Source organism: Gossypium arboreum, chromosome 7, assembly GCF_025698485.1.
Source record: "Gossypium arboreum isolate Shixiya-1 chromosome 7, ASM2569848v2, whole genome shotgun sequence".
In the NCBI taxonomy this organism is placed as follows: Eukaryota; Viridiplantae; Streptophyta; class Magnoliopsida; order Malvales; family Malvaceae; genus Gossypium; species Gossypium arboreum.
In genome coordinates this window covers 78,786,621-78,840,534 of record NC_069076.1, presented here as the reverse complement: position 1 = coordinate 78,840,534, position 53,914 = coordinate 78,786,621, and the positions used below count along the sequence as shown (strand labels likewise).

The window sequence follows — 53,914 nt, the reverse complement described above, 5'->3', positions numbered from 1 at the left end:
ATTGTAGATGGTTAATTGTGATTTATTATTGCAATTTCAGTGCTAAAACTATTGGTTTGTTTTGTCAATTTTTGATACGATAGTGGTCCCGATGATGTTGATTTCTGTTACCAATCAAAAAGATGTTAAAATTGTAGACATGTGTTACTGTTTTGTATAGTATTCAAAGAAGTGGTCCCGATGTAGGTAGTGAGTTTTGTTTTATCATTTTTAATGTTTTTTGCTTAGAAAAATGTTTGTTTATTCAAAGTAAATTGTTTTTGCTCAGAAAAGATGTTAAAATTGTAGACTTTTGTTATTGCTTTGTTTATTTTTTTAATTTTTTTTGCTTACAATGTGTTACTATTTTTTGTAGATGTCATCAGATGATGAATATTATATTATTTTACATGTGGGTGGGCACTCTGTAAAGGACCTATATGTTAGATATGTAGGTGGGGAAGTGATTAGGTTTAAAGAGGACCTAGACACAATATCTTATTTTGAATTATGTAAAATAGTCAAAATTGGGTTAGGGTTTAACACTGTCATGTTAATCTATTTTCATGAGCCTGGTACAGTAAGGTTACAAAATAATCTAAGGGTAATTTATGATGACACTTCCACCATATCTATGTTGGACTTTTAGGTCAAGTTTAAGGAGATTGAGTTATATGTTGAACATGAGATTGATAACCCTATAATTGTAGATAAAATTTTTTTGTTGACTACTGGGAGGGTGATGTTGAAGGGTTAGAAGTTCATGGAAAGGGTGATGATGAAGGGGTAGAATCTAATGGTGAAGGTGATATAGAAAAGGTAGAATCTGGTGGGGAGGGTGATGTAGGAGAGGTACAAGCTGATGGAGAGGGTGTGTCTACTACTGGTATTGAGGTAGATGAGGATATTGGTATAGAAAGTGGTGGACAGATTAGTTTAGGGTCTACTGTTAGAGAGGATAATGATAGTAAAGTTGCTGCTAGTGAATATGCTAGTGATTTTGCAACATCAGATGGAGTGGATAATATTGCTGATGAATATGTTGGTGATTTTGCAACATCAGATGGAGTAGATAATGTTACTGATAAATATGCTGGTGATTTTACAACATCTAATGGACTGGATAATGTTACTGCTGCATGTAGTTGAGAAGAGGAGGATGGAAATTAGACTGAGGTATGAGACTCAGATGAACATGGAAGCTTGGTTGAGTCTGATGAAGAAGAAGAACATGAAGATTGTGAGAGAAGGAGGAGCAAATTTCCTTTATACAATGATAAGTTAAAATTTAGCCTAGGAATGTTGTTTAAGGATGACAAACAGTTTAAAAGTGCAATTCGAAAGTACTCCAAAGAATGTAGAAGACAACTAAAGTTTATTAAAAATGAACCGAAAAGGGTTGTTGTAAGGTGCATTGCTTCCCCAACCTGTCCATGGAGAATTAGGGCTAGCTACAGTCCTATTCTGAAATGCTTGCAAATAAAGACATTTTAGGATGAGCACCATTGTTCGATTAGTTTTAAGAACAAAATGGTGACTGCTGATATGATTACCTAACATTTTGAAGCAGCTATCAATGATCATCCTAAGATGAAGTTGAGGGAAATTCAAAGAAGATACGCTTCTGAGATGCATGTAAATGTGACCATTGACTGTTGTTATAGAGTGAAGAAAATATTGAATGAGAAAATGGCTAGGAATCATAAGGAGGAATTTGGCTTGTTATGGGACTATACTCATGAGTTAAGGTCAAAGATGCCAGGAAGCACAATAAAAATGGCTGTTCAAAGGGTGCCAGCAGACTCCCTTCCAAATTTTAAGAGGTATTATGCATGCTTTGATGCACTAAAAAGAGGTAGGAAAGCGGGGAGTAGGCCACTCATTAGACTAGATGGTTGCTTCCGAAAAGACCCATTTAAGAGTGAATTTCTCACAATTGTTGGAAGTGACGCAAATAACCAAATGTTCCCTATTGCTTGGGCTGTGGTTGAAGTGGAGTGCACTGATTCATGGGGCTGGTTTCTCAGTCTTCTATCAACTAATTTGGGCTTAGAAGATGGGTATGGGTACACAATTATCAGTGACTAAAAAAAGGTTAGTAAATATGCAATTTTAAGCTTGGTATTTTTTTAATCTGTTATTTGTATTTAACTAAAATTTTCTAGCAATCTATCATGTTCATTAATTTGAATTAGAGCCTTGAGATTACAATTTCTGACATACTACCAAGGGCGGAGCATAGGAATTGTGCGAGGCATGTGTTTACAAATTGGTCAGGGAGGAAGTTAGGGAAATCTTATGAGTGTGATTTCTGACAGATTGTGAAGTGCACGATTGAGAGGGAGTGGGAGGATCTATGTTCAGCACTGGAGAAGAAAGATAAGGATGCTTACGATAATTTGATGAAAAAGTCTCCAAAGATGTGGATTAGGGCATTTTGGGGGACTACTTGTAAATCAGATATAGTTGACAATAATTTTTGTGAAGCATTCAATTCAAGCATTGTCGAAGCTAGGTTCAAAAGCATTATCAGAATGCTTGAGGATATTAGTGTAATATCCCGAATTAGGGCCTAATCGGAATAGTGGTTTCGTGACCAAAAATTTGAGATAGAAATAATTATTTTATGATTATTTTGAGGTCTATGATATGATTGCATGATTGTGTGAAAATTTCGTGAAGAAATTCTATGCATAAAGTACTTAATTTGAAGTTAGGGACTAAATTGAATAAGTTACAAAACTTGCATTCTAGAAGTTTCTAGTATGAAATTGCTTTGAAATATTAATTAGGAAGTCTTAAATAGAAATTTGACCAATTTCAAAGTTTATGGACAAATATTGGACATGAATGGAATTTTTGGAAAGTTTAGTAGTAAGGGCATTTTGGTCATTTAGGGGTAAAATGAATTAAAATACAAAATTAAAAGCCAATTTTGCTCATCTTCTTCACCATGGACGTGTATACCAAGGGAGACTCCATGGCTAGGGTTTCCAAGCTTCCAAGCTCGATTGTAAGTCAATTCTAGCCTCATTTTTAATGATTTTTACGTTTTTAGAGTCCCGGTAACTTGATTTAGCTTATGCTAGCAATAATTCAACCTAGGGTTCATATTTGGAAAAATACCCATAGGTGAAATTTGTGTATTTTGGTGTTTTATTATAGAATATGAGGTTTTAAATTATGTTAGACAACTTGTGCTACTCGGTTTTAAGTGAAAACGAGCAAAAGGGCTTAATCGGTAAAAATACCTAATAGTCATTAGTACATGTTAGAGTGAGAATTTGATGTTTCCATAGAAGGGAAAAATTATCAGAATGCCATAAAACATAAGAAAATAGGATGAAGTTTAATTTCCGAACCTTTGGGCAAAAGTGCAAATATGCAAAAAGTTTAGGGGTCAAAATGAAAATTTTTAAAAATATGATTTTTGGACCCGTATGAATAGTGTGACTAATTATTAGGCTAAATGTGATATTATAGATGAAGGAAATCGAGATTTGGGCTTAAATCGGGAAAATACAAGGTTATGGACTAAAATGGTAAATTGTTGTTTCTAGATCGAGGTAAGTTCGTATGATAATAATAATGCAATGTTATGTTTGAATAATATTTCTTACTATTATTGCATATATTTTATAATTTAATATATTGGAAAAGTTGATGGAATGGTGTTTATGATGTGGAAATATGACATGAAAGAATGTTACATGAAATGCAAGAAAATAAAGATACATGACAAGTGATATATGAAATATGTGATATATGTTATGTAAATTCTTAAAAGCTGATTTGATATTTGAGTTGTGTCTTATTATACTATGAATGGACAATTGGTACTATGGATAGTGAGATCGACACTTCGAGTAAATTCGTACATAAATAATCTATCGATTCTTTTTATGTTATTATATTTTGATATCATATGAAATGTGGCTGCCTATCAAATGGTTATTTGATGTAAATTATGAATTTAAATTGATTACGGACAATTTAGTAAAATGTTGAAAAGTGAGGAATTTCCCGATTGAACCTTCGGAATAAAAATGATACGAATGATCTATTGTGAGGTCGCATGTGTAGTACTAAGTGCAGGCTACTACGTGTACCAGACTGTTGGTCGCATGTGTAGTGCTAAGTGCAGGCTACTATGTGTACCAGATAGCTTCGGCTACAAGTGTGGAAATGGGAAAATGTGCAGGCAATTGTGTATCTGTTATTATTCCGATGAGTTCAACGGGAAATCGATTAAATGAAAATACATGGGAAAGTGATTATGTGATGAACAAGTGCAAGTATATGTTTATTTGAATTTATGAGCAATATGCTCAATATTTGAGCGAACCTCGGTAAAATGGAATGGATTAAGTGAAATTGTGTAAAAGTGAACTTTAGTAGTAAAATAGTATTAGACAGCAGCAGTGTATGACTTTGAAAATTCACCAAAAATTATGTAAGTTGAATTAAATTTAAAAAAAATTATGAAAATAAAGCTTAATGAGTTTATTTTCACATGAAAGAAACAAGGGAAGCAAACGAATTCTATATTTTGTGATATTTTAATTCTTGTGAAATAGGGTTTGAATGAATTTGAGATCCCCTTTTCTGACTTTAGAAATTCGCCATAAATTGTAAAAAAATTATTGAGAGTCATACCTTACATTCATGGATTCCTTATTGAATATAATTTTAAGGAAAACAAACGGCATGGTCGTTGGAATTCTGTACAGGGAGAAATTTGGTTTGTAGTGCACAGGGGTCAGAGTAGTCATACCCTAAAACAGGGGAGACTTTAACTAATAAACTGTACTAAATGGCTAGACCAAAAATTCTAGAAAAAAATTAGTCAGTAGACATATAAGTATAGTTTCATAGAAAATTTACGGAATTGGATTTTGAGTTTTGTAACTCGACATATGATTTTTTTTAACACCGGGACTCCAGAAAATAGCCTGTCCTAAATATGTGTAATTGTAAAATTATAGTGTTTTATCTTGAAAAGCATGGTAGAATTTGCTTATTATTTTCATATAAACTTACTAAGCGTAAAGCTTACCCATCCTCTCCATTTCTTTAGTATTGACAGGTCGGCTCGGGGTTGGAGATCGTCGGAGGCAAAATCACACTATCAAACTATCATTTTTGGGAAAATTAATTCAAATATTAGAAATATCAAGTGAGTGGCATGTATAGGAAGTTGGTTTGTGATATGTATTTTTATTATGATTTTGACCATACGTGTCGATCGCATTGAGTTATCGTATAAAATCATGAGATGTGGTCCTTATCCATTATGGTTTATAAGTTTAATTAATCGTGCCATGTCCTATGTTTTGATGTGATGATATAGTTAGCTTTGTTTGTTATGCATGTGTTCGAAGAGTTTTGAATTAAATGAAATTTTATGGCCCGGTTTTCGTCTATGTGTATTGTTAAGTCTGGTAATGCCTCGTACTCTGTTCCGGCCTTGGATACGGGTAAGGGGTGTTACAATTAGGACCAAGATGATGACTAAGATAGTACAAAAAAGGAAGTTATATAATGGATGGAAGCAAAATTATGGTCCATTGGTGAAAGCTAAGTTTGATGCCAACAAGAAGGACTGTGTAGAGTGGCAACTGATATGGAATGGTGAAAATGGATGTGAGTTGAGGAAATGAAGTTATCAATATACAGTGGACCTAAGTCAAAGGATATGTAGTTATAGAAGTTGGTAAATTAGTGGGATTTCATGTTCCCATGCATGTGCTGCCATGTATCTCTTAGGACTTCAACCAGATGGATATTTGCATGAATATTATCACATTGATACCTATAAGATAGCTTTCTCATTTCCAATGCAGCCCATAAATGGGCCACATGATTGGGAAAAAATTGGTATTCAGCCAGTGCTACCTCCGATTGAAAGGAAGATGCCTGGGAGGCCCAAAAAGAATAGGAGGATAACCAAAGATGAACCCAAAAAATTGAAGCACTTGAGTAGGAAAGGTTTACTCATGAAATGTACTCAATGTGGCCAACATGGCCATAACAAGCGGTCTTGCACAAATTCGAAACAGGTACAATGTTGTTCTTTAGTTATAAATATTAAGTAAATTTTTTATTTTAAACTTTTTATTTTATTTTGTCCAACCAATGATTATGATTAATTTTTTGCAGCAAGATGCACAACCAACTAAACAAAAGTGGAAATCTTCCATTAAAAGGTCAACTACCTTAGATAAATCTAAAGGAAATCTTCCATTTTTTGCAGTAAGTTTCTTCTTTTTACTATTGATATGAGTTATTTCTATATTGTTAATATTAATATAAAATACTCTTGTAGTTTGGTAGAACCACAAGGAGCATGAAGATAGCTTCATGCCAAGATGGTAGTGGACAAACTTCTTCAACACCCAAGTCGCGAAATAACAATCGAAAGGCTCCTCTCAACCACCTGGGAACACAAGAATCAGTTGCAGGAAACATGAGTAAATCATCGTTATTTTGTTTTGAATGACTTCTGCTGTTTGTCTTGTGATTCATTATGATAACTTGCTTTTGAACTTGTGCCATAATTCATTTATCTATTTGTATCTGTATCTATTTTTTATTTCACAGGACCATCTCATGACAGCTCGTGATCCAAAAAGTACTGTGTAAGTTATTTTGCTTACAACATTCTGGTTTTGGAACAAAAGATGGTAGTTACATTTTGAGCCTACAGCATTTTGGTTTTGGAATACACCATTGTTGAATATTATTTTGTTGTCTTGAAAACCAATATGTTGGTTTTCTTTTTGGTTTATGTATAGCTCACTCATATTTTGGTTTTTGGTTGGTATAGCTTTGATGGTGTATAGGGTGAATGGTGTATAGACTAATCATATGCTTTTGTAAAGTACATTTATCCAAATCATATGCTTAAATGATCAAATTTTTCCTTTTAGTCTTATATTTATTATCACTGCATTATTTATTAAGCTTAATTAAATTAGGCATAAACAACAAATATTGGTAATTATTTCCAAGCATAATGTTAAATTACATAAAAAACAACCAATAATTTTCAATCAACATTTGCAACTGCTAGCTGCATATGCCTCTTACCAGTACTGCCAAAAAGAAACTTATGGTGATGCATATAATACATAACATAGAGCAAGAAAATAATATCTTATACATTGACTTCTCTTTCTTGATAACTTTAATTTTTTTTCTTCATGGTCAACATTTTCTTCTTTAATGCTACTTCTCTTTCAACAGCACAAATTGATCTAACTCATTCAACCTCAATGTCAACAGCACTACTACCACAATTATGGTTACCATCAAATGCAACCAAATCCATAGCATTCTTTCTAAGTGCTAAATTATCCTTCAAAAGATTTCGTTCACTATCACACAATTGACGCAGTAACTCAGTCGCACGGTCACACATTTTCCCATTGTACCACTTGAAGAAATCACAACCATTTTCCTACAAATAAATCCCAATTCAGCAAAATTGAAATAATCTAAAAAAAAAAACAAATACTGAGATTTATGAAATCATCAAAATTGAGCTCAAGCTCAATTTGCAAATAAAAATTATTCACTTACCCGAAAATCTAAACAACCATAAAACCTCCTCCCCAGATTTAAATCGCTCCATAAAGTGTCTCTTGGAGTTAACTTATTGTAGTGACATTTTACTACTGGTCCATCATAGGCATACTCCTTCCGCGATGAAGTAACAACATTTGCATATGACGATTTTTTCTTCGAACCATTTGAACCATGCGTTACCCAACCTCTAGGCTGACTATTTGAACTATGTGAATCCATGATTTTAGACGACAAGGAAGAAAAATAAAAATTTCTGGAAAGATTAAAGATTTCACGATTTGGTTCTAAAGGATTTCACGATTTCGTTCCTAATAGTTTTGGCACTAAAATTGCAATAATAAATCACAATTAACCATCTACAATTTTTACAACAGTTTTATCAACAACATCGGGACCACTACCTCATAAAAAATCGAGAAAACAAACCCTACATTGTCGCGCTAAAATTACAATAGTAAATCACAAATAACCAACAAATCTTATTTTCCCAACAAACCAAATAAGAAGGCACCTACCTTTCGATTTTGGGTTGCGGAAATTCTCACGATTATTGAAGCTTTTTCGTTCCTAATAGTTTTAGGGATTCAAAGATTTGATTTGTAAAAATTTTAGGGATTTCAAGAAGATTTCAGAATGCTAACGATTTAGGTATTTCAAGATTTAGGGATTTGAAGATTTCTAGGGATTCAATAAAGATTTCGGAGGTTAGGGATTTAGAGAATTTCACAATTTAAGGATTTTAGAAATTGGGAAGACAGTTTCAAATTTACGGGTTTGGGGATTTAGGGGTTTTTTTTTTGTTTTATGATTATTAAATTTGTTTAATTTTTTGCCACATCATCAGTCAATAGGAACGCCACGTAGACCAACTTTTTTGACTGGCTGTTGACTAACGGACAGTTGACGGTTACAGTTTCAATTGGGTTGATGTCTAAAAAATCCATTACGTTAGGGGCCGATTTTAGAAGAAAAAAAAGTTAGGGGCATATATCCAAAAGCCCCCAAAGGTTGAGGGCCTTTTTTTGCAATTCTGCCATATAAAAAAGTATCTATAATTTTTACAATATATACTAAATTCAGTGACCGTTGGAGCTAAAATATCTATACCATATAGAAAATATTGATACCATATAAAAGGTATTAATACCGGACCGATACTTAGTTGGTTTTGTGAAAAACATAGGTATTGCTTTTCAAGTGGTATCATTATTTTGAAAATATCGATACTTGACCAAAAAGGTATAGATACTTTTTGGCCTGGAGCAATTCTGACTTATTTAAAAGCTAGTTTGACTAGTTGAAAAAGTCCTTAATTAAAATCATTTTAACTTGATTTTGAGATTAAAAAAATCTAAGTATGAAAAAGTTTATCTCTTAAACTTCATTTATGAAATCATTTAGTCAATTTCGTTTAATTTTAACTTTTATTCAAAAAACTCTTCAATTTGTTATATCAAAATATATTTTCAAATAAAGTTTAATTTAACAGATCATTAACAAATTTTTATGAATTGAGAGTTTTCCCTCGTTTAATGTTCATGAGTGATCAATTTTTTGAAAAAGTTAATCTGAGAAATTAGATAAAATTGATGGATTAGATCTGTAATAATATGATATTTAGGATGTTTAAAAACATGCTTGGGATTAGGAATAAAAATTGAGCAAGGAAATCTCTTATTTCGATAAAACTAACTAGATTTTGGTATTGAGAAAGAAGAGCTTAGATCTGTGTTTTTAGTGTGATTTGAATGCATTTGTAGCTTTTCATAATGTGTTTACATTGTGTTTAATATGTATGAAAAGTGTTGGAATCATCGGGAGCCTTTACGAGCAAGACGAAAGGGAAAAAAAGTTTGTTTGAGCTTTCAATGAGTGAATGGAATCGACTAGCTAAGTGATCTAGTGTGCTGCATTTATGCACAAATCAAAGAGTTAAAAGGGAGCTTAGGTTAGCCTAATCACCTATCCTAATTTCCAATTGTAAGTGATCCCGTTCGAGCTTATGGTATTTTTTTAATAAATGCTTAATGTTGTGATTGATGTATGGGATGTGTTATCATGATATATGCTATGTGTATATGGCAATGAATGATGAGAGACTTGCTAGATTTATGCACACTTATGTGATTTTAAGTGAATGTGGCTCTTTGAGCAATTGAGATAGTACTTGTGAGTGCATTAAGAGTGATTATGAAAGTGATGTGTATAAGTGTTTTTGGTAAGTGAAAGTGTGCATAAAACAGTAAGTAATGTGTGTATGAGTGGATCTGTTGGCATTGTGATCTCTTGGAATCATTGAATATCTTTGGCATGCCATAAGATTATGAGTACTCACCATTATTTTCTTATGGTTGGGTGTTTAGGCCCCAGGATTGGTTTGGGGAGATAAGGGAAAGTTGAACTTAACTCCATTCAATGGGACTGATTGGTGTGTTTGGAGAGTGTTAGCCTTATGCTACACTTATATGAGACTAATATAGACTCTTTGAGTCATTTGGAGTGTTTGGATATCTGTTTATCCAACGCATATGTTTTATACATGTTTCATTGTCACAATATGCCAATATGTTAACATGAAATGCTATGAGATATGCTTGATGCAATGGCATGAATAAATGTTATATAATGCTTTCTATTAACCTTGATATTGTGGATTCTTTGTAGCAATCTTTGAGCACTCACTGAACTTGATTAAGCTCACACTCTTAAATGATTATTTTTGTAGAGAAATAGTTGATAGAGGTGGGGAAAGTGAGCAAGCAAGTGATCCATCCAAGGCATCCTATTTGAGTATGTGTCGTGTTTTCAATTATAAAAAGCAATGCAATGTGGGACTATCCTAGAGGGATTTAACCTTTGATATGTTCCTAGGTTGTAAATGGACATTATGGACTGTTTAAAAGGTTTTTAGAAATTTGGATTTTCTTTTGGAAAGATGCTAGTGATGGTTGATTTGAGCATGCATGGTAATTGTTGAATTTTGTGATAATTTGCATGCAAGTCTTTTGGTTAACATGTGATACGTAGGTGGAATGGCATGCTGGACAGTGAGGTAAGTTTAAAATGACCAAACGGTATGAAATGGACCTATAATGCACTTACAAATGCATGAGATGTAAAATTGGTATGTTGAGTACTTTGAATGGTGAATTTTAAAATGCATGCTAGCATAGCTAATTGGTTAGTGTGTTAAATTTGGATAATGAATGTCTTAGTGGAATTGAGCATGTATTATAAGATATATGAATGCTATATGACTTGTTTAAATTGAGAAATTGGCCTAAATGTATGAAATGGTATGTCTAGAATTGAGTCAAACTGACAATTGCAGGTTTTGTGTTGTTTCTGTAGAAATTGCAATTGAAGTCGCGACAACGTTTGTATGACGTCACGATGAGGGATCAACGTCAGGACGCCTTTTTAAATGTCTTCATAACAAGAGGAAATGTTAGATCACGTCGTGATGAGGGATTCACGTGGTCACAACATGACAAATTGTTGGTTTTTGGGAAGTTTTACTAGCCTTACATTCTAGTCCTAATTTTTATGCAATACAATTGAAGTCCTTAAATGCTACAAAATACCTTGAGATTTTTCATGATTAAGTGGTATATATTTAATTTCATAAATTTACTTTTAATTTTGCGAAAATATTTTTTTGGGTATTTTTCCAAATTTTACGATTTAATCCCTAAATTTTTGTTTTAAAAATTAAATGAGTTTTAATTATCGGATTTGGTTCATTCTTTCAACTATTGTCTTATATGTTACTCTAAAAGCTAAATGTATGATTAATTTGTTGAATTATGAATGATTCACATGTTGCATGTTAAATGATGATTCTATCCTTGATTGTTATTTTGATGATTTTTGCTAGATAAGCGTGAGAATAGGATTTGTATGTTATACTTAACTGTTAATTGATAATTATGCTATGCCCAGTTATGCTATGATGTAAATGGTGGTTTGAGGTGCGGTCACGTAAGTGACTAATATAATGTTCTGGATTTGGGTCGAATCGTCCCGGTCGGGTTTGAGAAACCACAAAGTTCAACTTAGATAATATTTTTAAATTATTATTTTAAAAAATATTTATTTATTAGGATTTCTTTTAAATATTTCATTACGTGGCATTTTGATTAAAGTTTTGTTGAAAAATCTATTATTTTGAAAATTTAGTTTAAACTCATGATTATAATTTATATTTATAAAAATTAAATAATTTCAAGATTTTATGAATAATAATTAGTGAGTAATTAAAATTTAAGAACATTATGTGTGCAACTCTCTTCATATTAGGAGCATTATAAAAATAAGTTATAAATATTAAATATATTTAGATTAAAAGAGATTAATTTAATTGAATATATATAAATTCATGTAAATGTATATATTATATATAACTCAAACTTACTTAATCTGTCCCAACAACTTGTTTTATATTATATATGAGATATATTAAATTATACATATATCATTAAAATATTTATTAAATTATTAATTTAGGATAAAAATTAGATATATTTATTAATTAAGGAATATTAAAGAAGTGTAAAAATTAAGGATAAAAATAATACTTATGGTATATATATATATATATATATATATATATATCATTAAAAATATATTAAATTACTAGTTAATAATAAAAATTAGGATAGACTATTGATTACTAATTAAGGATAAAAAGTATATGTTAATAATTAAGGAAATATTTTGGAACTTAAAAAGAATTAACCTAAAACTCAAAGCTTCCTAAAATACTCGTGTTTCTTATTTTGTATTAGGGATAAAATTAGGATAAATTATTGATTATTAATTAAGGATAAAAATATAAGGTAATAATTAGGAAGTATTTTAGAACTCAAATAACTAACCTAGAACTCAAAGTTTTAAAATGCTCATGTTCCTTATTTTAGATATATAATTATAAATTTTGTCATTAATATTTACATTTTATTTTATTAATTTGGCCTCCTTTTTTTAAGCTAAATTTAACACTCAACCTTTTAAACAAGAGGCAAATTTAATTAACAGTTCAAAAGATTAGTTAAATTACTTTTTGAATGGAAATTTTAATTAAAATATTAAGTTTTTAAATATGACAGTTTACATGACTATCTACATGTACTTTATGCTTTCTTTTAAATTTTTATTTTAAATATTTTTATAATTTTTAAATTTTTTTGTGCAATGATAAATTGAACCTGATTATTCATAGGGTAGATGAATTTTTGAATTATTTGTTGATATAACATATAAGATAAATAGTGTTATGTATATTAGCACGAAGTGTATGTGGATTACCACGCGGATTGCCACACTAATATTATTAAAAAGTTAAAGTTTTAGTCGACATGTCCATTACAAAAATGATTTGATTCTTTTAAAAGATTAATGGCTAAACTAAGCTAAAAAAAATAATGACCAAGTTGACAAAAGATGTAAATTTTGAGGATAGATTTATTATTAGGTCTACTTTATATTAATAATATATATAATTTGTTAAGGATAAAAGTTATGATAAATTATTTATTATTAATTAAGGATAAAATTATAGAGTCATAATTAAAAATATTTTGAATAACTTAAAATTCAAAGTTTCCTCAAATGCTTAAGATCCATACTTTATAATAATATATATGATTTAAAGGACTAGTTAATTTAATTCAATATTATATATACTCATCTAAATATAGGCTCCTCAAATGATCCGCCGTCGTCGACAACCATTTAAGAGGTTAGCGAGCGGTTTGTCTCTTCGCCCCTGTCAGTATCCAAGCTATTTCCTCTGGTTTCTACTTCCTTTCATTTCCATCATCAAAAACTAGCTAGCTGCATCAAACATGCACAACCCTAGAGTAAGCTTTAGGGCATTTCTCCTTCTTTTTCCCATTTCAGCATTCGTCTTAGTCTTACTTTCGTCCGCAGTAATTCTAAAAAAGAGCCCCAAAACCACACAAATCGGGCGTTTTCACGTCCACAATCATCTCCAAAAAGCTTCCTCAGCTTGCGATGGCACTTTGTATACCGAACTTTGCGTCTCCACCATTTCCGTTCTTCCAGATCTGGCCTCCAAATCCCTCCCGGAACTTATTTCTGCAACCTTGAACCGAACAATGCACGAGGTCAGACTCTCCTCTGCCAACATTACCAACATCGAGAAGAAGCTCAAAAGTTACAACACATTGGAAGAGGCGGCCATAAATGATTGCCTTGAGCTTTTTGATAATACAATGGCGGAGCTGAAAGTGGTCCGCTCCGGTCTCGGCCCGAAGGGAACATCAGTCTCCGAAAACTACCACGACCTGCAGACATTTTTAAGCGCGGCGATGACGAACCAGCAGACGTGTCTCGATGGGTTCGCTCGTAGCAGCGGAAATGTTAGGAGCATTATAAAAAAGGGCCTGCACAACATCTCTCATCATGTGAGCAACTCCCTTGTGATGCTCAACAAAGTCCCTGGAGTCAACAAATCGAAACCCGAGGTTTTCCCTGGATATGGACGCGTGAAAAATGGGTTCCCAACATGGCTATCTTGGAGAGATCGAAAACTTCTACAGGCTTCATTAAATGAAACCAAGTTCGATCTGATAGTTGCCAAGGACGGCACTGGAAACTTCACCAACATCACCGACGCTGTTTCCGCTGCTCCAAACAACAGTGACACAAGGTTAATTTTATACTGCACCTATATTAGCGTTTGATATGGTTTGAAATTGGGAAAATGAATTAATTAATGAAGTGGCTAATGAACTGGTTTGTTGAATTAGCTAGGTTTGTGATATATATAAAAGCCGGCGCTTACTTCGAAAATGTAGATGTGGATAGGAAGAAGACAATGCTGATGTTGGTGGGAGATGGGATCGGGAAGACAGTGGTGAAGGCTAGCAGAAATGTAGTTGATGGCTTTACAACTTTCCGCTCTGCGACAGTCGGTGAGTTTCATATAATTTTCATTTTTCATTTTTTTCCTTCACTATAATGCTTCCCTCACGAGTGGGAGAATCCTTTCGGATTTGGATCTACTGACTTATTGGACACTCGATTCCTGTCCAATCAGAAGTGACTGTCATTCTGACGTGTCACTCTTTTTTTTTTTCACGTCACATTTTTAAATAGAATTTTAAAAACGTAAATTATACGCTATCAATTATTTACGATAAAAATATACCATAACTTTTTAGAGAATCCAGATAAATTTTTTTAGTTGAATACGATTTTGTTAAAAGTCGGTTTAAATTATGTAAAAAATAAAAGGGTTTAAATTAAAATCTTAATTTTTGGAGGGTCGACAATATAATTTTTCAATAATTAGTGGGGTTAAAAACTTAAATTAAGTAATTAATTATTCTAAAAGCCTAAATTTACAGTTATCTCATTTTACCAAGGTCATTACCTGCCCTTAACTTCTACAGTAATTTTTTGTCATTTTTAAAAAATTTGAGTTAATATTATAAATATTTTAATTAATTAAAATTTACAAAGTATATTAGAAGTTATTCACACAGAGTAATGATAAATTTAACACTTTATATTTACATCTTTTATCAAATTAAGCCCTTATTTAAGGTTTTTAAAATTGAACCGGAGGTCGAATCAGTTAAACCACCAATTTTTCAATCTAACCGATCCGTTTGGTTCAATTAAATAAATCTTTAAAAATTCATAAAAAATAAAAAAAATGTATATATTAAAAGCCTAGTTCAATCGATTTTTGCCTATTCAACTTATCTATACTGGTTCTCGAGTAAAACAGATCAATGCCTTTCTCCGAATTAGTACCCCAATGGGTTCTCGATCCAACTAATCCAATTAGTTTATCCGATCCGGTTCAAACAACCTTGCACTTATTTTTTAGTTAAATTTAGTTCTCAACCTTTTAAAAGGCGTAGAATTTGACTATCAACCTTTAAAAAAAAATTAAATTATTATTTTTAATTGTAATACAAACTTAAGCATTAAAATTTTAAATATGGTAACCCGCATTGCAAATCATGTGTACTTCATGCTATTTTTGAATTTTAATAAATTTTAAATTATTTATTGACGTAACATATAAGACAAATAATACTATATCAACATAAAATACACATGAACTACTACATGAGTTGTCATGTTAATATTGTTAAAAATAATGCTTTAATCAACATTTCCATTTAAAACAAAATGATCTCATTTTAATTAAAATATTAATGATCAAACTTAACATGAAAAATAAAAGTCAAATTAACAAAAAAATCTAACAATTAAATTTGATATTATTTCAAATTTTTAAATATATTGTCTCTGTTAGATTTTGACTTTCTAGTGGCCAAATTTTTAACTTTGATTTTTATTATTTTAAATATATTGTCTATAAAAAATTTAAAATTTTTTTGAATGTAGTAATTTTGAATATATTTCTTATAAAATTTAATAAATTAGCATATTTAAAATAATAAAAGTTAAAGTTAAAAAATCAATTGTGACGGCTTTAAATGAAATAATCTTTTTATTTTTTTACCAATAATAAGAAATAAAATTTTAAAAATTTGCACAGAGGATGGTTTTTGGCTATGATTTAGTCTCTTAATGATACCTATTTTTACCTTAGTTCCCATTTTATTCTTGTACTATTATTTTGGTCTCAGTTTATTAAAAAAGAATATGCAATATAAATAATAATTTTATTAGATGTGGGTAATTTTAAGATAAAATGAAGTAAAATTATAGTTCAAACAGTAAAATAAAAAGAAAATTAAGTAATAAATGGAGAAATATATATAATTGAAAGGGTAAATCAGTGAATTAAGCCGATCTTTTTCTTAATTTTTTTTATAAATATGTCGGTGGCGTAGGATTAGAACACGCATCTCCTGATGCCCGTGCGTTCCAGACAAAACCAAGTGCGTTAACTATTGATGTTGTCGGGGAGATGTACCTTTTGTCTTCTACATCATCGTCAATTATTTATAACTTTAACGAAACAGTTTCTCACGTGCTAAGTGGGCCTGTTCATTGCCTTTTTTTAATTTGCTTTAATCATTGAGCAGCCTCCCTATTAAAAGTCAACTTTCTTTTTCCGTGATTTTTTATTGTTGTTGTTTGAATCTGCCTCAGCGGTGGTGGGAAACGGATTCATAGCCAAAGGGATAACCATTGAGAACTCAGCAGGTCCAAGCAAACACCAAGCGGTGGCTTTAAGGAGTGGCTCTGACCTTTCTGCCTTTTACAAGTGCAGCTTCGTTGCCTACCAAGACACACTCTACGTCCATTCCCTTAGGCAATTCTATCGCGAATGTGACATATACGGCACCGTTGACTTCATCTTTGGAAACGCAGCTGCGGTTTTCCAAGCCTGCAATTTATATGCTCGGAAACCTAATCCCAACCAAAAGAACATTTTCACAGCGCAAGGAAGAGAAGACCCTAACCAGAACACTGGGATTTCGATTCTGAACAGTAAGATTGCTGCTGCTGCGGATTTAATACCGCTGAAATCATCGTTCAAGACGTATTTGGGGCGACCCTGGAAAGAGTTTTCCAGGACTGTTATTATGCGTTCCTACATTGATGATTCGGTGGATCCTGCTGGATGGTTAGAATGGAATGGGACATTTGCTTTGAGTACCCTTTATTATGGGGAGTATTTGAACAGGGGGCCCGGGTCAAATACGAGTGCAAGGGTAGCTTGGCCTGGTTATAGGGTCATCAATAGTTCCACTGAGGCAGATCAGTTCACTGCTGGGGCGTTTATACAGGGAAATGATTGGTTAAATTCAACTGATATTCCATTTTCTCTCGGTTTGATACTTTAGAGCTAAACGTCACTTTTCTTCTTTTCAAGTCATTTGTATGTCAATCTACTAGAATTAATTTTTTATTTTCAAATAAATGATTTTGCTTTGTTTATATAACTCCTTGGAAAATCATATGAGACTTGCCCTTCTAGTACTAGTAGTGATTCCCGCATTGCATTCAATCTATTAAATTCGTTGTGATGTCTATATTTTCCAACAATCTTTCACTTGGACAACATATATATACTAATTACTTTATAATTACATGTCATTATATAACCTTATGAGCTCAAAATTTTACTATCATATCCAAAAGGTATTCCGAACAATCTCGTCCATTAATTATATCAACATAGGACCAATACGACTTTCGTTACATATATCGTAACTAAATCCATCACTGATCACGTATATTAACCCAATCAAATGATATAGATCAAGTATGGATGTGTAGCATAGAAATTACATGCAATACAATCTAAACATGTCTATTTCCAATTGGTCCTCCTTAAACCTTAGTTAGATCAAACCTTATCAAAACCAAAGTGTGAATAAACCAAATAAATTTTATTTCTGCATAAAATAAACTTAATATCCGTAAACTGAAATAACTGAAAATGTGTCTATAACATAAAAGCATTTAAAAGTAGAAACTCTCACTAAAACCAAATATCCTTAAATGATATTACACCAATATGAGCAATGTGCTCATAAGCAACCTTGGGTGTAGTCCCTTAGTAAGCGGATCCGCAATCATGGAGTTTATCCTAATATGCTTTATAGATAGTTAACCACTTTGAACTTTTACTTTAACAACCAGGAACTTAAAGTCTATGTGTTTTGACTTTGATGTGCTCTTGTTGCTATTGGAATAAATGACTACCAATTATTGTCACAAATTGCACCCTAATAAAAAAATTTTGCATCAATATTCCATCAAAATCGAAGTCTATATACTTGATGATCTCTAACTTATCAGACCTCCGATATGTGAGCATGTAATATTTTGTTCTCTGAAGATACCTCATAGCCCTCTTGCTTGCTAACCAGTGGTTCATACCAAGGTTGCTTAAATATCTGCCTAACATCCCAACAATGTACGCAATGACCGAACGCATACATACTTGAGCATACATTAGACTCCCACTCTTGAGACGTAGGGAATCTTATGCATTTCCTTAATCGAAAAATCATTCTCGGGGTATTGGTCGAGACTTAACTTATTATTGACAAACAGTATGTCATTAACATATAAAACCAAATATAGAACCTTACTCCCACTGAATTTGTGGTATATACAATTATCGACCAAATTCATCTCTAAACTGAATGAAATAATCATTTGGTAAAATTTGTAATACTATTGACGAGAAGTCTGCTTAAGCCCATAGATGAAGTTCTTTAATTTGCAAATCACTAACTTTGCATCATTAGACACAAAGTTTTCTAGTTGCACTATATAAATGTATGATCAATGTTACCATTGAGAAACCATTAACTTAATATTCTTCTGATGCAGCTTAATGTCAAAATATTCCACTAAAGCCATTATAATCCTTTCTCTAGTGGACCTTTTTTAATGACATTCGTTCTTGAGTTTGTTTTTCTGGAACAATTACCTCATCTTTAATAAGGAGTTGTTCAACATTGTCTTATTGCGATTCCAGATTCACTTCTTGATCAATGATAGGTATGAGAACTAGAATATCGTCACATGAACTAAGTTAGAATTCAATTCCTCCTCAAAAACAATGTCTCTAACTTTATTTCTCCCTCCAAACTCAACATCCTTAAAAAATAGTTCTCGTCTCAAAAATATTCCTTATTGTGGGATCATAAAACTCATAGCTCCTAGATCGCTCAAGATAACCAATAAAATAGTTGTTTACTATTTTGGAGTACAATTTCTTTTCATGTGGCTTATAAAGCCTTGCCTCAAGTGGACGTCCCTAAATGTGAAAATGCTTTAGACTAGGTTTTCGACCTATCCAAAGCTCATAAGGTGTTTTTGCAACTACTTTAATGAGTATTCTATTCATAATGTAAGTTGTTGTCTTTAGAGGCACTGGCCAAATCAGCACTTTCACACTTATCATGTTTCAATTTGTAAAACTTAATTGATAATTTTTTACATTATGGACTAAACTGAATAAAATGTAAAATTGACTGTAAAAATAAAAAATAAGAGGTCCCTAATGTATAGTAGTGAAATTAGAATTCAATTTGAAGCTTTAAAACAAAAGTTATGTTAGTCTTGATTTTAGGGACTAAATTATATAAATTGCAAAATTTGTATAAATTGATAATTGAATGTGAATTTGTTGATTATTGATAGTGCTATATGTTTTATGTTAATGTGTAACTAACGCCAACTGGAAAATATCCGAAGACATTTTGATAAATAGAGCGTTATCAGTTTATGTCTTACCAAAAAAATTTGGCAATGCATTTTACGGGAGTAAAAGGGTAATTTTATATTGACTGGAAAACCTTTTTCGTTGATCATCGTATATTTACATGAAACAAATATAAAAAAAAACTGAAAATATTTTCCGTAAAAACTTTTACCTCAAAGAGGAATGGAGTCTTAAAAAAATTGGAAAAGCAAATTTTTGGAAGCAAGTAATCTTAGGCTTCCTTTGGTTCTTCGTTTAGCATTAGTACGCCTTTTCTATTGATTTTTTTGCAATCTTAGCACAAAGCTCCTTTGGATGATTAAATTCTAGTGCGGTGGTGTAACAGCTCGATTTTGGGCCTAGTCGGAACAGTGATTTCGGGACCACTATTCCGAGGCCAGAGAAAATTATTTTAGTATTATTTTATGTGTTATAATATGATTTTATAAGTGCATGTTAATTTTGGTATATTAATTTTAGCGATTTCTAGTCCAATTTCGAAAAAGGACTAAACTGCGTAAAAAGTAAAAGTTGTGTTTTAATACCTAAAGGTGTTAAATTGCCTTGTATCTTAAATTGGGAGTCTTTAAAGTGAAATTAGGCCATTGAAAGTGTGATGGCCGGCCATGGGAGACAAAATAGTTGAAAAGTAAAAATTAGACAAAATAGTTTTATTATTAACAAATAAAAAAAAAGAAAAAAAGAAAAAGCTATCATTTTTCTCTTCCCCTTCACCGAAATATGCAGAAAAGAAAGGGTTTTGAAGCTGGAAAATTTCAGCAACATATTTCCCTTGCTTGTAAGTGATTTTAATGTCTTTGCTTGATGATTTTAGTATTTTTGGAACCCCTAAAGCATAAGCTTTCATAAGAGGGAATTATTTTGCAAAATGATGAAGAGTCTAGGGTTTTACCATGAGAGTAAATGTGTTGTTTGATGTGTTTTTATGGAAGATTATGAGTCCTAGTTGTCTAATAAACAACTTTTGTGAAAGAAATTGCATGAAAATACCTTAAAAAGGGCTAAATTGCTAAGTTGTAAAATGAGTTGTAAATGTGTAAAATAGTTGAAATTATGAGTTGCTATAGTTATGAAAATGGTTCATCTAGACTCAAGGAGTAAAGAAATGTGATAAAAATTAATTTATGAGCATTGGGGAAAAAGTACAAATATGCAAAAGTTTAGGGGTCAAAATGAAAATTTGTAAAAATATAATTTTTAGACCCATATGAATATTGTAACTGATTGGTAGGCTAAATGTGATGTTATAGATGATGAAAATTGAGACTTGCACCTAGAACGGAAAGAAATCGATTTATGGACGAGTATGTCCTTTTCACCTTTGTGGTATCGAGGTAAGTTTGTATGTAAACAATACCATGCTATACATGTATTTAAATGTTATCATTACATGAATTGTACAGATATTAAGGTGTATGTGATTAATAGAAATATGATAAGACAAAGCCTTAATAGACGAGGAAAAATCCCGTTTGAACCTTAGGAATAGAATAGGATACGAGTGACATGTCACTAGGAATTATGAGTCTAGATGACTAGCTCGAGAGTGAGCATTGAAATGTTATGAGATATGAGGTAGCTTTAGCTACAATTGAGGCACTTATGTGCAAAGGCTTTTCCGAGTATCCAATTAGTATTCCAAGTGTTCAACAGGCAATCCAAGGAAAGAGTTGATGATGGTCCCAATGAGGTAAGTCATTGGTGAGTATGCACTCGAGTTATGTTACGAGTTGTGCAAGTATGTATACTAATCCTATGAGAATGCCTTGATATGTGATGATATATGATTCATAATATGTGTTCTTACCATGATGGATAAAATGGTGTTGTATTAATATTATGAACAATGACCATGAATGAGTAACTTAGCCTTGACAGATTTGAGTTACTACAGTAGTGTAAATTTGAAAATACACTAAAAATAGTGGAAAATGAGTTATAGGCAGAATAAAATATGGGATTAAATCTTAATGAGTCTATTTTCACATGAAATAAATAGAGGAAGAAAAATAATTCTATATTGTGTGATATTTAAATTCTTGTGAAACAGGGTCTGAATGAATTTGAGATCCCCTACTCTAATTTTATAAATTCACCGTAAATTGTAAAAAAAATTATTAAGAGTCAAACCTTACCTAAATATATTCCTTATTGAGTCTATTTTTAAGGGAAACAAACGGCATGGTCATTGGAATTCTGTACATGGAGAAATTCGATTCGTAGTGCACAGGGGTCATAGTAGTCATACCCTGAAATAGGGGAAACTTTAACTAATAAAATGTACTAAATGGATTGACCAAAAATTCTAGAAAAAAATTAGCAAGTAGAAATATGAGTCTAGTTTCAAGAGAAATAGACGAGAACATTATTCGAATCCTGTACTATGAGATAATTGAACTTTAGTGCAAAAGGGTTGAAACTGTCAGACAGTGAATCAGGAGCAAACTTGAGGAATAAACTGTACTAATTGGCTAAGTCAAAAATTCTGGAAATTTTATGAAAGAAATATAAATGAGTCTAGTTTCAGGTAAAATTAACGGAACTTAAGTTTGAGTTTCGTAGCTCCAGATATAAATAATTTAGTGACTGTTGAGCAGGAAGACAGCTTGTAGTGAACTTGAGAATATGTTATAAACATTGATAAAACAAGTTAATGAGTTGCTTATTGTTTTCATATGAACTTACTAAGCGAAAGCTTACCCCCCTTCTTTCCCATGTTTTCTAGAGTTTCCAGGTTAGCTCGGGTTGGAGGCCGTCAGAGATATTATCACCCTATCGAGTTAACGTTATCGGAGTAAGTAAACTTAAGTGATTCGAGTCTATGGCATGTATAGGGTTTTAATGTGAGTATGTAATATTATGATTTAGCCAAAGGCATTGGCTTGTTATTAAGGTAGTATTAGTCATGTAAATTGGCCTATGTCGGCTAATGACGTTATGGGCCCATATGATTATTCTTATGCATGTATGTTATTATCTCTTGTGATGTGGCTTACAACATGTATGCCTAGAGATTGAATTGAGATTCATTGATAAGCTAGTAACTAATGCAGGATTAAGTGATTGGTAAATAGTTAATAATGCTTCATGAATGGTTTGTGATGTAATGATAGTTATGTCTAGTATGTGGTAATGATATGGGCAAATTCTATAATATTTATTGTATAAGAAAATAACTTGAGCATGACATGTTTGTAGATGTTTAAGAGCTCATTTATGCCACGTTGTATGTTATTGGATAAGTATGTATCTATGCATGTGGTGTGAGAGTGACAAAAGGCTTGATAATTAGCCTATTTCGCGCCACACTACTGAGCACATGGGCGTGTGAAGCCTTAACGTAAGAGATTTTTCTAAGTTTTTCATGAGTTTTCGATTGGGTCCCGAACCGCCCCGAATGCATGTATTGGGCCTCGTAAGCTCGCATAAGGGACAGATTGCATGTGAAAAGAAAAGTTTTTAATTATTTGAGATTTCATGGCCCTGTTTAGTATGAAAGTGTTAGTAAAAGTCAGGTAGCACCTCGAACCCTGTCCCGTCGTCGGATGCAGGCCAGGGGTGTTACATTTAGTGGTATCAGAGCATGGTTTAGTCGGTTCTCGGACTAACCTAGCGTAAGAGAGTCTAGCTATACATGCCATAGTATTACTCGTAATAGTGTGATATCTCTCGACCCTAACAAAACTGTTGATTAAGACAGGAATGAGTTCCAACCGAGCAAATCTTGATAGAGATAAGAGTAAAGTTGAGATTATTGAATCATGCTTATGATATGCTGAAAATTGGGAAAGGTATGAAAAGAAATCCATGATTTTTTTTATATGAACAAGTTTCATTATGTGATACTCTTGAGATAAAGAATGTGAAATGGTGGAGTAAAACACAGTTAAGTTGTGAAAAAACGCTTTTATGCATGTTAGTATTCATACGATGTTAAATGTCCAACTTGATTTGGCCAAGTGTTTAGGAAAAGAAAGAAATTTGCTTGAAATGACAGAATGTATGTTTGAATGCTTTTATTGCATGATTAATAATCAGTATATACATGAGGCTGACATTTATGTCTAGATTGATGAAGTCAAGATGCAGTAATGTTATGCTTTATAATCTCAGTTACAGAATCATAAATGTCACAATAGCATGAAAGTTGTAATGAAAGATCAAATTGGGTGGAACGCAGGGAATGAGTACGATCGTTCACTAATGAATTGACGGAAAAGACCATGGTTGGACCATGGCAATACATGAGATTTGTATGCCAGTGTAAGACCATGTATGGGACATGGCATCGGTATTGAGACGAGGGCTAGTGTAAGACATGTTTGGGACATGCATCAGCCACAGTATGAGATCCAGTGTAAGACATGTCTGGGACATGCATCGGCCTCGAGATGTTAGCCAATGTCAGACATGTCTGGGACATGCGTTGGCTACGAGATGTGCTAGTGTAAGACATGTCTGGGACATGCGTCAGCACGGTTACATGTGTCGATGTAAGACACATGCAGGACACGGCATCGGCACAGATGGATGAGGGCTAGTACAAGACCATAGTTGAACTATGGCATCAAGTAAGCGATGTACTCAAAACCATAAGACGTTCTCTAATTTGATAAATATTGGCAAGTGATTAAGACTAAATATGGGAATTTGATAAAACGTTAAGGGTAATTTGAGAAAAAGAAATGAAAGTTTGAGTTATGATAAATTCACTTATGTTTAGCTAATATTCACACGAAATAAAGTTGCATGTATTACTGAGATATGTGAAAATGTGTTCATAACAAGTTGGAAATTTGAAATGTTTGAATCGATGTGTGTAATGCTATGTTGTTGTTGAATATGTATTTGCTTGAGAGTCAAAAGTTTAGAGGCTTTACAATCTTCGCCCCCTTACCAGAATAGAGTTATACGATGAGATTTTCGAGAGATATGTTGCATATGCTTGCAAAAGTGAAACTGAAGAGTACAATAATGGAATAGTATGAGATTAGCGAAGAAAAAATTAGTTAGAGGAATAATGTCGGACTTGCACAGATGTCTGAATATGACGGATTCAATTAAATAAAGTGATGGCTATCTTTCTCTTCTGAGTATTCTATGTTTTCCTCTATTCTGGGGAATACGTATGGTTATCCCTTTCGAATGGAAATTCTATCGTATGAGGATGCTAGTGACTGTGATATTAGATGAAAAGTTCTATTGGTCCAGTTAGTTATGATCGACATTTCCCCATCTCTTCAGATTTCTATTCTGATATACTGGAATGAAGTTGATAGTAAAAATCTATATGAGATTATTCTGATGTTCTATTGATTATGGTTTATATATATTGGAGAATTATATTATCTCTGTTACGAGAAATTCTAGAGTGTACAGACAGTAGTTTCCTTCTGGTTTTCTCTGAGGGATTTTTTGGATCATATTTATTATTTTCTTCTGGATTATATTCTCGGATTTCTGGTATAGTCTTTATATCTTGGAATTTCTTATATTGGCTTTTCTCCATTCTTTTTTCGAGAATTATCAAGCTTGGCTTATCTTTACGAGTAATCTTTGACTTGCAATATTAGAATCTGTTATGATTAAGCTTCTGGCTCAACCATAGAAGTGTGAGGATTTCAGTGTCGAGATTTCTTTAAAATTCCTGGGGTAAAGAATGGTTATTCTGCAAAAGTAAATATGATTTATGTGTATTTAAGTTTATTCTCTGGTTCGAGAATACCGTTACGTGTTCTTTGGTAAGTAGTCGTACAGTCAGAAATGATGGGGTTTTATTCTTGAAAGTATGTTATGGAAACATATTAGTTGGATTTCTCTTGTTTGAGAGATGTTATAAGTATAGTTATCCTAATTAATAAAAAGACCACATCTATGAAGTTTGAATCATTTGATTCATGTTAGTAAAGTTTCTAAACAGTTGATGATCAGAGTATAGAAATGTGGCTATAAGTGGTAAATTAAACAAGTACAGCATGATTCGACTTTTAATTTGGAATTGCAGGGAGGATTTGATTTCTGGTTTATATTACTATTAATTCAGAGTAAGATTTCAGTACTGAGAAACTCTGGGTATACAGAAAGTTGAGTACAAAGTTCACAGCAGTATCTTGTCTATTCATTCAAAGGATGTCGAATTGTCTATAGGGTAAAGCCAAATATCAAATGTATTCAAGATTATTATTGTGAGTGATGACAGTGGGAAGAAAATGAGAAAGGGCTGTTATGAATTTCGTATCGGGATGTCTCTCATTTCCAGGAAAAATGAGAGATGCAAGTTGAATTGTGAAAGATTGATGATGGAAGTCTGCATGATTATTTTAGTATGTACAGATATATTATTCAATGAGATGTGGACTGAGTTGTATGTTTCGAGTTTATAGTTCCAAGAATGTCGGTCTCAGTGTTTCAAATTGAGCTCAGAGGTTTATACCTCAACTATGGAAAAGCTATAGGAAATCTTGAGTATGAGATTGTGCGGAGTTGTTTTGTAAGTTGTGAGAAAAGATATAAGTCACTCGTGAAAGTAGAGAACAACTTTTTCGGTAAGATTTTTGGGGACGAAAATCCTAAAGGGAAGAAATGTAACAACTTGATTTTGGGCCTAGTCGAACAGTGGTTTCGGGACCACTATTCGAGGCCGAGAAAATTATTTTAGTATTATTTTATGTGTTATAATATGATTTTATAAGTGCATGTTAATTTTGGTATATTAATTTTAGCGATTTCTAGTCCAATTTGAAAAAGGACTAAATCGCGTAAAAAGTAAAAGTTGTGTTTTAATACCTAAAGGTGTTAAATTGCCTTGTATCTTAAATTGGGGGTCTTTAAAGTGAAATTAGGTCATTGAAAGTGTGATGGCCGGCCATGGGAGACAAAATAGTTGAAAAGTCAAAATTAGACAAAATAGTTTTATTATTAACAAATAAAAAAAAAGAAAAAAGAAAAAGCTATCATTTTTCTCTCCCCCTTCACCGAAATATGCAGCAAAGAAAGGGATTTGAAGCTGGAAAATTTCAGCAACATATTTCCCTTGCTTGTAAGTGATTTTAATGTCTTTGCTTGATGATTTTTGTATTTTTGGAACCCCTAAAGCATAAGCTTTCATAAGAGGGGATCATTTTGCAAAATGATGAAGAGTCTAGGGTTTTACCATTAGAGTAAATGTGTTGTTTGCTGTGTTTTTATGGAAGATTATGAGTCCTAGTTGTCTAATAAACAACTTTTGTGAAAGAAATTGCATGAAAATACCTTAAAAATGGCTAAATTGCTAAGTTGTAAAATGAGTTGTAAATGTGTAAAATAGTTGAAATTATGAGTTGCTATAGTTATGAAAATGGTTCATCTAGACTCAAGGAGTAAAGAAATATGATAAAAATTAATTTACGAGCATTGGGGCAAAAGTATAAATATGCAAAAGTTTAGGGGTCAAAATAAAAATTTGTAAAAATATGATTTTTAGACCCATATGAATATTGTGATTGATTGGTAGGCTAAATGTGATGTTATAGATGATGAAAATTGAGACTTGGACCTAGAACGGAAAGAAATCGATTTATGGACGAGTATGTCATTTTCACCTTTGTGGTATCGAGGTAAGTTCGTATGTAAACAATACCATGCTATACATGTATTTAAATGTTATCATTACATGAATTGTATAGATATTAAGGTGTATGTGATTAATAGAAATATGATAAGACAAAGCCTTAATAGACGAGGAAAAATTCCGTTTGAACCTTAGGAATAGAATAGGATACGAGTGACATGTCACTAGGATACGAGTGACATGTCACTAGGAATTATGAGTCTAGATGACTAGCTCGAGAGTGAGCATTGAAATGTCATGAGATATGAGGTAGCTTTAGCTACAATTGAGGCACTTATGTGCAAAGGCTTTTCCGAGTATCCAATTAGTATTCCAAGTGTTCAACGGGCAATCCAAGGAAAGAGTTGATGATGGTCCCAATGAGGTAAGTCATTGGTGAGTATGCACTCGAGTTATGTTACGAGTTGTGCAAGTATGTATACTAATCCTATGAGAATGCCTTGATATGTGATGATCTATGATGCATAATATGTGTTCTTACATGATGGATAAAATGGTGTTGTATTAATATTATGAACAATGACCATGAATGAGTAACTTAGCCTTGACAGATTTGAGTTACTGCAGTAGTGTAACTTTGAAAATACACTAAAAATAGTGGAAAATGAGTTAGACACATAATAAAATATGGGATTAAATCTTAATGAGTCTATTTTCACATGAAAGAAATAGAGGAAGAAAAATAATTCTATATTGTGTGATATTTAAGTTCTTGTGAAATAGGGTCTGAATGAATTTGAGATCCCCTGTTCTGATTTTATAAATTCACCGTAAATTGTAAAAAAATTATTAAGAGTCATACCTTACCTGCATAGATTCCTTATTGAGTCTGTTTTTAAGGGAAACAAACGGCATGGTCATTGGAATTCTGTACATGGAGAAATTCGATTCGTAGTGCACAGGGGTCAGAGTAGTCATACCCTGAAACAGGGGAAACTTTAACTAATAAAATGTACTAAATGGCTTGACCAAAAATTCTAGAAAAAAATTAGTAAGTAGAAATATGAGTCTAGTTTCAAAAGAAATAGACGAGAACATTATTCGAATCCTGTACTATGAGATAATTGAACTTTAGTACAGAAGGGTTGAAACTGTCAGACAGTGAATCAGGAGCAAACTTGAGGAATAAACTGTACTAATTGGCTAAGTCAAAAATTCTGGAAATTTTATGAAAGAAATATAAATGAGTCTAGTTTCAGGTAAAATTAGCGGAACTTAATTTTTAGTTTCGTAGCTCCAGATATAAATAATTTAGTGACTGTTGAGCAGGAAGACAGCTTGTAGTGAACTTGAGAATATGTTGTAAACATTGATAAAACAAGTTAATGAGTTGCTTATTGTTTTCATATGAACTTACTAAGCGAAAGCTTACCCCCCTTCTTTCCCATGTTTTCTAGAGTTTCCAGGTTAGCTCGGGTTGGAGGTCGTCAGAGATATTATCACCCTATCGAGTTAACGTTATCGGAGTAAGTAAACTCAAGTGATTCGAGTCTATGGCATGTATAGGGTTTTAATGTGAGTATGTAATATTATGATTTAGCCAAAGGCATTGGCTTGTTATTAAGGTAGTATTAGTCATGTAAATTGGCCTATGTCGGCTAATGACGTTATGGGCCCATATGATTATTCTTATGCATGTATGTTATTATCTCTTGTGATGTGGCTTACAACATGTATGCCTAGAGATTGAATTGAGATTCATTGATGAGCTAGTAACTAATGCAGGATTAAGTGATTGGTAAATAGTTAATAATGCTTCATGAATGGTTTGTGATGTAATGATAGTTATGTCTAGTATGTGGTAATGATATGGGCAAATTTTATAATATTTATTGCATAAGAAAATAACTTGAGCATAACATGTTTGTAGATGTTTAAGAGCTCATTTATGCCACGTTGTATTTTATTGGATAAGTATGTATCTATGCATGTGGTGTGAGAGTGACAAAAGGCTTGATAATTAGCCTATTTACGCCACACGGCCTGAGCACATGGGGTGTGAAGCCTTAACGCAAGAGATTTTCTAAGTTTTCATGAGTTTTCGATTGGGTCCCGAACACTTGAATGCATGTATTGGGCCTAAATAAGCTCGCATAAGGGATGATTGCATGTGAAAAGAAAAGTTTTAATTATTTGAGATTTCATGGCCTGTTTAGTATGAAAGTGTTAGTAAAAGTCGTAGCACCTCGAACCCGCCCCAGCGTCGGATGCAAAGAGGGTGTTACAGGTGGAAGGAAATAGATCGTGCCACACCCTAAAATTTTCACTGCTCCATTTGTGTCAGTTGAAAATTCAAAGCTATTTTTGTTCTTTTTCATTTATTAATAAATTGAATAAAGAAAAGTAAAAAAACACTTTAATGGTTAAAGAAAAATAATAAACATTTTCCCCATTATTTTATAACAAACTAATCTACATTATTATCAAAGGAAATTTTAATTCACCATTCCTTGAATTAACTACTTTTAGATTATTTATTTTATTTTTAATTATTTTAATGTAAAAATATTAAAATTCTCATTTTATATAATAAAATATCAAAAGATATATTTTAATATTTTATTAAATGAATTTATAAATTCACATATTTTTAATAATTTCGTAAAAGTAAAATAATTTTAAAAACTTCTATTATATATTTTTTCTAATATAATGTCATTGATAGTTATTTTCTATTTTCACTTCACCACTAGAACTGCGTTTGAATCCAAATATACACTCCATCGTTATTTCTAACTCACCGCTTCAGTAATTAATCTCATCGCCACCACTATTTTTAATCTCACCAAAGGTAAATTTATCGCTCATCCAAACTAAGCCTAGTTTCTCACCGTTCAACCATATTTGTAGCCTTTTATAAGGTTGGTGGCGAATTTATTAACGTTCAAAAATACTTCAGTTAAATGAAATCTACAAACTTGGTTTATTTATTTAATTAATTAAATTTTCTGGCAGCTGTCTATCAGTGCAGATGATTCTATTCTTATTTCATGGGAAAAACAAAAGAAACACTGTTAGAGACATAATTAGATTGGAGTAAGCAATTGGCAAGCAAAGCTAGCAGCAGTACCACCAAAGCTAACCAAAACCAAATCTGTCTCTTTGCTGCTGAATGTTGTTTTCGAACATCCATCACGACAAGCTCCTCAGTTGCTATCTTCTTTTCGTCAAACTTGGTTTTAGCCAAATAATGATATGTTTCTATCTTGGCTGTTTTGGGTTCCTCCTTGGATTTCATTTGGGATTCTAGATAGCTAACATTCATCTCATTCTCTTTGGATTCAGGTGACAGGACCCTCATTATCTCTGCTGGCCAAATTACCTCCGTGTTAGGTTCTGGGGAAGAGCTCCATGCTCCTTCCGAGCTTTCTTCTTCCATCCCTGCAACATTTTCACCATTCTCATCTTCTGTTGAAAGTGGTGATTGCATCAATGAGTCCTTTTCTTCTTCTGTTGAAAATGATGATTCCTTTGTTGAATACTCTCCATCATCATCATCATCATCATCTTCTTCTTCATCATCATCAATTCGGTTATCTTCCACAGAAAATGACGATCTTAGTGGTGAATATTCTTCTTCATCTTCGTTTTCTTCTGCTGGATGTAATGATTCCATCAATGGATATTCTTCGTTTTCTTCTGCTGGATGTAATGATTCCATCAAAGGATATTCTTCATCATCTTCTTCCCCTGCTGAAATTGATGATTTATCTTCTTCTTTTGATGACAAAGACGATTGAAGTGTTGAACTTTCTTCTGCCATTGGCTGCTCTGCATCTACATGATCCACTGCTTCATCCTCTACCGTTATTTCAATGGTTTCCATCTCCAAAGAGGCATTGCTCTCATTCTCTACCCCATTCATTGGATTATTCTCAGTGTCACCTACTGAAAGTGAAAGCTCTTCAATATCGCCGTAGCCACCGGTCATTGCATTGCTTTCTTGCTCTGCATCATGGATGAGAGTCTCTTCCTGACCACTTACAGACTCCTTTCTTTCGCACTCAATCGTATTCTCTTCCTGAATAAAACATGTAAAGGTGATAAAGAACCTAGAATGTTAATGTTACACTGTTTCATAGCTGTGCTTTGGGCCAGATATTATAAGAAATAAAGAAAAACATATTACGAATTAACATAGAAAAATAAATTCCAAAGGCATCAAAGGCGATTTGGGCTTTTTTTACCAGTGTGATCAAACTTTGGGTGGAGACCAATTTGGAAGTTTCAATTTCAGCAACACCAATCTTTGATGTTCCATGATTTGCACGACTGCGCAAAAAAAAAAAAAAATCGAATTGCAATTCCCATGAACAGATTACCATCAATTCCATTTTATAAGATCGAATATTATGATTTGAAATACTAACCATGAATTATGATGTAGAGTTGAAGAGGAATCCTGAAGGATAAAACGTAGCCCTTCACCTGCATCTTCTTCTTTGGCGCAAGAGTCGGTAGCTTCCACATTCGCCGTCTCCTCCTTATTGGTGCTAATATCTTTCTCTCTACAACTACTTTTCTTGATCGAAAATGCAGCAATGAGGCTTGCAACAGCCAAGGCTCCACCCAAGGCAACCACCCTTTCGATACCCCCACAACTGCTACTCATGCTTATTAACCAAGCTTTCTTTCTACCCTGCCGACAACCCCCATTCTGCTTCTCCTCCATAAGATTTTTTTCTTTTTAAAATTTTGTATCTTGCTATGGCGTTGTGATTAGAAGGCAAAGTGAGATTCTATTCTTGAAGAGAGGAATAGAGATAGAGAGAGAAGGGATTGACCTAGGAAAGAGTGAAGTATCAAAATCGGAGCTTGAAGCGGACATTACCTCCTGATTTGGCAATTCAGCATCTTAATTTTGCATCACACCCGTTCCACTCTTTGAGATTCCCTTGGTTTTACGCTTACCCTCTCACAACAACACGTAAACCGTTGAGGTCAAACTGCCAAATTCATTATCTCTAGGAAAGTAAAATAATAAGGCAGGCAGGACACCAATTGCTCCAACGGTAGTTGGTATGAGAACAAATAACTTCACCTAACATTTTCAACAATTCAATACGATCACCCTTCAAAAAAAACTAACTGTCGGTGCAGCACACAATTTTCATGTGAGACATGCTCGAGAGTATGACTGCTTGGAAAAGTTGGGGAGGTACTCGAATGGATGCATATTAATTTGTTCAATTTGTTCTTTCTTGAAGTTACGAATATTTTATTCATAGAAATTGAATTAGCAAATGTTTATTGAGTAAAGTGAAAAGAAAAATTTCTGACTTGGAACTTTGTGTTAAATTTGGATGTCACGTTTATAACAAGAAAAATTATTAGTTATTATTTATTTATTATTAAAAATTAGCTTAAATTAAAAATAATATAATACGGTTAAAGTTATTTAAATTTGAATTTTCAAATAAAATATGAGTAAAATATGTGTAAATACTCTAGTAACTATATTTTAATTATGATGAGCTACTTAGACAGTAAGCTAAATATTTAAAATTACATAATAATGTTATGGTACCTAAATTATATATAACATAAATTTTTGACATCTCCTACTCAAGAAAGAGTGTTTTCTGCAAAAAAAGAAAAAAAAAAACTTATGTGCTAATTTTGAGATCAAAATTTCACATTTCAAGGATTTCAACATACCAATTAATTTAAGTATATTTTCACATCAATTTATTTTTCTCGATGATCTAATATGACATACCTCCTCGCACACTAATGTTTTATGAGGTCTCATACATCTACGTACACAAGTTTTAGTAGTTGATTTACCTTTATACTTTGGCATTAAAAAATTTGTTGGTCAATTTATATTCCAAGTAAGACTTGCATTGTGAAAGATTCATCTCTTAAAGTGAACTTAAAATTTCATATTTCACAAGTCTAGTAATTCTTTCTTAGTTAACGTGTCAATTTATTAAATTCCACAATCTATTGTCCTTGATATTGTTCCGACAATAAATTTAGATCAAGACAATCTCATTGAACTTCCATTCAAGTATAAGAAAGTATTCCAGAAGAATATTGTAACAGTCCTATTTTTAGTGGTGTTAGAAACGGTTGTTTTGAAACCTCATTTTCGTAAACTGAGTCTGTAAATTTTAATATTTAATATTTAATATTTAATAACTACTAGGTTAATATAGAAATATATTAAAGTTTGACCCATAATTTTGTTGAATAGATAGTTAATTAAGGTACATAGGCTAAATTATAAAAGTTTTATCACTATAGATTTTTAAATTGCAAAGGATCAAAATGGTAATTAAACCATTTTGTTTTATTCAATAGTGGAAATAGATGTTGCCATCCACTAACTTTTCCTAATTAAGATTAAAAACTAATTAATTAAAGATTAATTAAGTTAAAAAGTTAAACAAAGTATATAAAGAAAATGTTGATTGTCATCTTTTATTTCTTTTCTACTCCACCGAATGAAAACAAAAGAAAACCTAGAAGCCATTGTTATATAAAGCTTCAAAGCTTTCGGTCTTTAAATTCTAAAGTAATTCAAGTCATTTTCTTGTAATTTTTATTTTTTTGATGTCATGGGAGCTCGATTTAGCTAGTTCATGTATCAATTTGCAAAACTTTAATGTTTTGAAAGTTTCCATTAATGATTTCTTGAAGAAATTGGTGTTATATTGTTAGATTTTAAGCTTAGATGTGAAAAAAAAACTAGATTGTAATGTTTAAATTGCTAGTTATGCCAAAAAGGACTAAAGTGTATAAATTGAATATTTGATGTGAAATTTCTATAATTATAGAGAGTAGAGAGCCCTAAAAGGATGTAATTGAAATCAGTTTCAAAATCAAAGCTCAAAATTGAAAAGTATAGCAATTTCAGTTTTAGGGACTAAATTGAATAAAATAAAAAACTTTAGGGGCATTCAAAAAATAAAATTGAATTGGTTTATGCATATAATGGGATGTTATAAAATGTTTGGAATTGACATATTGTACTGAAAAATTGTATAGATCGAGAATTGAACCAAACCAAAGATATTGAGGAAAAGGTAAAATTGTTAATTAGTCCTTAAAGAATTGTTTGTTTGCTGTTTTGCCAGGTAAGTTCATGTGGAACTTACTATTTTATTTCATGTTATGATTGAATTGTGTTTACTTTTCTTATTGGTTTATTTAAATGTGAATTTGGTGATTTTTGGTACTGGACTAAATTGTGAAGTAAGAAATATATAGTATTTATGAACATGTACAAGGTACCAAAATGGAAATGGAATGTTTATAAGATCAGTAGGACATGTATATATTGTTACAGGGTTTGAAACGATACGATTACAGTAATAACGCCTGTGTGAACTTAGTAAAGGATTAGGATCCGTATGGTATGCCTGTAACATCCTTTACCCGTATCCGTAGTCGGAATAGGGTTACCGAGCATTACCAAAGTTTACAGAGTAATTTCATATAATTCATGTCATTTGCTTTTCATATCCTAAATTAATCATATTGTCCCTTGAATGGACCCTCGAGGCTCAATTTAAATATTAGAATCAAGTCGAGACTAAATCGGAAACTCAAAATTTTTCACAAAATTCCAAAATTTTTCTTATATACAGGGGCCACATGCTCGTATGGGTAGGCCGTGTGGCTCACACGACCATGTGACATGCCCATGTATCAGGCCGTGTGGGTATTCGATGTGAGGCACACGACCGTGTTCTAGCCTGTGTGCCACACGGCCTGCCACACGCCCGTGTGCTAGGCCGTGTGGTCAATTTAATTTTTACAAATTAAGTACATGTTTCACACGACCAAGACATACGTTCATGTTCTAGGTCGTGTAGCACACACGGCTGAGACACACGCTCGTGTCTCTACCCGTGTGTCCAATTCTGAGCATTTTGTTTCTCAATTTTAAGATGCAGAGGACACACGGTCAATCCACATGCCCATGTGCCAGGCTGTGTGTCACACATGGTCAAGATACACGCCCGTGTGTCTACCCGTGTAGAAAAAATATGGCCATTTCCTAGCCCTATTTCTCACCCAATTTTGACCTTCAACCTACAACAACATTTGCATATATTTGCCAACCAATTAAAGTCATATAAATCAAGCAAACATCATTAATATATATGAATTAGTATCACATATTCATATAATCAAGCTTACCTTTTTGTGATGATTTATATTTTGCTCTAATTCAATTTAACCAGCCACATACATATATGTTAAGCATGACATATATAACCTTATAATATCATATCAAAACAATCCATTTTAGCCATTCCAGTGGATAAGTTACAAACTACTATTTATATACCATCATAGGCCAAATTAACCTATAATGCCATTATATCAAAATAAGATTACTTTTTATACCAAAACAAGCTGGAGGATAGTGTGATGATACTCTGACCGATCTCCAACCTTTACGAGCTTCTGAGTACTATAAAATAGAGAAAAGAAAACCTAGTAAGCATTTAATGCTTAGTAAGTTCGTATAATAGGAATTTAACTTATCATATATTTACATTTAAGATAAGCATACAATAATGCATCTAAATAATTTGGCTTATAGCCTAAAATACAATTTCACCAAATCATGTTAGACAAGTAATTCACAAAATACCAAGAACATGGATAAGCTCATCATTTAATGTCTTTCATATTCATATGCTTTCCATAATATTACTCCATATTACATGTACACTTTGATGATAAATCAATTCAAGTTTAGTTTATCCATATCAAAACTTTACCAGTTGAATTTATTAGAAATATCGATGGATACGCTCATATAGTACAGTTTAGTGTACACTATTATAATTCGTCAATTCATTTTCAGGGGTACCCAATTAGGGAACATAATCGGGAAACACACTCTCGAGCCTTGTAACGGGAAGTTCACATAGAGCTATTTCGGGAAGCTCATAAAGAGCGTATCGAGAAGTTTGTCTGGGTTATATAACGGGAAGCTCATAAGAGCCATAATCGGGAAGTTCACAAAGAACCATATTGGGAAGTTCACAAAGAACCTTTAATCGGGATGTTCATAAGAGCTAAAGTGTGTCCACAAAAAATGTAGGATCACAACCTATAGGGACGCTTCGAAGAGCTATAACGGGAAGCTCGCTGAACCATATAATGGGAAGCTCGAGAGGGCTAATAACGGGATGCTCTTTCGAGCTATGGTGTGTCCGCAACATATACTGGACCACAACCAATTCGAGAAAACTCGTATCCATCGAATTTCACCTATACAAATAGACTTAACAATTCTCGAGTATATCGGATATATAATTATTTTCATTTATATAACGAATTCATAATTCACATATACAACATTCAATTCAAACATAAGAATGTACACAATTTAGTTACACCAACTTACATCGATACTTGTTCAGACACGAAATCTACTAATCTGAAACTTTTTGTTTTCCTCGATCCAACTCAGTATTAGGTCTTTCTGGATCTATATAAATAAATTTAACATCAATTTAATCCGTTCCATACTCAATTTAATTCAATTGACATCCTAGGAAAAATTACTATTTTTCCCCTATACTTTTCACAAATGACGATTTCGTCCCTAGCCTCAATAACCTCAATCTAAAACTCAGTATAGCACGTACACAAAAACCTATCAGAATCTAAAGTCTACAGTACCAAATGAAACGAAAGTAAAATCAATCCATAACTCAAAACCACATTAACAAAAACTTCTATTGACAAAAGTGTAAAAAAAATGGCGAACAAGAAACATAAATTGAATAGCAAAAATGACACAAATTTAGTGATAAGGGAACAAAGTTTTCAGAAGCAAAAGACCAAAATTTGAAATTGATGGAGAGAAAACAAAAACATAAGAATAGGAGATATGAGATATGAGAAGAAAATAGAACGTGAAAATTTTATGGGATTTTCTATTTTCCAAAACAAATTAAATAATTTTTTTAAATAAATAAAATAAAATATAATATAATATAAAATTAATATTTACCAAAATGCCAATCGGAATTTTTTTTTCCTTTTTACAAGGTTGGAACCAAAAATTAAAACAAAATTTTCTCTTTACACACATTGGGATTTGAACACAAGACCAAGAGTAAGCTAAACTAACCACTAGAACACATGCTCATATTATTCTAAAAACGCTCAGAAAAACATAAAAACCTACTTGATGTCTTTAACTTACACACAAAATCTTAACCCTTCTAACCTCTAATTTCCGGATGTTACAAACTAAGTAATATCCCCATTGCTAAACGAAGTAAGTTCAATCTTTATCAATGCCCCAAGAATAATCTTTGACGTTAAAAAAGATGCAAAAAAAAAAAAATCTTATGCTTCAACAGTAGGGAACTTAATGCATGCTCAAGTTTGTACACATTTAGATATTGTATACATTGTTGAGATGTTGGAAGAATATTTAAGAAATTTGGGTATGAATTATTAAAACTAGCTAAAAAATTCATATGGTATCAACAAGAAACTAAATACATGCATACATATGGGAGGTTTGATAAGTTCGAGATCATCAAGTATATAGACTCTGATTTTGTTGGAATATGGATATGAAATTTTTCGCTACGCTATGAATTGTGTTTGAAAAAGAAACACCATTTAAGTTATTTTATGACAATAAATTTGTAGTACTTTATTCCAATAAAAATAAGAGCTTATCAAAGTTGAAGCACATAGGCATTGTAACATCTCGGTTTTAGCTAAATTAGAACAATAGTTTCGGAACCGCAAATTTGAGGTTGTAAAATTATTTTAATATTATTTTTGTTGATTATAGCATGTGATTATGTATTTGTGAAAGTTTCGTGAAATAATTTTAGTGTTTGAGTGCTTAACTTGATAAAAGGACCTAATCGCGTAAAATGCAAAAGTTGCATTCTATATGATAAAGGTGTCTATTTGCAATGACTTATTAAATGAAAGTCCCTTATGTTGTAATTAGACCATGGATAGTGGAGATGGACATAAATGTCCTTATATTTGTTGATTGAATGGGTTATTAATTAGGGGTAAAATGGTAAACAATGAATTAAGTTATATTAATTATAATAAAAACAATTTTAATGTAAAATGTTCATCTTCCTCAATCGAAAATAGAATAAAGAAGAAGCCATATCCATGTTTTAGGGTTCGACACTTGGTGTTTATCATTAAGGTATGTTTTAAGCTTGATTTTTTATGATTTCTACGTTTTTGTGATCGTTACTTCGTGTTCTAGCTAGCCCATGCCTTAATTTTTGAAAGTGTTGATGATTTTGAAAGTTTCCATTGATGAATGTTTGAGTTCTTGAATGTTTGATGATGAAAAATGAGTATTTTTTGATAGATTATCATGTTTTGTAAAATAATTTTTAGTGAAATTACCATTTAAGGGCTAAATTGTGAAAAAGTGTAATTTGAGGGGTTGAAATGTGAAATAAATAAAAAAATATGGGCTGTTAGGGGCACTATGGTAATTTGGCAAAGCATGAGTTAAATTGAATTTTTTGAATTTCGTGTATTTGTGAAATAGAGACTAAATTGAATAGATGTGAAAGTTTAGGGGCTAAAGTGAAAAAATGCCCAAATGTATATTTTTGGATGAAATTGAATGAATAGGTGATTAAATAAGTTAATTTTGAATACATATAGATCAAGAAAAGAGGAACTCGAACTTAGATCGAGGCAAGAACAAAGTACTCGATTAATGGGCTAGTTTCGTTGTTTCTACGACCGAAGTAAGTTTGCAGGTGTTAATTTCATTATAAATGAATGTTATATGCTTTGATATTGCATAAAATGTGTTTATGAGATTGTGGATAATTTTTGAATTGTGAACACGACTATACAGAAGTGTTCAACGATGAAATTGACAAGCGAAACTTTCAGGTTAAACCTCAAGTACAGTAATGATGATAATGTAATGTCATTAAGTTAATGCATTGGCTTTGGGCCAAGATATCGACACTTTGGGTGCGAATAATACCTTGATTTGGCTATGGGCCATGATATAGGTATTTTGAGAGGAGTTACCTTGATTTGGCTACGGGCCATGGTATAGGTACTCCGGGATAAGTTACCTTGATTTGGCTATGGGCCATGGTATAAGTACTTATCGATTGTGATTCGTGAGTATCCGATTTCTATCCCTAATGATTCAAGGGTAAAGAATGACATAGCTGAGAAAGAGGTTAGTACAAGATGGTACAGGTATGTACGGAACCTATTCGAGTATTATATTGAGAAAGTTCAATGAGATTATATTAGATCATGTTTTTAGACATGAGGAAGGTTTGTAGTTAATGTGATCTTGATTTGGTAATGTGAAATTGGTTGAATTACATTTATTTGACGAATTGAGTTAATCATTTACGAGCTTACTAAGCTATGAAGCTTGCTGTGTGTTATTTGTCAATGTTTTATAGATTATTGAAGTTAGCTCGGACTCGGGAATCGTAGGGGAATACCATCACAGTATCAATTAACTCATTGGTACTTTTGAAGCTTTGTATATATGGTATATGGCATGTATAGGCTAGTGTCATTTTGGTATATTTTGAGCTATGATATTAGCCTTGTGATTTGACTTGTTAATGATGTAAATGTTGGTATATTTTTAGTCATATAAGTTGGCTTAAGTTATGTGCTTGATAAGTGATACATGTGATGCATATAATGCCTTATATGTTGGCTTGTTTTGGTATGTTTGCCATAGTTGTGGATATAGTTAAATGGATGTTGATTTGTTTAATTAACAAATGTTTGAGGAATAGTAAATTTTGATGGTTTTGGTATATGGATTTGGTATATTTGTATATGGAAATTAGTAGTTGAATTGGCTGATGACATATAGCTTGATATGTGATTGATTTGGCATGTTTTTGGTTGCTTAAAAAAAATATTAAAATGTTGTTATTTTGGTTGATTTGTATGCTTGAGACATGGGCGGTGTCTCAGCCGTGTGCGACACACGGTCATGTTATACGGCCATGTGTCCCCTGGGGTAGCCCCACGATTTAAACTAGTATACCCTACAGGTTCGACACGACCTAGACACACGGGCGTGTCTACTGGCCGTGTGTGTTACATGGACTCGCACACGGGCGTATGACTGATCGTGTGACATAAGTCAGTATGCCCCCCTAAATGGCACATGGCCTAGCACACGAGCGTGTGTGGCCATTTCAAAGGGTACACGGGCTAGACACACGGACGTGTGGTCGGCCGTGTGACCCAAGTCAGTAACCTCCCTATTTTTCCCACAGCCATGGCACACGGGTGTGTCTTTGGCTGTGTGGTACAAGTCAGTATGTATGCCCTGTTTTCACACGGCCTACACCACGAGCATGTCTGGTGGTCGTGTGAGGCACACGGCTTATTCACACGGGCGTGTGACCTATGATTTCATGAAATTTTTCTAAGTGTTCAGAAATTTTTATATGTGATTGGTTTAGTCCCAAACCACTCTTAAGCATGTTTTAAGGTCTCGTAGACCTATTTAATGGACTTTGTGTATGTGAATGAATGATATGCAATATTGAATGTTTGATAAATGTTATATTGTTCGGTAATACCTCGTAACCCTATTCCGGCGACGGATACGGGTTAGGGGTGTTACAGGCATTAAATTTTGTTTTTGTTGTTGAAGAAATAGTTCAATATGGTCAAATTCTATAGAACATTTTAGGATAAGCTTCATGATCATTGCGGATTCACTTACTAAAGAACTACCACCCACAGTCTTTAATCAGTACATTTCTCATATACGTGTAATGTCATTTGAGAATATTCAATTTTAATTGAAAGTTGTAATTTTAAATGTGTTTATATTATAGACAAATTTTCTGCTGTTTTAGTTTACAGATATTTTAAGGAAATTTTATATATAAATAATGTTTATTTTGGTTTATTCACACCCTAGCTTTGGCATGTTTTGACCTCATTGAGGTTTAAAGAATATCAGTTACAAACAAACATGCTTAGATTACATTGAAAGTAATTTTTATGCTACACACCCATACTTGATCTATGTTATTTGGTTATGTTAACATATATATTAGGGATGGATTTATTTATGATATATGTAGCAAAAGCAGCTTTGGTTCTATGTCAACACAATTGATGGACAAAGTTGTTTGGAATTCATTTTGGTTATGATAGTAAAATTTTGAAGTGATTTAGTTACATAGCGACATGTAATGATAAGGTGATGAGTGTCTAAATATATGGTCAAAATAATAGATTTTTGGATTTGGATGTCATATATATATATATATATATAATAAGAATAATTACATATCATTAACTTGTTATCATAGAAGGTTAACAAAAGTTAAAAACAATCTAATATGGTTAAAGTTTTTGGGCTTGAGTTATTAAATAAAATATAGACTTAATATGTGTAGATACTCTAGTAAATAGTTTTTAATTGATGATGGACTCATTAGCAATTAAGATAAATGTATAAAGTTGCATAGTAGGGTTATAGTCCTAAATTAAATATAACATAATTTTTTGCCATAGAGTCTTTTTTTCGAAGTACTTATTTGGTAATTTAAAATATCAAAACCACATGTTTAAGAATTTCAATATAGATACGTTTAACATCAATTTATTTTCCTTAACGATCTGACATAACAAATTTAATTGACTCAACTTAATTTAACTCTAAATTTAGTTAAGATTTAATGTGATTATCAAATACTAAAAATACATGCAAAAAATTTAATAAAACCCTAAAAAATAGGATAAAACAGATCTTCTAATTAGAAAACCCTGGCACCTAAAATCATGCACAAAGTCAATACACAAGTATTATCTCTAACCAGCAAAATGCACAAAACAACACAACCTATAGAATGCCTATTTTAGGTATAGAAGAGAGACAACTAAAATTCTCCAAAAATAGTTAATTTTTAGGGTTCAGTACCAATAAAGGCCCATTTTTAAAATTATTTACAGAAATGAGTCATTTTTAAAAATAATAACGACTATGGACCGAAAACCGAAAAACACATTGGCGTGGACGTGTTTTCAGGAGATAACCCCCAAAAAAGCATCCATGTAAGCGTTTTTTTCCTTATGTTAGGCAAAAGCACGCTGACGTGTAGGCTTTTAGTAGTGTTTTCCCCTAACGTCACCTCCAACAGCCGTTTAAAAATCTGACTGTTGGGCCTCTAATGGTCAGGAAAAAAAGTAGAAATCCCCAACCCATTTTTTCACACCAAATTTTATTCTTCTTCCAAATTTCGCTCTGAATTTCTCAAAAAAGCTCTCTAGATTTTTTATTTTTTTCTAAATTATTATTCTTTTATCATTTCTAAGAAATTTGATCGTGTTAGCAATGACCTAACAATTAATTCGTCTTGATGATAAACATATCTCCGTCGACCAAATACAAATGGTAAGAGTTAATTTCATTTTTTAAATATTATTTCATTTTTATAATTTAATTAATATTTTCATATATTTTTTATAATAGTCAGTAGATTAAGTGTTACAATGTTTTATTCATAATCTACTTGGTCCTCTATCACCGTTGATTGAAAACTACTTTAGGAAAACGTGTTTTTGGCATGTGACCAATATAGGCCGGGGGTGCAAGTTGGACCTGAAACTCATCAGCGCATTTGTGGAGAGGTAGATACCTGAAACTCATACATTCTATCTTCCATGTGGGGAGTGTACCATCACTTTGGAGGACATATAGTTACATTGGGGTTACCAGTGGATGGGTCCGTACTCACCAGGTTCACTCAATCTGCTGATTGGGGAGACATATGTTATGATCTTTTGGGTGTGATTCTGGATAATATTTACGAAGGTTGTATCAATATGGGCTGGTTAAGAGAGACATTCCTATTGCTGGGGGATGATTTGATTGAAGTACAAAGAGTACGATATGCTCAGGCGTACATCCTTCAGATTATCGAATGTTTTCTGATGCTGGACAAGTCAGGAAACCTCGTACATATGAGGTGATATTGTACCTGGAGATGTGTCGGGCTACGCAACCAAATAAAATCAAAATCGAAGGTTACCTTACAGTGCTACAATTTTAGGCTCAGTTTCACTTTCCGTTTTTACGTCCTTGAGTGGACCACCCGTATATATTCCCACTCGTAATAAGGTAAAAGTTATATTAGATTTTACAATTATTAAATAGATTTAAAATAAAATTTTATGCTAAAATTTTATTTAAATAGGTGGAACCATTCACCGAGTTACGGGGGAATACCTATCGTTCTTGAAGATATACGGCTTCTATTAAACCAACGGTCGGAAGCATATGTAAGTATTTATTTCATTTTGAACTATATATACATAACATAGTCGATTTCGTATTTAGTATTTAGTATTATGTATATAACTATTATTTTTATCTTGTTGATATAGTTTGAATGGACACTATACGAGGATCTGACAATTTGAGCAGTAATTCCAAATGAATTCCTACAGAATCTGAACATCTGGCATGTTAGGGTCCCATTGGTTAGCTACGCTATCATCGAGATGCACCAGACAAATAGAATGTTGCGACAATTTGAATTTCGACAATCGATTCCTGTGGCACCTAAAGTGCTCCATGATGAGCACAAAATAGACTACGGCGACCGAATACTCATTAGCCGCTCTTTCACTTGGAATATATTGAAATGTGGGAAAAATAGTATGACAATATACCTACTCGTGAACCGATTATTGTTTCGGAGTTAACGTGTGATCCGGATTACATGCCATAATTTAGGATCCATGCCAAGCTATATTTGCTCTCGGAAGAGGAGATGCGTAAGCAAATCCATGTCAAAAGAGAATAACGAGGTCCTTTAAATCTAAGGACAAGGGGTGGTTAGGCGGGCCAATCAACAGTGCCTACGCAATTACCAACCCCAACAAAGCAAACAATGATGCCCACACCACAGCCCTTCAAATTATGTCAGGTGCGTATCCTAAACCTTATATGTATCTTTTTCCCACTCCTATGCTAGGTTGGAATGTATGGCTCGGTATATCTCATTTCTTGATGACTCTGAATCAACCGACGTTATATAGGCTATCATTGTAGAAGGGACCGCACGAGGCACTGTCGATAAGCTCAACTCATTTCAAATCTAGTTAAGCTCATTTTTCGTGGGTGATACAAACACCTCGGGGATCTTTATTCTATCAAGGTGGGTCATCTTCCCAACACCCACAACCAGAAGCTGATCCCAAACAACCACAACCCCAGCCGGAAGTTAACCAAGAAGGAATCCAAAGCGTAATCATTGACCACCCCTATGTGGCACTGATTCCGACCGGAACATGTATTGATTTAGTTTTGAATATTTTTGTACAAATTATTTTTATATTATTTCATTTAATAAAATAGAAGTTCTTTTGAATATTTTTGTACAAATTATTTTTATATTGTTTCATTTAATAAAATGGAAGTTCTTTTGATTTGGACATGTTGGCATTGTATGACTTGGGTTCCTATACCACCCGCATAACTTCTGTTGGATCATTCTTTCCCGGATATCCATATTGTAGCACCCCAAACCCAGCCCAGATGTTATGACCGGATCCGACATGCCACATCGAAGCGTTCAAAAAATTTTATATTGTTGATCCAGAAAAACTTACTTAGTGTTTTAAAAGATAATTTCATTATAGGTTAAAGTGAATGGAAGCTGTGCACCAGGTAGGAAACCGGAAAAGAGGTGGTGAGTCCATCGGACTGCTTAAGTACCAAGCTCCCTTCGGATCCGATCCTAGACATGATACCGCCATTTCCACACCTTAACGTCATGGATATTTCTAGGAAACCGATTTGATTAAGTCATTTTTAGGAAAAGTGATTAATTTTGGAAAATACTTTCATTGCGGAAGCTTTGCTTGTTGTCGTGTTATTTTGAAATCAATTGTTGTTTTTGAAAACGCGCCTTAAAGCTATCCAATTTCAACAGTTAAAATAAGTAATACCTATCTTAGTAATACATATTAAAACCATCAAAAATAATTAAGTGGCCTTATTACATTTAAAAACCCAAAACTTCAAACGTAAATAAAAGGATATCCAGTTCACCAGAAGAAAATCAAACTTTCAGAACGGATGGCCACTCCGAATTCCCTCACAGTTCCAAGCCCACTATGGTTGGGGATTTCCTACGTGGATGAAAATAAAAGGGGTGAGTTTGGGCAAACTTAGTGTGTAAGGAAAACCCATTCAAAGCCCAAGTCAGCTCAAGCCTATTGGGCCTAAGCCCATTTAGGTAACAGTGGTACTAGACTAGAGCCCTTTTCAGATTACAATAAACTGGGCCTTAGCCCGTTATTCAGATAACAGTATGGCCCATAGGCCTATTTCAAAATACATACAACATCAATAACATATGCAAGCCCATTTGGGGAGACTACTCAACCCACCAATCACTACACTCCACTTGTACCAGCCCTACACTCCATGTGGGGAATAGCTCAACCCACCCAGCCCAACACTCCACAATTGCAGCCTTGCTGCTCAGTTAACAATAAATTGAGGCAAAGCCTCCAGTACGTGGACAAGCCACTTTCAGTACTTCCTCCGTCAATATCCCAATCCCATGCATCAGATAATAACAACATGGAATGCAGTAAATAACAACAGTCAAACATGCATTTAGGTCAATTTAACCCTAGGGGCATTTCGGTAATTTATCTACTAGGGTAAAACTGTAAATTTTCCACTTTTAAAGGTATTTCAGTAATTTAACTATTTTAGGGTTTTTCATTCATATTCCTACTTTTCACGTACTAACAGAATCACGTACCGAGGGTTCTTACCGAATTAGGCCCGTTGGCTCATCATTCCAATTTTGGCCCATTAAGCCCAAAAATATCTAGGGCACAAATATCATGCACTTTGCAGTCCAAATTTTGCAGTTTACCAAAAACATTAATTGATTTACCTCACGAGCATTCGCACACTCGCAAATCTAAAAAATACCGATTTTCGGCATTTTGAATTTTTGACTTTTCGACTTTTGCCGATCCAGACTAAGAAAGAGGGTGTTAGTTACACACCTGTTTGCGACGATATGCTGACGAAATCCACACACGAACTGCCTACAATTTGATTACTAACACGTTAATCTAACTATTCAAATATAAACTACATATTAACCCCTTACAATATTCGGCCAACCACACCTACAGATCATAGTAAGCTTATAAGAAAACAATAAGCAACTCATTAACAAATTTTTGTCAATGTTTACCACATAATCATAATTTCACTGCAAGCTGTCTTCCTGAGCAATAGTCACTAAATTATTTATAACTGGAGCTAAGAAACTCCAAATCAAGTTCCGTTAATTTTCCCTGAAAATAGACTCATATATCTTCTATCCTTAAAATTTTCAGAATTTTTGGTATGGCCAATCAATACCAGATTTTTCTTAAAGTTTCCCATGTTTACTGTTTGACTAATCTGACCACTCTTCATTACGAATCAAATTTATCATTGTACAGAATTCAAAATATGTTCTCGTTTATTCCATTTGAAACTAGACTCATTAATATTTAATTACATAATTTATTCAGCTTCTAATTCATCTCCCACAATTTATGGTGATTTTCCATAGTCAAGTTACTGCTGCTTTCCCAAGCAGATTTATTACCAAATCACTCTTTCACACATAACTTGCATGCATGTTATTTAAACATGTATATCACCAATCAATCATCACATATCTATTATTTTACTTAAGTATAATCTCCATTTCATCATTTTAAAGCACAACATGTTAGCCGATTTTTCCCTTTAGCATCTAAGGCACATGCACGCTCATTTGTTTGGCTCAACTTCACCTATCTTCTATTTTTCATCAAAAGAACATGAAACAACAACCATTTCCTTCATTTTAATTCATGACTAAATGCTCACAACACAACTAAAAACCAAAATATGCTTCAAGAGTTAAGGTAGAATCAAGATGAACTCATGAACCTCAAAATAAAAGCAAACTACCATGAACTTACCTTCAATTTTCTTCCCCAAGTGACCGAACATTCAAGAGCTTTCTCCTCTCCTTTCTCTTCTCTAACTTTAGGCTATGATGAACAAAGATGGACAAAACTTTGTTCTTTTCACCCCTTTTTCTTTTAATAAAATTTCATATTTCATCCATTTAATTCTTTAATACAAAAGACATGAAATTCCAATCATGGAAAATTTACTTAAACCATTATCATGGAACATTTACCTAACCCATTATCATGGAATATTTACCTAATCCATTATCATGGAACATTTACCTAACCCATTATCAATTTGTATCAATTTGTACCATAAATTATGGATATCAAGTGCTCATATTGTCTACAACAACATGATGGCTGGCCACTTCATGTAAAATGGGTGGTTTGTCATGCAAATCCTCCTATTTTGCACTCCTATTTATTTGGCCACTTCAATTTAGCCTATAGCATTTTCAAACATTTTCACATAGGTCCTATTTCATAATTTCACCCCATTTTTCTTATGGAACAAAAATTAACTAAAATTGCCGGGTTTTATCTTAAGCTTGGGCCTTCTAGAGGCCCACTAACATAATTAAACCTATGCCAACATTCATAGAATTCCCGAAAATTAGGGCGTTACAACTCTACCATCCTTAAAGATATTTCATCCTCGAAATTTACCTGATCCAACTAGTTGAGGGTATTGTTGACGCATAGTCTCTTCTGATTCCCAAGTAGCTTCTTCCCTTCCATGATTACGCCAAAGTACTTTCACTAACGGGACAGATTTCCTTCTGAGAACCTTAACATCTCGAGCCAATATTTGCATAGGCTCCTTCTCAAAGGTCAAATCATTCTGAACTTCAATTTCAGCAACTGGCAAGACATGAGCAGGGTCAAAACGATCACGCCTTAACATGGAGACGTGAAAAACATCGTGAATCCTGTCTAACTTTGGAGGCAATTCCAACTGATAAGCCACTGGGCCTACTCGCTTCAAAACCCGATAAGGCCCAATGAACCGCGGACTCAACTTGCCCTTCTTACCGAACCTTAATATCTTCTTCCAAAGAGAAACCTTTAAGAAGACCATATCACCTACTGAGTACTCAATCTCCTTACGCTTAAAATCTGCATACGACTTTTGCCTATCAGATGCTTCTTTTAACCGGTCCCTAATTATTCTGACCTTATCCTCAGTATCAGCTACCAACTCTGGTCCAAGAATTTGTCGCTCTCCTAGTTCGGTCTAACAACTAGGTGTACACACCTTTGTCCATACAGTGCTTCATACGGTGCCATTCGAATACTCACCTGGTAATTGTTATTGTATGCAAATTCTGCCAATGGCAAGTAATCCTCCCAACTACCTCGAAAGTCAATCACGCATCCCCTCAACATGTCCTCCAGAATCTGAATAACCCTTTCCGATTGACCATCAGTCTGGGGATGGAAAGCCGTACTAAAATTCAATCGCGTCCCCAACGCCTCATGCAACCTTTGCCAAAAATGAGATGTAAATCTGGGATCCTGATCAGAAATAATTGAAACTGGGACTCCATGAAGTCGCACAATCTCCGCCACATACAACTTGGCTAACTTTTGAAGTGAAAAGTCAGTACGAACAGGTATGAAATGGGCTGATTTGGTCAACCTATCCATAATCACCCACACCGAGTCTTTCTTTGATGGTGTCAAGGGCAGCCCATTCTCAAAGTCCATGGTTACCCTCTCCCACTTCCAAAGTGGTATCTTCACTGACTGTAATAGTCCAGAGGGTAATTGATGCTCAGCTTTCACTTGCTAGCATGTCAGACATTTCCCTACAAACTCCATTACTTCTCGTTTAAGTCCAGGCCACCAGTACAATTCTCGTAAGTCGTGATACAACTTGTTCCTTCTAGGGTGCATGGCACAAAGTCCTCCATGAGCTTCCTTCAATATTGTCTGCCTCAAATCAGAGTCCTTCGGAACACAAATTCTTCCTCGGAAACACAGAACTCCTTCGCCATTTAACCCAAACTCAGAAGTTTCCCCTTCATTAACTTGTTGAAAACGAGTGACCAAAGACTCATCGTTCAACTGCTTTTCCTTAATCTGATCCACCCAGGTTGGCCTTACTTGCAATTCAACCAACAAACTGCCATCATCATACAGACTCAAACGAGCAAACATTGCTCTCAGATCAGATACGGTTCTACGACTTAAAGCATCGGCTACCACATTAGCCTTGCCTGGGTGATACTCTATCGAACAGTCATAATCCTTAAGCAACTCAATCCGTCTCCTTTGCTTAAGGTTCAGCTCCTTCTGAGTCAACAAATACTTAAGACTCTTGTGGTCTGTGTATATAATACACCTTTCTCCGTACAAGTAATGTCTCCAAATCTTAAGTGCAAATATCACTACTGCCAACTCTAAATCATGAGTCAGATAGTTCCCTTCGTGAGGTTTAAGCTGTCGTGATGCATATGCAACCACCTTACCCTCCTACATTAACACACAGCCCAAACCCACGTGTGATGCGTCACTGTACACAGTAAAATCCTTCCCAGACTCCGGCTGAATTAACATAGGTGCTTCAGTCAGAACTTTTTTCAACTTCTCAAAAGCTCCCTACTGCTTCTCAGTCCATACAAACGGTTCTCCTTTCCTTATGAGTTTTGTCAGGGGTGCTGCCATAACAGAAAAACCTTTCACAAACCTTCTGTAGTATCCTGCCAGTCCTAGGAAACTTCGTATTTCCGACACCGTCCTAGGTGCCTTCTACTCTAAAATTGCTTCAATCTTTCGAGGGTCCACCTTAATCCCCTCAGCAGAGACCACATGTCCTAAGAAGGTTACCTCCCTCAACCAAAATTCACACTTGCTGAACTTCGCAAAGAGTTCCTTCTCCCTTAACACTCGCAGCACTATACGGAGATGCTCATCATGTTTCGCTTCAGTTTTAGAATATACCAGGATATCATCAATGAAGACGACTACGAATCGATCCAAGAATGGTTGGAACACCCGATTTATCAGATCCATAAATACTGCAGGAGCGTTCGTCAGTCCAAATGGCATAACTAAAAACTCGTAATGACCATATCGAGTCCTGAATGCCGTCTTATGGATATCCGCCTCCTTGACCCTTAACTGATGATATCCAGATCGGAGGTCGATCTTAGAAAATACAGAAGCCCCTCTAAGCTGGTCAAACAGATCGTCAATCCTTGGCAGTGGGTACTTATTTTTAATCGTCAGTTTGTTCAACTGGCGATAATCAATGCACATCCGCATCGTACCATCCTTCTTTTTCACGAATAGCACTAGTGTTCTCCATGGAGACACGCTTGGCCTAATGAAACCCCTATCCAACAACTCTTGAATTTGAGCCTTTAACTCCACTAACTCCTTCGGTGCCATCCTATACGGTGCGATGGACACAGGCGCCGTTCCAGGCAACAAATCTATTCCAAACTCAACTTCTCGGTTCGGAGGCAATCCTAGAAGCTCCTCTAGAAAAACATCTTGGAACTCCTTTACGGTCCTAACCTTATCCACTGTCAGTCCCTTCTCTTCCGACTAACTTACAAACGCCAAATAGGTCTCATAACCTTTCCGAATCCACTTTTCGACTCTTAATGCTAACACCACATTGGACAAATAATCCCTTCGCTCACCTATCACCATAACCTCCTCATCCTTTGTGGTCCTTAACACCATTCGTTTAGCAGTACAATCCAGGGTCGCCTTATGCTTAACAAGCCAGACCAATCCCAAAATGAGATCAAACTCTCCGAACGGTAACTCCATCAGATCTCCAGGGAAAATCCTACCTTGAGTTTTTAAGGGTACATCCCTATACAGTTTGTCTACCCTAACCGAGTGACCCAAAGGACTTAGTACAGATACCCCACTCACAATCTCCTCAGAGCAGTCCAAGTTGTCCATAATCCGTTCTGTGGCCTCCAACCAATATGCTGCCACATTCGAGGCGATACCAGACACACCCCTAAAGATCTCCGCTCCGTTGGCCCGAAGTCGTTCAGAAATCGATCCTTGAATTCCGTTGCCCGAACTTGTCCCGGCAACCCTTTCCAGAACACGAAGCATTGCCTGCGACAAGGCATCATCCTCGGCACCACGGTCATAAGACTCTACCTCTGTTGCCGGTGGTACCGGTGCATCCACCGCCGGCATATGTCTCAAAGACGAAGATCTCGCTCGAGCACTTCCTCGGCTACGTTCACGACCTTTTGTACTCATATCGTATTATCTTGATTACGAATTTTTATGCATCAATTAATATTCCAGTGTTTATTACAAATGTTTTATGAATCGCACGAAGAGTTCGAGTTTGTTTTCGCAGAATCAAGTCTAGCTACGATTTGATCTCTTATCAAATTTTCCTATGGTTTCAGTATCATCCTATCTAGAGTATCCTAATAGGGTTTCAGTACAGACAGATAATTCAGGAAAATATTCAGAAAAATTTAGAATAATACTTACAGACTTGAGCCGGAGATTCAGTGTGCCACCTCATCAGTTTTCAGATAAACTCAAAAGATTTAGGCTTTTTGAAATCCATTTTCCAAACATTTGTGTTAAAAAAAACAAGTTCGGAGATTATCTCCTTTAAACAGGAAATTTATTTTCAAAAGTCAGGTTTTCTTTTCAAAAAAATACCCTCTTTTTTTTTGTTTTGGCATAAAGTTTTGAAAACCCTTTTTGGACCCGATCCACAGTCGAGTTGTTGTAACCTAGGCTCTGATACCACTAAATGTAGCACCCCAAACCCGGCCCAGACGTTATGACCGGATCCGACATGCCACATCGAAGCGTTCAAAACATTTTATATTGTTGATCCAGAAAAACTTACTTAATGTTTTAAAATATAATTTCATTATAGGTTAAAGTGAATGGAAGCTGTGCACCAGGTAGGAAACCGGAAAAGAAGTGGTAAGTCCATCGGACTACTTAAGTACCAAGCTCCCTTCGGATCCAATACTAGACATGCATACCGCCATTTTCACACCTTAACGTCATGGATATTTCTAAGAAACCGATTTGATTAAGTCATTTTTAGGAAAAGTGATTAATTTTGGAAAATACTTTCATTGCGGAAACTTTGCTTGTTGTCGTGTTATTTTGAAATCAATTGTTGTTTTTGAAAACGCGCCTTAAAGCTATCCAATTTCAACAGTTAAAATAAGTAATACCTATCTTAGTAATACATATTAAAACCATCAAAAATAATTAAGCGGCCTTATTACATTTAAAAACCCAAAACTTCAAACGTAAATAAAAGGATGTCCAGTTCACCAGAAGAAAATCAAACTTTCGAGCGGTGGCCACTCTGAATTCCCTCACACTCTAAGCCCACTATGGTTGGGGATTTTCTGCGTGGATAAAATAAAAGGGTGAGTTTGGGAAACTCGGTGTGTAAGGAAAACCCATTCAAAGCCCAAGTCAGCTCAAGCCTATTGGGCCTAAGCCCATTCAGGTAACAGTGGTACTGGACCAGAGCCCTTTTCAGATTACAATAAACTGGACTTTAGCCCGTTATTCAGATAACAGTATGGCCCATAGGCCCATTTCAAAATACATGCAACATCAATAACATATGCAAGCCCATTTGGGGAGACTACTCAACCCACCAACCACTACACTCCACCCGTACCAGCCCTACACTTCATGTGGGGAATAGCTCAACCCACCCAGCCCAACACTCCACAGTTGCAGCCTTGCTGCTCAGTTAACAATAAATTGAGGCAAAGCCTCCAGTACGTAGACAAGCCACTTTCAGTACTTCCTCCGTCAATATCCCAATCCCATGCATAAGATAATAACAACATGGCATGCAGTAAATAACAACAGTCAAACATGGGTTTAGGTCAATTTAACCCTAGGGGCATTTCGGTAATTTATCTACTAGGGTAAAACTGTAAACTTTCCACTTTTAAAGGTATTTCAGTAATTTAACTATTTTAAGGTTTTTCAAGCATATTCCTACTTTTCACGTACTAACAGAATCACGTACTGAGGGTTCTTACCGAATTGGGCCCGTTGGCCCATCATTCCAATTTTGGCCCATTAAGCCCAAAAATATCTAGGGCACAGAAATCATGCACTTTGCAGTCCAAATTTTGCAGCTTACCAAAAACATTAATCGATTTACCTCACGAGCATTCGCACACTCGCAAATCTACAAAATACCGATTTTCGGCATTTTGACTTTTTGACTTTTCGACTTTTGTCGATCCAGACTAAGAAAGAGGGTGTTAGTTACACACCTGTTTGCGACGATATGCTGACGAGATCCACACACGAACTGCCTACAATTTGATTACTAACACGTTAATCTAACTATTCAAATACGAACTACGTATTAACCCCTTACAATATTCGGCCAACCACACCTACAGATCATAGTAAGCTTATAAGAAAACAATAAGCAACTCATTAACAAATTTTTGTCAATGTTTACCACATAATTATAATTTCACTGCAAGTTGTCTTCCTGAGCAACAGTCACTAAATTATTTATAACTGGAGCTACAAAACTCCAAATCAAGTTCCGTTAA

General features: G+C 33.8%; 2 protein-coding genes and 1 long non-coding RNA gene across 3 annotated transcripts; 2 read left to right on the top strand and 1 right to left on the bottom strand.

Moving 5' to 3' along the window:
* Positions 1-13,216: 13,216 nt before the first annotated feature.
* Positions 13,217-17,465, top strand: LOC108481599 (pectinesterase-like). Its single transcript, XM_017784713.2, has 3 exons — positions 13,217-14,239; positions 14,344-14,504; positions 16,669-17,465. Exons 1-3 carry the CDS (start codon positions 13,413-13,415, stop codon positions 17,364-17,366), a joined length of 1,686 nt encoding a protein of 561 aa, XP_017640202.1. The 5' UTR covers positions 13,217-13,412; the 3' UTR covers positions 17,367-17,465.
* A 3,567-nt stretch (positions 17,466-21,032) lies between these two features.
* Positions 21,033-29,222, top strand: LOC128295519 (uncharacterized). The gene is made up of 2 exons (XR_008285997.1): positions 21,033-21,099; positions 28,772-29,222. It is a non-coding gene; the product is annotated as an uncharacterized LOC128295519 (long non-coding RNA).
* Positions 29,223-30,247: 1,025 nt separating this feature from the next.
* Positions 30,248-32,550, bottom strand: LOC108468839 (uncharacterized). Its single transcript, XM_017769703.2, has 3 exons — positions 31,745-32,550; positions 31,562-31,646; positions 30,248-31,395 (listed from the first exon to the last, which is right to left on the bottom strand). The coding sequence occupies exons 1-3, from the start codon at positions 32,044-32,046 to the stop codon at positions 30,358-30,360; spliced, it is 1,425 nt and encodes a 474-aa protein (XP_017625192.1). The 5' UTR covers positions 32,047-32,550; the 3' UTR covers positions 30,248-30,357.
* Between the last annotated feature and the right edge of the window lie 21,364 nt (positions 32,551-53,914).

Bases quoted from the DNA above. Each gene is read 5' to 3' on its own strand.
- LOC108481599 (XM_017784713.2), top strand. From the start codon at position 13,413: ATGCACAACCCTAGAGTAAGCTTTAGGGCATTTCTCCTTCTTTTTCCC. The intron at 14,240-14,343 runs GTTAATTTTATA...TGAATTAGCTAG, and splicing joins CCAAACAACAGTGACACAAG to GTTTGTGATATATATAAAAG. The intron at 14,505-16,668 runs GTGAGTTTCATA...AATCTGCCTCAG, and splicing joins TTTCCGCTCTGCGACAGTCG to CGGTGGTGGGAAACGGATTC.
- LOC108468839 (XM_017769703.2), bottom strand. From the start codon at position 32,046: ATGGAGGAGAAGCAGAATGGGGGTTGTCGGCAGGGTAGAAAGAAAGCT. The intron at 31,647-31,744 runs GTTAGTATTTCA...TTTTTTGCGCAG, and splicing joins ACTCTACATCATAATTCATG to TCGTGCAAATCATGGAACAT. The intron at 31,396-31,561 runs GTAAAAAAAGCC...TGTTTTATTCAG, and splicing joins CCCAAAGTTTGATCACACTG to GAAGAGAATACGATTGAGTG.